Source organism: Ixodes scapularis, unplaced genomic scaffold (assembly GCF_016920785.2).
Source record: "Ixodes scapularis isolate PalLabHiFi unplaced genomic scaffold, ASM1692078v2 PGA_scaffold3__209_contigs__length_174095766, whole genome shotgun sequence".
In the NCBI taxonomy this organism is placed as follows: Eukaryota; Metazoa; Arthropoda; class Arachnida; order Ixodida; family Ixodidae; genus Ixodes; species Ixodes scapularis.
The window spans coordinates 149,515,896-149,582,651 of NW_024609868.1; the positions used below are offsets into that span (position 1 = coordinate 149,515,896).

Below are 66,756 nucleotides of genomic sequence, written 5' to 3' on the forward strand. Positions count from 1 at the left end.
AGTCTCGTTCGTGAAGCAACAATGCATTTCTGAAAGCCGAGAGAAAGGAGACGCAACCATCGCCGCGAGTAGCAGACGACGCTGCGCATAAAACGGGGCACCGACCTCGCAGGGAGCAGGCGTCGTCGTATTCGGGCGTTCTCCGTCCGTTGTGGCTCATCTGACTTGTTAGTTGTCAAAACAAAAATGTTTCACATAATGCATTTCTTATCTTCCTTGAAACTGTTGTGGGCACACTATAGTTGCATGGGCGTCAGCCTTAACCCAACACCAGCACGCCTGTACATTTCCACCTCCCAAATGCAATAAATAATATCAAAGTCGTAATAAAAGACACGCGGTAGCCATACGACTAGCAGATGATGGGAAGACCGTCGAAGTTGACGTGCCTAATTCTACGAAATTGTGACTGCGGTGAGGGCAGCTATTTTCGCAGGCTGATTTTCAGGAACTTTGGGGGTGGAGAAGAATTCTACTCGTAGAGTTTTAATCGTCGCGAGTTCTCTTGGTCCAGTTGCTGCGCCCACACGGCATAATGAACCATCGCCGGAAGGAACGAAACGTTCTGCATTCAGAGCTTGAATGCTGCCTCAGGTGTCGTGACGACCCCTCTTCACGCGTGCACGCAAAGAATATTGCGTTGAACATCTGGTGTGCTTTCTATAAGGACTTTGTAGCCACAATTGGTAGGTCTAATGTCCGGCTGACAGCAAAATATCTACAGGGTGTCACAAAATAAAATTTACTCGGTCTTTTTTACCGCAAAAATAAACTAGGCATCGCCGAACGCTCATTCTCCGCCCAAAGGTAGAGCCAGAGGTCACAACCAGATGCCAAAGTTTCAGCCCGATCCGATAACTTAATCAAAAGTTATAACTGATTTTCTGAAAATTTCAATGGGAAAATGGCGGCCGACGGAGTTTTCGAACACATGGGGCTCTATGGCACCAGAAACCGAAAACGGGCAAACATGGACTCCATTTTCCCATTGAAATTTTTAGAAAATCATTTATAACTTTTGATGAGGTTATCGGATCGGGCTGAAACTTTGGCATCTGGTTGGTACCTCTATCTCTACCTTTGGGCGAAGAATGAGCGTTCGGCGATGCCTATTGTTTTTTTTTTTGTTTGCAGTAAAAAACACAGTGTAAATTTTCTTTTGTGACACCCTGTACCTTTTAAAAATGGCGGATCGACCGTGGCGCACCCTCGATTCTTATTTGCTGACACCCCGGTACTTTGAAACCGAAATTGCAAAACAAAAAATTACTCGTCACAAAAAGCACGAGGTATAGCAAAGTGTAAAATTTGATTAGTCGAACTAATATACTAATAAGTAAAATTAATTTTCGGCTTTTTTGTGCGTTTTCATCGCTCAAGCACAAAAAGGTTTTAAATTAGGGGTGTGCGAATACCGAATAGTAGCGTTCGAATCGAATACCGAATCGAATCAAGAAAATAAAGCCGAATATCGAATCGAATATCGAATAGTGATTTTATTTGTAGGAATTTTTCAAAGTGTGCTGCGAATGCGATTATTATATGTGCAGAGTATGCGCCTGGTGCAGAATATACGTCTTGTACAAAACAAAAGCCAAAATGTAGAAAAAAGTTCTGGTGAAAAAAAAAAGCAGTTGCTGTTGGACGTTGGGCACTAAAGATCCAATTTTATGGTGCAAACATAATCTATCTACCCTAAACGTCACAAAAAAAAAAGTTACAGCCACGCGTGCCTTTTTTTCTCTTTAAAAACACAACCTAACACCGCGACTTTTTTTTTTAAATATTTTTATATCTCAGAAAAGGGGCATTTTGCGATAGTTGGTCTCCATTTTAAGGGAAAAAACTGGCACCTGGGATTTGATTTCACATGAATAAATAGACAGGTGTTAAATCTGAGTAAACAGCAACCAGGTAAACAGCCTTAAACAGTATAATCTGGAGTAAGAAAAAAACGTGGTTAGGTGGCGCAAGTCACCGTTCAACTGCCGCTATGCATCCATTTTTCCGTTTATCTACCCTGTTTTAGAGAGCCTTGATTTAAAAGAGGGAACAACCGAAACTGAAACAACAGAGACGGTTCCATCGCAGCTTGATCGTGGTGAATGCGCATGTGTTGTGTTGTCGCGTGGAAAGAAGGCGAGCAAACAGAAGAGCGACGGCGCCCGCCCTGCCTGCCCGAACCCGATCGACGCTTTCGTCTTTTCGGCACCTTCTCGCAGTTCGTAATTCAAACGCGGCTATCGAGCTGTTGGAAACCCTCTCAAATCTAGGCACACTATTTTTCCGTTCCGTTTCGTTCCGAATCAGAATTTGCGGTTCCAACAGAACGACGACGATAAAGGGGTGTCCAAACAGGACACTACAAAACTCACGACTCCGGCAAATCGTGCCGCGCTCTGCCGCGATCCGCTTCCGGCCGTCGGAGAGAAATTTCCCTCCGTCAATTCTTCCCGGAGGGAAACTTCCCTCCGTCAAATCTCCCCCTCGCTTCCTCCACGGCGGCCTTGCTCTGCTTATCACGTGGGTCCGGAGAGCCACTCACACGCTCCGTTGGCTGTCGGTCAATCGCTCAAGGCCTCCGCTCGCAATACGGAACCGCATCGGACGCCATCACGACGAAAGTGAATCTCGACAAAGAAAGCAGATCCGAGGCGGGCGAAACACACCCTTTGACGCAGGAATGTCCGAAATCCACCCAAAGCCGGACCTCCTTGGCCTTCGAGCCGAGGCGACGGCGGTACGCGAGGGCGTTGGCGAGGTGAGCCAGACGCAGGTGGCGTGTGACGTCAATCTGAAGAGGAGAGCAGTCGTGATCGTAAAAATTTTCACGACTCCTGCAAACATTTTCACGACTCCGACAGACCGTAAAAATAGAAGCGTCCGCTTCAATTTTCACGATTTGTCGGAGTCGCGGGTTTTGTAGTGTCCTTTGCGTGGTAACGTTGGTTTTCTTTCTGTGATCGTGCAGTGGTGCAGTCGCCGATTTCTGCGAGTGCGGCAAGTGTGTTTTACATCGGCGCTTCAATTTGAAACGAGGTGCTTTACTCGTGAAAAGAATTAGGCTTGGCGCGGAATTCCGGCTTCCCAACAATTCCTCTCTGGAAGCGGCGCAAGTGGGATGTTTCGGTTGTGATTCAAGGGTAGAATGTGTGGCGATCGTTACTTTTCTTTTTTCTAACCTGTGCGTTAGATTTTTGTGGAATGGTAGGACCAAGAGGTGTTTCTCACATGGTCTGTCTAACATCACGGCGCGTTTCCTACGGGAGAAAAAACTGCTTTTTTGTTTGCTCCGCGCCGACCGCGCGTCTTTGGCCGAATATATCGAATATTCGAGTAACCGAATACTAGGAATTCGATTCGCGAATCGAATTATTCGGGAAGTTTCTATTCGATTCGAATTCGTATATTCGAGTATTCGCACACCCCTAGAACGTTTAATGTAAAAAGACACCAGCCAATCTAATCTGTTGAGCAGTCGTAACATCTTGTGTTCACCGTTCTCTTTGTCTGCTGTAACCGATCGCAACATGACTGAACGCAACGACGGCGAGTTTGTATTCGTCTATTTCGAGGATGAGAATAAGTATGATACTGTCGGCGACGTCCAAATAGAAGAGTTGTGCGATTCGGCAACTCCCCTTGCTGAAGGAGCCATAGTCCACGTCGTCGCAGGACAAGGGCTCCTTCCCTGCTCTAGTGATGGGCCTTCCCAAGTGAAAATATGAAGTTGTATTTCAAGTGTTGCTACTTGGAACTCAAGTGGTACCACTTGGAAGTCAAGTGTTAGCATTTGGACGTCAAGTGGTACCACTTGCAAGTCAAGTGGTGCCACTTGCAAGTCAAGTGGTGCCACTTGCAAGTCAAGTGGTGCCACTTGCAAGCCAAGTGTCACCTTTTGGGCTTAAGTGGTGCCACTTGGGTTGCAAATGGTGCCACTTGAGCTTCGAGTGGTACTACTTGGGTTGCAAATAGCACCAGCTTGCAAAATCACAAATATCACTAATAAAATAAGTGAAATCTGTTGCCCCAAGTTAAATCTAGAAAATGTCCACAAAAAATCTACAAATCTAAAAAAAATAAAAAATCAATAACGTTTCTTGAGCTCGAGCTCAAGAAACGCAGGGCGAGTCTTGAGTGTCTCGTAATCCCTTAATAGCCAATGAGTATGCGACATTAGCCGACATGACCGTCGGAGAACCAATCACGAACCAGGAAGATGACGAGTCACGCCCTGCATTTCTTAAGCCGTCATTCGCCACGTGGACTGCGTGTACCCGTTGAGAGTGTTGTGTCTTCATTGTTATATTTTCAAATATTCTGATAACTTCGTCTTCTATGCTATGTGTTTATTCACTTACTTCTTCTTCATCACCATCATTTTTCAATAAAGAGTCTCATGAGAACAGCACAGGTGACTAGACGTTCCTTCCCGACCTGCCGGGTCCATCGAAGACTCCACATTCCTTTGACGGCGGGATGAACGGCGGATTCGGCATCAAACCTCCTCAAAACTTCTTGAGTAAACCAGGGAAGTCTAAAATTCCCTGCGAGCGATGGATTTCGCTCCCACTGCCTGGGAGTGGGCCTGCAGTGCTAACCCTGGAGCGGGCAGGGGACTAGTTATTTTTTGGTCTTTTACAAAGAGCCCCGACTCTAAAGTTGCCTGGGAGTGGAGGGTCAACGGGACTTCGACACGCTGCTTTCCCCCTGCGCTGTCGCTGTGCCCTCGCCAGCAACGACGTCAGCGGCAGCCGCTTCTAGTACTCCGACGAGATCTGACGTCTATCTATATAAGAGGCTGTCGACACCCTCAGCGCGCACATGAAAAAGTCATGCCACATCTACCTGGAGCGTCACCGGTTCCACCAGCGTTACAAGCGCTCAACTGCAAAATAAAGTAAGAAGGCTAACATCTGGCTTTGCTTTTGTGCAACTATATGACAATGTATACTGTTTGCAAGTGGTTTATTGAACCGGTACCGTTTGCAAGTGGTACCAGTAGCAAGTACTACCACTATCAAGTGGTACCACTTGCTACTGGTACCAAATGCTAGTGGTGCCTGTTCAATAAACCACTTGCAAGCGGTACCACTTGCAAAAATTTTCACTTGAGTTTCCGGTAAGAACTCAGCTTCATAGTTCTTAAATGTAAAACGTTTATTGAGCAAATGGTACAACTGACAGTTGGGTTAAGGTACGGTCACTGTGCAGATACTGGGGAGTTTTCGTAGATTTTTTTTACCGTCCCTCAGCGCTTTCCCCAACCCGCCACGATAACCGGAACACTACAGCCAAGGCCATCGGCGCGCAGGCGCAGTAGCGGCTTCTTCGTTGCGGAGGGCTTAGCGGAGGGGGAAATACGATCTACGAAAACTCCCTATTATTAGTGAGTTTTAGTATTGCGTGTATGAGCAAACGCAAGCGCTCTGCGTTAGCGTTCCGTTCTCCGCACTGCGCATGCGCGAAGTCGCCATGCGCCAATCCAAGGGCGCAGTTTAGGCTCCGCGCTCGGGAAGTGTGGAACACTCAACGCTAACGCAAACGCACAGCGCTTGCGTTTGCTGGTATACGCAATATTAAAACTCACTATTATCATATCTTAGGGGAGAAAGGGCGGGCGGTGTTTTAAACGTGGGGCGTAAGTACAGTTATAGCAGATCGCTTTTACGCTCAGATAACGATACTCTGTACTACGCCGACCGCCGTTTTGCATGTATTGTATCGTTATGTGAGTTGAGGGAAAAAAGAAATATCTCGGTATGTTTTTACCTGGCAACACTGTCACGTTCTCTCGATCAGGATTACAAGAAGGAAGTGTCTAGAGTTCCGTCCAGACGGAACGGTAGTCGCCATTGAAGTTCTGTCCATACTGAACGAACGTGAGTAAACCGTGTAGAGTTCCGTCCAGACGGAACTATAAACTTATATAAACTGAGAGACGGAGGCTCCGCCGCAGCAAAGCGGCGTGTACAGGTGGGCGAGGTGAATTAACATTTTTGTAATGAGCCGCCGCCTACTGTCGTCGCGAAGCGGTGTGGATCGGTGGTTAGGTTAGCACGTGCCCTGGTGATACACGCGTGTTTAATCGACACTCATTAAGCCCTAGAAAGATCACTTCGGAGTCGGGACAGTAGCAGTTTAGATGGAACTCTAGTGGCAACTATCGTTCCATCTGGACGGAAGGCTAACCACAACCTTACAAGAAGAGTGAATCTATACGCACTGCGTCGTGCACTTTGACCAGAAATGGCTAAAGGCACTACGCGTAGAGACGTTTTGTATTTTGAGACGTTTTGTGTGTTGTCCCCTTTTTCGTCCGTCGTCTCCGGTTTTCAAAAATGTGTAACATCAACCAGCTCGCCTGCCTACTTACTTTATCTTCACGCGTAGAGCTCGCGCCATTTGGGTCACACTTTTCGGACGGCGCGTGTATCACTGCTGAGCGTGTTAAGCCAGCCCCCCGCCGCGGCGACAGTGTGCGGTTGCTAATTAGAAAACTATTAACGCACTTGTCCCCTCCCCCCCCCCCCCCCCCTTTCCCCGTACACGCCACTTCGAGGCCTCCAGCTGGTAAACCGGGCCCTGCTGTCCCCGAGTGCACCTTCGGAAAGGGAGTCCCATACCAATTAGTTCCGCGATGTTTCGTAGACAACACTCTTTTTTTTTTTTTTTGTTCTTTTTTTTTAGTCTTAATCGTAGAAAAGAAATGTCGTAAATATCGCCAAATGCTCAACAAAAACAAATATGAAGCAGACACCTTACCACTAAGCTACGCCACCGCTTCGGAACCTGGTTGTAAACATTCGTTTTACGCGAGTTTTGCGTAGTGCGTATAGCCATTTCCGGTCAAGGTGCACGACATAGTGCGTATAGCTTTACTCTTACAAGAATCCTCTCGACCTTTGCGCCGGAGGCTAGGGTGAGATTCCCTGAATATACGACATGGTTATGAGGCACAGAACTTTCTTGTTTTTAAATTTCAGCTGACAATAACAAGCTTCTGAGGAAAATGGAGCGATTAATTAAAAGAAAAAAAACAAGGCTGTTCGTGGAGCAGGTCATAGAGAGACGGGCGTAAGCTATCTAATTAGCTTTATTATTTCATATATTCCCTGGAGGACATATTTGAGCTTCATCCCTGAGACGTAGGAAAATAAAAAAGCGGACAGAACTGTTCTTTTTTTTTTTAAATTTTCCTACGTCTCAGGGTTACTATGGATGTCATTCACCAGGTCGCCTGCGTTTTTTATCTTTCTTCATTAATATTTTAGCTTACTTTTCAGTCCGTGTTAACAGGCTTCCGCTGATCGTCTGCAAATAACAAGAACCTCAGTGGTGTGGAATGCACGTTTTTGAAGTGTTCAGTGATGTGATTGCCCTAAGCCATTTCGGAGCACCTTTCGGAGCAGCCAAAACAGTGTTTTGGAGCACCAAAAGTGGCCTCTGGAGCAGCCAAAACAGTGTTTTGGAGCAGCAAAAGCGACTTTTGGACCAGAAATTTTTAGAAATAAAAAAGTATTCGTTTTAGGTGCTGGACAAGCGAAGGGCACTTTGTGTTGTGTTGTGACGGAACTGGCTACTTGTGTTTTTACTGCTGAGACATCCCAGTAGTGTGGAGTGCTGTAGGCGTTGCCGAGCAATTCCGGAAAACCGCTTGCCACCGTCTTACTGGTTCCTGACGTGCCAGATTTTCGTCAAAAGTAAGCAAGCGTAAAACAATGGATTGCAAACGCCCCGGCTGGTGCCTCTGTCGTGCAATCATGTTCGCATGCACGCGAGGGGAACTTCGGCAGACTTGCAGTTGCACGTGCTTCGTCGTACGAGTATAGACAGCGGCTGTTCGATCGAAACCGAAACCATGCCACTCCGTTTCGTCGCCAACTGGTTCCCAAACTTCTATGCAAAATGTCCAGCATACGACAAACAACAGTCCAGCGGCACGTGCTTGCCAGGCTGGCAGGCGAGGTACAATTAAACACACAGAAAAAAAGAACCTGAGCGCATCGATTCAAGACATCATGAGCCAGAACCAAAAAGGTCTTGGAGCGCTTTGTGCAAGAACTGAACTCTAGAGAAATAAGTGCCCTGTGTGGGTTCAGCGTGCAGACATTGCCTTCTTTGGTTTAGCTCACTTCTCTTTACCAACTTTCTTTCGCGGCAGATTTTTCATCTACTCCCTCTCGAAAGAAAGCCCACTGAAAGAAACCCAGGTAATCAATACTTCGACGCAAGTGTCTTTAGTTAAAGAGGGATTTTTGTAATAGCGTATGATTTAAACAAGAACAGGAATGTTGATGAACATGCGGCGGTACTTACGCTAGTTTAGAAAGCGCCGTATCTACAGCGACGTGGGGCAGCTACGCCCGACGTCGCGCGACCACAGTGACTAGCGGGCAGGGACCATATATAGTTTTCCCACTGCCGTAACTTTCAGGAGCGAGTGCTTCAGCTCATAAAGTAACCCCCGCCGCGCAAAAACTTGGTTTCGTTTCACAGCATGACGGCATGGCTTGTATCTGGCATGTTAGCGTCCAAGAGTCCGGACACACCCGCGTTTATCATTAAAAAATTTAAAAAATGCGCGAGACGAGATTTACGAGACGACGAGAGCACGAAAAGCGAGACGGAGTTAAAAAGCATGCAAGACCAGATGGACGATTGATGCAGGGTACTGTGTGTCGGGCGGCAGCTTGCGCCACCTACCTCCCGCATGCTCAATTACGGTGCTCCGTTCAGTTTCGCTTTTGAAAGGCGACCGAAATTGGTCCTTCGGCGCAAGCTTCCTGTAGGGAAAAATACCGCGAAGAAGGAAACATAAAAGGGGTGGACAGACTCAAATATGGAATGCTGTGTCTGTCCGGACATTTTTATAGATTCTCAAGCAGTGTTTAATTGTTTTGTACCGATTCGCTGGACCCTCAATAAATCTGTACACCTGAGTTTTTTTATGTACTTTCCCCAGCTTCATATTCCAGTTTGTTCCACCCTGAAGCTTGTTTCTGAAAAAGTTGCGTCCGGCCGTTTTTTTTGTAATAATATGTAAATATATCTCTATGAATTGGTTTATTAGTTTTTTTAATGTGCAAATATATCTGGTATGAATTGGCGGAGAAGTTAAAATTCAATTCGAACGTTATTTATCTGAGCATATGTACTGTGTACGACATATAGCATCCTGTACCCTAAATACTGATATCTATCACGCACCGGGGTATAAATCGCTCTCCTATAGGCATGCACGAGCTGCGGCATAAAGGGACGGGGGGTTAATAAAATAAACATTATATTCTCTTAATATTTTGTAGCTTGATTGCATGCATGGCGCGTTGAAGGAGACAGATTTTTCCAGTACAGTATAAAAGGAGGAGGACGGACAAAGCCGGCACAAAGAAACCTTCGTATGCAACGCGCCCCGGCGGTGGACCTGTTTTTGTAACCTGTTTTGCATTATGGAATACACATTAACTACCAAAACTTGCGATCAAAGAAGCTGCTTGATAATACCGCTGAAGAACGACAGTAACTCGTGCGTTTCTGCGCCTTAGTTATATGAGCACTCAGTGTCATACATTTCGTTATGCCCCATGCCCGGTTGTACTTGAATGCACGAGCTCGCCTAAATGTTCTTCCCGGCGAAAGCAGGTATTTTGCAGCGTCCTTATTTACAATTCCGCAACGCACAGTTTTCTGGGAAGTTTATAATGTTTTTTGCAAGAGTAATGCTTTGAGACGGCTGTGAGAACCTGCGCGCGCTTCGTGCATTAAACTAAAAAAAAAAATGCAATGACAAAGAAAAGAAAAAAGAAAAAGTGCGCAGGTTGGCGCACTTCTGACTTTCCATGGCAGGCGGTATCGAGCCTGTTTCCAAAACAAACCGGTGAATAACCTATATTCTATGAGCAATTGAAGGAAATCTCAATATGGTCACCATTCTCTTCTTTAGCTATGAATCCGATTTTATCACTATCGGTCACTGACGAATGCGTAGTGGTAAGCCCACCCAATCTAGCCAGATAACGGGGCTATTTTAATGAACTGTTGTGATGACGTATGCACCTCTCCAAAAAGCAACTCTATATATTTTATTGAGAGTCAATATTGCCAGGTGTACAACGTATCTTGCGTCAATTTTGCCGCGTGTGTAATTTCCTGGCGCTTTGAGACGTTATCTGGGTACACAAAGCTTTATCTGCAGGACGGCGAGCTGTCTACGTCAACGAAGACAACCTTGAAGTGGAGACGCGCAGTCAGATATGCCATCACTTCCCTTGCTTAAAAAATAACTGTATAGGATTTTAGCTGGCTGAGGTACTGTTTTTGACAAAAACCACAACATAAATTGCAAACTAGTGAACCGGCTGCTGGCAGAGGTGTGTGTTAATTTAGTTAAACGGAACTCATGCATCGGTTGAGAAATTCTACCCCTTGAGTGCCTCGCCAAATACCCTCCTAATCATTGTAGCTCAATTGATAGATCCATCGTGTACTGTAAAGGGTTGCCTCAGAAAAAGCAAACAGCGCCCCGTATTACCCTCACTTTTGACATCGAATCGACTTTCGTGATGATTTGCCAATGTTTTCCAAACATGTAACTAGCTTTTAATGAGCGGCATAATTAAACATAAACACAACTTCAATTCGTTACATAATTATACCGTAAACATGGTTGTCACCCGTAACGTGCTTAGTAAATTATCCAGGCGTGAGAGAAACCGAAAACTGACTCCTAAAAATTGTGAGAAATATTTGTTTTCGTTTTTTATTATTTTTACAATTGAAGATTGAAGCCGTAACTTAGTCAAGAAAACTACGGCCCCGGACGTTTTATTTGTCCGAAGGGGGACTTCACAAGTTTCCTTATAATTCAAGGCCATTTCCTTGAGTATCGATATTCACCAGAGTCAGATGTATTGTACTGAGTACACTTTTATACGCAAGCACAGGGGACGGACACAAAGGAGAGGACAAGGACAAGCGCTTGTTTTTGTCCACCCGTACCCAGTCGTCATATGAAAGGGGAGGAAGATAAGGGATTGGCACAATGAAAGAGACTAGTCTGTTTAATCGGCTCACTCTCTTATCGTCCTCCTCCCTCATATGAGATGGCGCACGAGAAGGCCCCCTGAGTGGTATAAGACCTCATTACCCGCTTATCTGCTCCACATTTTCACAATGGAAGCCGTCGTGGAGGAGAAAGAGGTCAGATCGGAAACTCAGGATGTGGACATTCCTGACGTTCACTTAGGGCAATATTTCCGGTCTATCTGCGAAAGGTTCAAGGACCGGACAGCACTGGTTGGTGAAACACTTTCAATTCTTTATGGGGCGGCGCTTTTACCGGCTAATTTTTGTTTATAGACTTAAGTAAATTTTCAAGCGTGGTCCGCCACACGGGATATCGTCCTGTTGAGACCATTGGTCCAGTTTCTTCACTTCACTTCAATCTAATACCTTAAAGACCCCACCCCCCCGGTTACCTGGTTAGGTGCATTACATAAGGGGTGAACCCCCCCCCCCCCCTCCCCCCCCGGTTAGGGGTATTACATAGGGGGCGGGCTGTACGAATAAACAATTGGAAAAAAGTGCAACATGAATTTACCGTGATAGATTAAGTGTGACACTTTCTGTGAAGCTTGAATGCAGGTGATGGCAGCGATGTTGTTGGAAAGATCGTTCTAGTCATTGGCTGCGCGGGAAAAAAGTGAGGCAGAAAAGGTGACTGCGCGGGACAGTACGCGATCGATCTGGAGGAGATGACCGGTGCGCTAGAGTACGATGTAAAGTGTAAAAGAAATTGTGAAAGAGAGAGACGCTGGAAATGCGGCGACGACGAGAAAAAGTTAGAAAATAGGATTCAGCTTTTAGGGACGATACGCCGACATTGTATGAGTATGAAGCATATCTGAATTTGGTGGCGGAATTTCGAAGTGCTTCGAATCCGTTGATAAGATACACTTGGTGTGGACTCCAGATTGTGGATGATGCGTATTCAAGTTCCCTGATTATGAGAATTGACTGGCGTCTCTTTCGAGCGCTCGGCCTCCGGCACGCGATCGTTGCCTTTGGCCGTGTTTTGGCTGAGTGTGCGTGCCGAAGCGTTATCGAATGTAGGAAGCTGCTCCCTGTCGTTTTCATCCTTTCAGTGACTAGACGTAATTATTTCCTTGAATCGAATTTTCGCGTCTTCAACAACACTTATAGGGCTCAGCGAAACTCTTCATACATAGTTTCCCCGTTATATGAGAAGAGGAAGTTACGCGCAGAGGCAGTTAACCTTGCGAATATCTAGCTTGACGTTATGCCTGAGCCCTATATTCAAGGGTGTCACGGAAACCGAGCGTTTCGTTTTACGGCTTAGGTGTCTCGGCAAACAGGCTATATTTCTGAGACAAAGCTCCATTGTTTTCCTTTGCAACGGACCACGCTGGGGGTTGGAATTAATACATTGTTCGCGAACTCCTCGTGGCCGTTGGTGTGACAGCTGAGACTCTCTGCAGATCGACGGGATTACCGACGAACGCTGGAGCTACGCCCAGCTTCTCGAGCTTTCGTCCCGGGCGGCAGCGGGTCTCCAGAAGCTGGGCTTCAGGCCGGGTCAACTGGCCGGCCTGCACTGCGACGCCACTCCGGACATAGTAGTCGCCTTCTACGGGATCGCGCTGAGCGGCGGCAGTATGGTTTTCGCCAAGTCGAGTCTTACGGAAAGTGAGTACAGCATTTTTCGGATGCGCCGACTACACGTGTTTAGGGGGGACTCATTTGATCGTCACTCAATGGGGCATATATCGGTAAACAAACCTGAGTTTGGAAAATGCACGAGGGTATTGATTCTTTTTGAGGTGCATGGGGTTTCCCCTGAAAGCTATTGAAATGTTTAATAAAATCTTGAAATATCACGATTTTGTCTATTTTGAGCGCATTTTGAGACAATTTTGGAGTTAAAATTATTTAGAAGATAAACGTGACAAAATGAATGCTAGTACGACGTAGAGGTTTCTCCTATATTAATGTTAAGACTCTGAAGGAAGGCTAACTGTCTTGCTACTTGCCTATTGGTGCAAATACATTTTACAGGGTTGGTTTCGCCATCTTTTTTTCAATGGGTTCAACGAGATGGCGACACCAGTACCAAATTTCCCAAGAATGAGCATTTGTTGTGTTTGCTGCTGTTTTCACGAGCCCGCACGGACGACAGCTCGCGGTACGATTTCTTTGTTTGACTCCGCCGAGATCAGTTTCGACGTTTTGCCGGAGAACGATTTGTGTGAGATTTCTGCCTGCTGCACCACGCATAAACTAGGACCAATGATAGGCGAAGCGTGTATTGCGTAGTGATGCCATGGTAACGTGCTGTGTCTCACCGCCGCGCGACGACCTTCTGCGTGTTGGCCACTTTCACACCCAGCGTAGACTTGGATTGTGCATTATTTAGCCAATGTTGCCTCTCCAGGTCGCGGACCTTTCCTCTGACCTCTGCCTCCCACGCCGTAGCTGTCGACGCTTCTGTGAGCTCAGCAAGGAAGCCGAGCTTCCGTTCTTGCTAGTAGAGGCGTGTTTGCTAGCAGTTCTGCAGCCCAGTCAAGTGGGTACACCTGAACAGTCTCTTCACCCAGCGGCAGTCATCCAGATGTCGAAGACGTCCGTCGTAATGGATTTTATTCGTCACTTCTCGTGCTGCAACGAAAATCAACGCAAGGTATCTCTGAATGGCCTCATTCATTTGCTACAGTCCCAAGACAACCTTGTGCTGCCCTCCAAATCTCCCCCTGACTACGTTCCATATGAGTTCGAACGTCTCCTTGAACACACAACACAACATTGGCAAAATTAGACCGGGCACCACCACCGCCTTCCAGAGCCACCGGGACAGAATGAATCGTTTACAACTCCACGAATTGCGTTTCTGGAGACTGCCTGTTCCTCAGATTGCTGATTGGCGGAGGCGAGCATGATGTTCTTGCAGGTAGCCTTCTGTGTTATCAAGTGTTATTTATGCCCATGTCCTTGTACGCGTTCACTACAGCTACGCTGTTCACGCCAAAGCGGAGGTTTTCGAGTGGTGCTTCTGGCAGGCCTGAAGACAGCACCGCTGTTGATTTCGTTGCGTTGAATTTCAAAACAAGCCTGCTTGCTAGCTCGGTTTATATGTCTAGGAGTTTGTGGATATCAAAGACGGATGACGCCATCAGAACCACATAACCTTCGCAGTTGTGTCCTTGTAATACCCAGTCTACGATATCTCGATCTTCAGAGGGTACCGACGATAATCCCAGTTACGATCAAATGATTTGCATTTCTAACCCGGCTGCGTAGAGCGTGTACAAAAGTGCAGAAAGCAGAGCGGACGTGTTTTGAAGCTCTGGTCGACTTGGGAAACTAAGTAGTTTTATTTGCTTCGTATTTTTGGTACTTAAAGTGTACATGGTGTAATAGAGGTCGATATAAATAGCGACAGAGTTAGGGATTTAAGTTAACGTAGGCAGCCAGGCGGGCCATAGGAATCTATAGTGCGGTCGGTCTTTGTGTAGTTTTTTGGAGGTTTTTTTTTGTGATAGATGCGCGGGTTTTTTAGTAACTATGCGAATAGTCAAAAGGCAGAAAGGTGAAGGGTGACTTCAACATGGTGGGATGCGAAGAGTGCTATCGGTGGTGCTATTTAGAAAAAATCAACTTCGGAAGCGTAGCTGAGGCAGAGAAAAGTAGCTTCACCTAGTACTAATTCTTTGAGAAGATCGAGGAAGGCCTTAGAAGGCGAGTGGAAGGCTAGATTTGAACTGAGGAGGGGGCTGTTAAGGAAGAGCTGGTGAAGCGGGTCCTGCCTAAGGCGCAGGTCGGGGAGTTGACCGGGGGGGAGCCTGAAGTGGGGTGGCAGGAGTTTGATGCGGGCTGAATTTTGGAAGCAGGAGGAGGAGCTCAGGCAGGTGGAAGCGCGGAAGGCAGGGCTAGAAGAGAGGAAAAGGGAGTATGAGGATAGAGTGGAGCGTCTAATCGGTGCAGTTAAGGAAGAGAAGGGGAAGAGCGAGGAAGGACAAACAATGATGGCAGAATTGCAGGGTATCCTAAGGGTAGAGGTTAAGAAGAGGATCGACCTAGAAACATGGTGGGAAGATATGAAGACTGAATCGACAGCGAGTATAGTGCCAGAGGTGCAAAGGGCTAAAGAGCAGGCAGTGAGCAGTTCCGACTCGATTGAGGTTGCTAGGACCTATAGCGAAGCAGCGCAAAATGAGGAGGAAACAACTCGATTGATGGAGCCTAACCTGGTACCGATGGTAAATAAAGGGGGTAGCAGCGTAGTGCCAGGAGGGGAGTACAGCCGTCGGCATTTAGGAGAGTCATAGTAGTGGGAGACTCCAGCGTGGCACGGACCGTAAAGGGAGTGCTAGGCAAGGAGAAAGAGGACAAAAGGCTGCGAGTAGAAGCCCAGCTAGGAACATACATGGTAGATGTCATTGCCAAAGCGGAGAGGGTATTGTGGGACAACATGGAAGGGGAAAACCTAGTGTCGATCCAACGCAGGACCCAACGACGTGTTGAACGGGAAGCCAGCACCTGGGATGACAAATAGAGGCAGGACTGGGTAAATTAAAAGCGGTCAGTGAGAGGTGGCATGTGGAAATATGCACTATCCCACGGGTCCGGGACAATCTCTTGACATCGAGAGGCGGGTCATTGAGGCGAACAGAGTGATTAAGGGGATGAGTCGACGACCTGAGTACGGCGTAAAATAGATAAACTGGTAGGGTTATCCGGCTGGCTCCTGCCCTTTTACACGGGGTGGAATCCACTACAGTCCACACACAGTTAGGAGGGTGGGAGGGAGGCTGGGTCGTCATGTTGCAGCTTTATTGGGGACCCACAGAGTGTGGGGGGCACAGGTGTACCAGAGTTGGGAGACGCTTCTGGGTGTGAATTCAGAAAGAGCAACAGGGAGAGCAGAAAGAAGCCCCGTAGAAATAAGAGAAAGAAATATGCTCAATATAAGGTTTATAAACATGCAGGGAGATAGACACAGAATAAAGTAGGAGGAGATGGGTGAACAATTAGAGGCTGAACATTACACAGTGTATGGGGTAGCAGAAACTCACCTTAGAGGTGAAGAGGAACCACCGTACAAGCTATGCTACTCCTGGATGAGATGCAACCGGATGGAAGGAGAGCGCAAACGCGAAGCTCTAGGCATGGTAGTTAAAGGACAAGACTGGGAAAGAGAGAAGGAAGCCTGCAGAGAAGACTTGCGGCTGAAAGGTAGGGTAACAGGTCTGAAAACTCTTCCGAGGTCTGCTTACCTAAAAATGAGAAATGACTCAAGGGAGGATAATAGGGAACACTTTGCGTGTATATCGAGGGACATAAGAGAAATCGGCCTTAATAAAAAAATAATTATCATAGGACACATGAACGCCACTTAGAAGAGTTTGACAGATTCACAGATAGAACCGGAACGTTTCAACGAGATTTCTGTGATGCCCTGGACCAAGTGTTAGCTAACGCAATAGAAAAATGCGACAGGAAAATAACGTGGAAACGAAACAACTCACACTAAAGAGTAGACTACTGCCTCATGTCCCATAAACTGCATGACAGGCTAGGAATTATGAATATAGATGAGGAAGGTACACAACACTTAGAAAGTAACCACGAAAGAATTAACATTAAATGGTGCGCATCTGAACCAGAACAACAAGCTCAGAAACGAGCTGGTAGGCCGAAAGCAATTGAAGCTAAAATTAAAAAAAAGTATCAAAAAGTATTCAGAACATAGAACCGAAACAACCAGCAAGGGGATAAACTATGAAGATCTAATACGAATCTTTCGAATAGAATTAGAAAAGCGTCGGATTAAACAAAGAAGAAAGCAAAAACTAAGCCACAAACCAAAAAGCTGGTGGGATAAGGAGGTCAGAGCAGGCATATTGTGGCGCCAAGAGGTATCGAGAGATCATATGTGGTCAAATAAAAGGTGAGCCTTGTCAGCTAAATTAGTCTCAAAATGGGAGAACTTCCAAGAGCGGAAAGGGGAGACGGCAGTTTTAATACAAGCCAAATTTGGAAGTGCAGGAATGCAGTGGATGATGAAAAAAAAAAAAAGATAGGGATGCGGCAAAAAAGTTTTTGGAGCACATTAAAGCGCAGGGGAGAAAGACAGTGGATTTCCAACTCGTACTGACCACAAAGGAGGGGAGAAGAGTTGAGGGGTAAGAGGCACGGGAATATATTAGGCAGACAATCGAAGATGCTTTCTTCCAGCTTGAGCAGAGGGAGCAGTTGATAGCACTGACAGCAGCAGTGTAGAGGAAGAGCATAATTTTGTAACAATGGAGAGGACCATACAAGAATCGGATAAGGCAGAAAGTAAAGTTTCAGCAGGTACAGCGACAGGCCGAGACGGCTACCCATAGAACTCTCGAAGACAATAGAAAAAACTAGCAAATTAAAGTTACGGCATGTGGTTATAATGTATTGATTATGGAAAAAGAGGCACTCAATGATTGGAAACTAAGTAAAATGAGTCTAATATATAAAGGCATAGGAAACGAAGACAACATTAAGTCATACCGCCATATAACCGTAGCTTCAGTTGTATACAGATTAGCTATGCAGATGGTAAAGCGGAGAATAGAGAAAATTGTCAGAAGATATGCAAATACAGGGTGAGCTCTAAAACGGCTCCCGACGAGATAAAAGTCTGGCAGGTGACTTAATTCTCATTGCACAATGTATAGAAATAATAATAAAGGACCAGACTTCTTGGTGATTAGCTTATTTTGACATCAAGGGAGCGTACTATAATGTGAGGCTGAAATTTCTGTGGTCCGCTGAAGGAATATAACTGAGATGCAAATTTGGTTAGGTTGCTTCAGCAGGTGTATGCACAGAATTAGGTAGTTATACCATGGGAAGCAGAAACTACACAACTCGCGACAACAAAAAAATGGCTAAGGCAAGACTTCCACTGTCAGCTCTACACTTCATGATATATCTCAGGGAAATGGAAAGGAAATTAGAGCAGAGCAGCTTAGGTTTTGATGGGAGTTATATGGAATAAGGCAGAAATTTACTACAAGTAATACCAGGACTGACGTATGCGGACGACATAGTACTTATAGGGAAGACAACCAGTATACGTTGCAGAAACTAGCTGTGATATGTGGAGAGGAAGGGGACACCTTGGGCATGAGTTTTAGTAGCGACAAGTCTGGAATAATTGTGTTCAGTGGGGAGGAGAGGGGACCCCTGAGGATGCCTTGTAGTATACCATGTAGGAAAATACAAATATCTGGGAGTCTGGCTCACTAATAGAAGGAAATATCTAGAGGGACACGTGGAGAATATAATAAGAAAAGGAAAAATATATTAATCTATTATGAAGCTCAAGAATCTATGGAACAATAAGAGATATGAAGTGGTAGGAGTATATAGAAAGGAGTGATGGTACCAGGACTGTGTTTTGGTATTGGGGTACTGTGCATGAAATCAGAAATTCAGTCAGGATTAGAGAATCGACAAAGATGAGTAGGCAGATTGGCACTGGGAACACATAGCAAGACACCAAATGAGGGAGTACAGGAGTACATGGGCTGGTCATCTTTTGAGAGCAGGGAGACAGTTAGTAAGGTAACATTTAAACAAAGGTTGACCGAAATGGATGATACGCGGTGGGCACGGAAGGTATTCATGCTTTATACATAGAAAGTTTAAACACAAAATGGACGAACCGAACCCGAAAGCTTACATTTAGATACCTACATACTATTGGTATGGCTGAGCAAAGTACTTCAGTGTAAACAGGAGTCAAAGAGACAGAAAGAAAAATGTGGGAGGTAGGAATACAAAAAAGTGACCTCTAACAATGGACGGGACACAAAAAAAAAGAACATAAGAAAGAAACTGTATTTGACAATTCACTTGGAACTTCTTTACTGTTTGAGACGAGAACGGGAGTTTTGAGGGCGAGGACGCATAAAGCTAAATTTCAGGGGGCGGACAGATTATGAGGGGCCTGCCATAATGAGAGCGATAGATTAGAGCACTTGGTATTGAAGTGCACGGGGCTTCGCTCTGTACTCCCTGAAGGGGTAACAGATTTGGCCGGGGCCCTGGGTTTTGATGGCGACGATGGAAGGACGGTAGAGGAAAGGATCACAGCCACAGAAGAGGCGATTATACGATTGCTGGATATTATCTAGGGAAAACTGAATGATGCACAACTAATTAGCACATCTGGGGACAGGCGGGACAGAGGAAAATTGGGACTTCCTCTCGCGCGGCTCCGACCCAAGTCTCAACCCTGTCCCCCATTGGGTCCGGTGCTGGGGTAGCGCCATCTATGATAGACCAGAGGAAAATTGGCGGCTCCCTCACCGGGGGGGTGGGGGGGGGGGGAGTTTTTTTTAAAGGCGGGTGTGATGTTAAGTTTTTTTTCGCCCGATTTTCTAGAGGTTATCCTGGTGATATCCCACACTGCCTGGTGATAGTTAGGGGGAGAAACTTTTCCTAGAGGGCGCGAGGAATCATATGTTTGTCTTTTTATGCTTAGGCTAGTGGCGCAAGCTACCGCCTGATACAAAGGTTCTGCCCATTAACATCCATCCATCCACCAGCACTTTTTCAGACTTCACGGAACCCTGAGAAATTGGTCTCTTGACGTTGCGAGCATGATATCCCGGGAAATATCCCGAGACGCATGATGGCCGATTTTGAAGCCCTCGCCTGAATCCGTTGGTTAGAACGAAAAATATAGCCATCCGCTGAAAATGCAAGCGTGTAATTATCATTTACGGATATTATGGATTATACTTCGCCCGTTTCAGAGCTTTCCGGGGATATTTCAAGTTTCGATTGTGTGCCCCTTTAGCTATTTTGTTCCGAAACTTGCAAAGTGTCGCTTTCGCCATCGATGCCTTTGCGGGTTACATTTAACTTAGATTCGTGTAAGCGAACACTGCAGATGAAGCTTGATCTTAATGGCATAACACTCCACTGCTTATGGTTTTAAAATTATATTTAAGTAAAAAAGCGATTGTAAAGTCGCTCAAAAGATGGTCGTGATACTTCCGAAATAAAACATGTAACTTTCATGTCACTTTCTTTCAATTAAAACGGTATGAATTATTAAAGCAATACAATTTAGGAAATGATTTTCATTCGTCTTGTTTTATTAGTTTGCATGAAGTGCTTTTTGTCGGGGAGCTGATGAATTATCATTTTTATGAGTAAAACGTTAATACAATAAACATCTTGTGTGGACCATGCATCCGGTGCAGGCTCCAAGGACAAATCCTGTTTTCACTCTGAAATCTTACATTACAAACTATACACAACGGTACGGACAATATGGAGGAGATAAGAACTCTTGTTTTAAATGTAAGCCGTCAAGCCTACAGGCTTCAGCTTGCGAAGAACACATACACTCGGTATGTCTATTCTATCACGGGCTCCATAGGCCAGTGCAGTTTCGCGCCTGGTGACAACTCTTCAGCTAACTCCGTCGTGTCATAAGGATGTTTGGCGGATTCTGTCAAGCTTAGTCAGCAATGGCCCCTAAAACCACTGAATGTGCCCATACTTCAAAACTTTATGTGGCTAACAGAAACCAAGCTCAATACGTCGTTCAAAAAAGATTGAAAATAAATAAATTAAAAAGAAATTGGACAATATGCTCGGGGAAAACAACTCAGCGTTTAACCATCCTTATCTTGCTAGGGGTGCCGTGCATTAACAATGAATGATCAGTTAAGCAATCCGTGGTGTTTTAATTAATAAAAAAGTTAACTGGTTTAATATTAAATTTAGTAAAATTGTTCAATATCCTGCATTTGTGATTATGTATTTGCACAATGGGGGCTTCAATTAGCTTGAATGTGTATTGCCCTTGCGATGCTTGATCATCGCGTTTTAATAATGCCACTTTATTTCAATTCTTGTTTCCTTTTGTCATCTTGTTTATTAACAAGGGACAGATAACAAAAGCGGCGGAGATGTAAATTAATATATATATATATTTTTTTTATAAATTTTAGTTTGTTATGTTGAAGTATATTTAGGTATCGAGGAAATAATTGACTTTCTGTGCTTTGGAAGCAAGGGAAAACCTAAAGACCAGCAATCTAGCGAATGATTTAAATAATGAGACTGCTTTTGATGTTGGCAGAAATAATCCCCGTGACTGCCGGGTAGAAGGGTCGACATTTGACCAAAAAATGGGGCAAGAAATTAGTTCCTAATATTTATTTAGGCGGTTAATGGATAGGTTAATATATTAATAGCACGATTCAGTGTGTTACCTTTTTTGTACTTGTTGAATATGGTTGTTGCTTTCGCGACATACTTTATAAATAACGTGTCAAAAATCGCAAACGACCGTCGTTTTTTTTTCCTTTTATATGAAATGTACACCAGCTACACTTTTTTTCTGGGTGAGTTCTTGGCCACCTGCCATCATGTAATTATATCAAAATTAATTCAGTATATCGCTGAGTTACGAATTGTTTTGTTGATGAAATAAAATTATTGAATATTTCAGGAGAACTCACTTATCAGTTTGGAGACAGCCGCCCCTGTCTGGTCTTCTGCGATGAAGCAAATGCAGACAAAACAAAATCCGCCTGTGCAACCATATCAAGTGTGGAGGTGAGAAAATATTAATTCAACGTCAAAAGCGCGTTAGTGAATGGGATGGAAAAGAGATCCTTCGGGTATGGCTTTACTTTGGGCTGGAGGGAGTAACATGCTAGTCTGACGGTCTCGGATATATATGAAAGTTAACCGTAACATTTTGGGGTTTTAGAGATTTCAACGCTTTGTTTCAACGCTTTGTTTTCAGATTTCCTTTATGCATTTTGCGCATTGAGCGCAAAATGCATGCACTACAAAATATCTGACGGGCCAATAACGCGGCAGACTATAGGTCTGCCGCGTTTTTGGCTCGCAGAGAAAAATCGCAGAGAAATCGCAGAGAAAGTGGCTTTGCAATTTTAAAACTGTTTTGAAAGGTATAGGTTATACTGTTCATAGTGAACCAAAATATTAGTCGACTTTTTCCCCATAGTCTGATATATATTTAACTGGATAAAACGTATTTTCAATTCAATATACTAATCTAGCCATTCTCATTTTTTCGTCGGTATAGACCAGGGGTGGCCAAACCGCGGCTCGCGAGCCGCATGCGGCTCTTTGCTGGTCCAAGTGCGGCTCGCGGATCCCTCGTAGGGGGACCCCCCCCCCCCCCCCTTCCCGCATTTCCCCAGGAAAAAAAGAAGGGAATTCAGGCAGAATGAAGTACGGCTCGCGGTTTGGCAGCCTTGTACCTCCATACGTACTGTCGTACAGCTTTGTGCACTCATACGTACAGTCAGATTCTGAACAAAATTTAAACTTTGCTTCCCCCCCCCCCCCCCCCCTCGTGGCTCTTAGAAGTTTCGTGGTTTCGTTTGCGGCTCTTAGGCCTGGTCGGCCTGGCCACCCCTGGTATAGACTATATAAGAGTTCCAACAACCTAACATTTCTCGTGATTTTGCAGACTTTGGTGATCTTCGGTGAGCGAGAAAACATGGTCTCTTTCGCGATGCTCAAGAACACTCCCCTGTGCGATCTTCAGCCGGTGTCCAGTGGGGATCCAGAGCAGCTCTTGGCTCTGATCTACTCGAGTGGCACAACTGGATTTCCAAAAGGCGTTATGCTATCGAGTAAAAATATTGTAGCAAACTCCTGCATCATAAGGTCTGTGTTCACGCTTTTTCAGTCCTATGTGCACTTTAACAGAGTCAAAAACTAACTATCGCAGGAATAGTTGTACATGCTTCATAGATGTATATATAATGTTTATAAGTAGAGACGACGAGTGCAGTCGTCTTGGCAGACGTGAGAGTTCACTAAAATCCGCCAACCTCATGCACTGGAGATTGCAGCCGCAAGGAGTGCAATCCCCTGGAATTCGCTGTTGTGATGAAGTCAATGAGAAGCAATGGCATAAATATGTTGTTATATACAGGCAGTGATAGATATCAATATACTTTTCCGTTAAAATTTAGAAAGGAGTTTGATAATAGAGATGTACGATTGTAATATTTTTTGTGCATGCTTGTTCGCGTGCGCGTGCGTCTGTTTATATCAGGCCTGCTATGCTGTTTGCCTTTGTAACAATTGACCTTTAATTTATCCGTTGTGAACACCAGGGCTCTGTACAGATGTGGTACAAGTTGCTCCTTCGGAGCTCACTCAGGACAAAAACACGAGGACCGGCAGAGGTATCGCGGAAGGTGGAACACCGAAACATTAGATTGCGCAGATAATTTGCGACCATCAGTGAATTTCCCGATATACAACCAACCACAATAACCCTCCGGCAGATTTCGATCAGCTCAGCTGGGATTCGAACCCGCGACCTGAAACCCCGAAGGTAGCGCTTGCCCCTGGAGCTTACGAGGCGGTTAAAGCTCAAAATCGAACTAAGTAATACTATTTGCCTGTTTTAATCATCAGCCTGTTGGTATTACAGATATCCATGCGAGCTCGCTGTGTTCACTGAGGCTTCAACACCGCGTAAACTTTCATAATAAGCGCTCAACCCGAGCATCATGGAGGGCAGCGAGGTTGCGCAGATCGACGGGGAGACGCGTCACGCTAGATAATGCTCACGTCACATCATTGCCTTCTCGTCTTGCCGGACACACAGTGACCCCAGGCATCGGTCATTAGACGGGAACGACATCGTTTTGGGAACTGCACCCCTAACGCACGTATCAGGGCTCACCATGTTCAACGTCTCGATTGCTGTCGGAGCCTGCATGGTCTTGCTTCCGGGATCCGAGCCTGGCATTACTCTTCCAGCCATCGATAAATACAAGGTGACCACTGGAAAGTCGCTACCTTTCTAATTATAGCTTGAAGCCTGCTCTCTGATCGTTTGGCATTTTCAACAAAAATCAGATATTATATACACTCTAAAAAAAGTGTATGTTGTTAGACCACTTGTCCCATATAAGACACCCCAAAACTTCAATTCGACGTACTGCGCACTGACGTGCAACCGACGGTACGAAATTTTACGATCGGCTTGATAGCAGATTCGTTCCACTCATTAAGATTATTAAGGCACGTCTCAATGACTAAAAAAATATCGTTTTTTCTTTGACGCTGACCTAATATTTTTATTGACTCTTTTATTCGTACTTTACCTCTTTAATAAGTCATATCGCAGCGTTACAAAGCCCCTTGTAAGAGTTTGGGACGTGTGTTCGCCATTAATGCGCTGTACGTCGAACTGAAGTGCTGGGGTGTGAGACGACGCCCCTTGTTGTCGGGTGTAGTTCGGTATAATCTTGCTTATTTTGCCATTTAATATATATTTGAAATTCGAGATAAGCCAATGAAGTTTGAGTCGGACATAGCAGGTACCAAGAATCTCTGCTTTGGTAGAATGGTGGACAATGGCAACGGGGGTGATTTCGCACGGTAAGAGCAGCTAACGTTTTGTTATCACCCACTTGATGGCTCGTGTCTTTATCGCCATACAGACATTTGACAACAACAATACGCATAACATAGATATTGGCGCCATCATCTTATCACTCGAAAACATTTCGTTTCGTAATTCCGCTTAAAGGGCAACTCCGCTTCATTTTTGATATATAGAAAACTATGTAGCCCTCTTCAGTATCATATAGGAAGACCCCACGTCAAATATTACGATCTAATTCCGTTTATATATTTAATAAACTGGCCAGCAAACCTTCAAGCGAGCCAAGTTAGCGAAATCTGCCAACTCTAGCGTGCGGCGCGAGGCGCAGTCATCAGCGCAGTCAATGCCACGGAGTTGGAGCGGCCAACGTTGAGCCACTACGTCAGAGGCATGACACGTCATTCTCACGTTTTGCTTGTTTTTACTTCTCAGAGCGAAATTGAACGATGACGTCATGAGTTTCTCCTCCCGGTGTTGGCTGACCGGGCGTTCACGTGATCACCGTAACACGGATGCGCTACTTTGCGCTGCCCTGCGCGCTTATCGGTCTGTTTCTCCGCTCCCCTTCTCTTTCGTCTTCTCCCCTTTCCCCTCTCCCCCAGGCCATCACCGTCCACGCCACGCGAAGCGACCTACCCGCGTCCAATAAAAACGAAAAACAAAAAAAAAAAAAACCTTCCCGCGTCGCGTGTTCTGTTTCTCGCTCCCTCCCGAACGTCACAAGACCACGTGGTTCGACGTGACGTGCCATGCCTCTGACGACCCGAGACCGATGTTGCCTGACGCAACCGAAGTTTCGGTTTCGGTATCTGCTGATGTTTAAATTAGGATTACACAAATAATATTACACATTTCGCGAATCCGAAGACGTAGAGTTGTTTAGTAGTGCTTTGTGAATGTGAATCACATGGAAGCCTAAATTTTTCGGAATTGAGCGGAGTTCCCTTTAACTTCGCGGCGCAATGCGCGCTTATGAAGTATGCACGGGGGATAGACTAACATTCAGACACCTCAGCCAAAGCAAATGTCGCTAGAAGCTGGATGAGATATTTGAGTGTAAATTCTTTCGGCTGAGCTATGACTCGCATCTTTACACTACGGATTGGATCGGATATTGCCGGCTATTGGTTTCGTATGGGATGAACAGTCTATCTGCTGCTGCCAAAAGCAACAATAACTACCTTTAGTTCTTGTTCTGACGCCACCAGACCTCAACTCTTCACTTGGCGCAATCTGTAATGTTTTCGGTTTTTCGCACTGCTTCAACCGGTGGGAGGCCCGGACCATGGTTGCCGCAGCAACCATCTGGTCGGAAGTGTTACAGGCGGTCCTAACGCTCTCAGTCATAGTCAAATGTGGATGTCTGAATCAAGCCTAAAAAGCGCCAAAAACGCCTTAGCTGATAGTTGTTTCAAGCGACTGGAAATGTTTCCTTGTTATCATCCTAAAGATGCAGAGTTTCGGAGGTGTCTCTTCAGAGAAAAAGGTAATTCAATCTAGTTTTGAAACTCCCGCCGGATTTATTGACGTAGTTTGCGAAAACGCTAACGAGGTAGAGGGGCTTAGATTGATAAACCGGAGGTCCGAAAGTGGCACCCCCCCCCCCCCCCCCCCCCTTTCCCCGAGGGTCACCGCCATGTTGTATGCAAACATATTCAGAAGTCACGTCATAAAATCCGTGACGTCAACGGCAAGATGGCAGCATCCAGAGATTGCTGATGCAAGTTGGTTCAGAGGGTGGCAGTCGTGGTGTGTCGCTGGTTGTCGACAATTTTGTTCTCGGTGATCTTTGACGCAAGTGTAACACGGAAATGTGAAAGAATTATACGTTAATTATGCGCTTTTTTCCGCAAGATCGCACCGAATCAATCAGCTGTGACTCGTGAGACAGCATCAGTCGTATCGCCACAGCGGTGCTCGGAGTCACAGGCATGTTCAGGATCAATAGAACGTTTAGCATGTGATTTTCGTATTTTCCCAGCTTTGTTTAAGCGTTGAAATGTGTGAAAATTGAAGCGGAAGCTGTGCGTCACATGTAGTTCCCCATGGAAGTGTTTTCAGCACTGGGTCACCGCATAATCACAGCAACTTTTAGTGAGGAATCTCCTGCGATATCTAACATTTTATAGACCGCTTTAATAAAAGTGGGCGAAAGAGAAGAGGCGAAAGGGCTACTGGCGTTTTCCTTCTTGCTGGTGTGTTAGGGAGAGTGAAAGTCCCGGATGAGAGGCTTGGTTTGCGCTTTATTCTCTCTTTTAAACTCTGAAACTTGGTTAAAGCCAAGGCCTTGGATGGCGATAGTCCCCAGGTTATCTGGACACCATTGCTCGATTATAGGTACACGGAAAACGACAGAAAGCGTTGTATACTATACGGGGACCTCTGTAGCTTGCACGGACTCCGGCAGGTGCGGCTGCAATGTCTTTAAGCTCTGTCGTTTCCTACATTATCCCGATCTACGGCGGCAATGGGTTGCGTCCGTAAACTGAAAAGACTTTTTCCCAGACCAAATAAACAAAACTAAGTTCTTTTTCTTAAAAAAAAAAAAAAAAAAAAAAAATAGTTGGAAGTACTCGAAATGCCGCTGGATAAATTCCTAAGATTTACGATAGTTCCATAAATAAAACCGATAAGGTGAACCATATGCTCAGATACACACCGTTTTTAGCCCGTTTACCGAAAACCAACATGAGCCGCAGTTGAGAAATCCGGAAAATCAAGGTGTCGTTCGTGCATGGTGCCATCGCGGTGGCGTCTCCGACGACTTTTTCGCTCGCTGGATGCTTCAGAAGCCGGACCGACGAAGAGGCGCGAGAAACAGGGCACTAAGGGACCTTCTTCTGGATCCGCACAACCAGCTAGTCTTGAAGACAGGTGCCGCGCGTGGGACCGGAAGCCGACACTGAGCGTTCGCTCGTTCTGGCGCATTTAGTTCGCGCTCGTTGACGGAGGAAAAAGAGGGCGATTACCGTCTGACAAACGCAGTTTTTCGACGGACTAAAAACAGGTTATTTTCAAACAAACAGAAAAATACCTCTCCCATTTTCTGCACACACCCTCTCTCCTTCGTGAGCGAGGACTTGGCGTTCTCGGGCGACCCTAGACCAGCCCGTGAAACATGTACGCAGAACACACAGACACAGCAATGAGGTCACGTTAACTAAGGCCATGACAGGATCGGAACGGGAGAACGTCTCCTCAATTTTTAACTCTGGTTGCGACCGCCCAATACAGAATAGCCGGGCGGCTTCCCCGACGCATATCAATCAAGCAATCGATCAGCGTTCAGTTCAGCTTGAAACACAAACTGAGGGTTACGAAAAAAAAAAAAAACAGTGTCGCCCACTGCTTGACGGGCCTCGCCACCCTTACAAGTCAGCAGCGCAAACGCGGTACAAATAAAATATAAAGCAAATGAAAAACATATTGAGGTACACAAAGTTTTGCGCGTATTTTGCACAAGTTACGCAAAGTTGAAGTACAGACAAATTATAGAAAAGTGCTCCGGAGGGCAGAATAAGACACATAACTTGGGTGATCACATATATCCGAATTTAAAAACTTAGGCAAGATGTACCGTAACATAGAGAAGCCATAGTTCATTCTACGTCTAGGTAAAACAAAAGTGTCCTTTTTCCTGGTTGTATAAGGCGTATTGTGGGCCACAGTAGAAAAAAATATGTCAAAAAATTATAATATATTGCTATTATAGTTTTTGTAACAACACACAACTCTATATTCAGATAAATTATATACAGGCACCATTTTAAACTGCAGGTAAGCCTGCCCGACTGGCTAGTTATATGGAGTTTTTGTAATAGCACATAACATTTTCTTTTGCAAGTTCAGAAGCTTCTGAATATTGAATTCTGTGGTATTACCCCAGACAAGGAAACACTAGCTTAAATACGAATAAAAGAAAGCGTAATACAAAGTAAGTTTAGTTTGTTTTTAGGCAGAAAATGCCTATTACGCGAGGTAATTCCAACCACCTTAGAAAGGGCAAAACAGATCTCGTTTACGTGGACGTCCCATGTCATCCATGCAGTAAAACTAACACCGAGAGATTTAAAAGTTTCTACGTATTCGATAACGGTATCACTAAATACTAAGGGCTGTGGGTTCATTACAAGTTTTTATTTAGGACGAAATATTACAGCTTCAGTTTTCTATGTGTTTATTTTCAATGAGTTGACTTATGACCACCGCGCTAATAATGTCATTACTCGGTTAGCAGGTGCCAGTGAGTTGTTCAACGTCGGAGGAGGAAAAGAAAATGGCTCGCATCGTTAGCGCAAATAACGTATTTTGCAAGAGTACTAATATTGGAAATGTCATGTATATATATATATATATATATATATATTTTTTTTTTTCATGTTCCTCCGCGGGGACGAGGGCATGTCGAAGGACGAAGCGACACATAAGTAGACGAACGAAGATTAATTTACTCACAAGCACAAAAAAAAACCAGAACAGGAATAAAAATATAAGCATAAGTGAAACAACAAAAATAGAGTGGTTAATTAGCTACAGTCAATACAGTCAGTCTCGGTCGCGAGCTCAGAACACTCACAGCCTCGAGCGTCGATCTTGCCTGGGACGGAACGCGGCCTTGTCCTTCGATGTTACGGGTGTGGATCCAAGCTTGCTAGGAGCTCTGGGCCTCCCAGCACCGGTTCGATGGTGTCGCTTGACGGACCAGGTACGCGGCCTGGGTTGACAGGAGTGTTGCGAGGACACCCCTTCGCGTCCGCCTTCCGGCTCGAAGTCCCATGCTCCGGGCTTCTGGTGCGAGCAGCAGGCACCACGTCGCTCCGGCTCGATGGCGGCGAGAAGACCTGGAGCGGAGCCAGGGTTCACCAGGAGCGAAGCCTGGTCTGCCGGGAGCGTTCGCGTGTCAGCTGCCGCCCTTCAGGTTCAGTCGTCGAATGTCCTGCGCGAGCTTCTCCTTTCCCTTTTGCTCGAGCTTGCCCCCTTCTTCGTCTTTCGCTTTCACCGTCACTTCAGGAACGTGACATATATATATATATATATATATATATATATATATATATAGAGAGAGAGAGAGAGAGAGAGAGAGAGAGAGAGAGAGAGAGAGAGAGACAGAGAGACAGAGAGAGAGAGAGAAAAAACGAAGCGCAGGATGACGAAAAGTATATACGGAAGAAAACGCACCTGAGACGGTTGTTGAAGTTTTTGAAACATATTATTGGTAAAGTTGGTCGACGTTTCGGCCTGAGCCGAAAAAGGTCTGGCTCAGGCCGAAACGTGGACCAACTTTACCAATAATATGTTTTAAAAACTCCAACAACCGTCTCAGGTGCGTTTTCTTCCGTATATATATATATATATATATATATATATATATATATATATATATATATATATATATTAAACAAGAGTGGTCCAAGGATGCTACCCTGAGGGACACCATTGCCAATTTGAAGGGAATCGGAGCAAGAGTCTTTTATGACAAAATATTGTAATCGCTAGCCTAAATAAGCTTTTATATAGTTAAGGGGCTTTCCTCGTATGCCATAACGCTCGAGCTTAGCGAAAAGTATGTTATGATTTAGAGCTGGGGACTCCAAACCGCGGCCAGCGGGCCAAATCCGGCCCGCGGAGGTCATCGGACTGGCCCGTGACTGACCGCGGTCCTTTTAATGGAGCAATGTAAAGTGGATAATATCACGAGAGGGCACGCCTTACTAAATAATTTTCCTAGGGTTTTTATTATTATTATTATTTTAATGTTGCGGCGTCATTTTTTGGCGTGCGCTTTTGCGTCAGCATTAACGGGCCCTCTAGCATGCCTGCTGCTACCGGCGCCAAAGCGCGAGGAAAGAAATGGCGGCGCGACATAAATATGCGGAAAAAACAATCTACTAGGAAAATTGTTTAGTAAGGCGTGCCATCTTGTGGTATTATTCATTGGACATTGTCTACACCAGCACCACCATTTTTAGCCTTCCGCTTCATATCTGTGTAACTACGCATGGTCAAATTCCGTTACGTTCCCATGTATATTAAGGTTAGAGTCCTTTGTCGTATCTATTGCATAATGTCAGCAACAGTTTCTGTCATTCTCACAAGTCTTCTGCCTCGTGGGAACATCTCAAAGTTTCTATGAGCTTTGATTTATGCCTGGTGGGTTTTTCGGCGTCCCAATTATTGCGTGGTTTAATAAAATGAAGTGTATGTATTCATCCACCGTTGATTATATTTTTTTTATTATAACTTTTAGTTTTTTTTTTATTTATATGCCCTTTTCAGATAATTCATTTCGTTTTTCCTCATTTATAATGACTTATTTATTTACCGGCCCTCGAGACAGGGAAATATCCCCGATCCGGCCCCTTAGCCAAAAGGTTCGGAGACCCCTGATTTAGAGTATCAAATGCTTTACTGAAGTGAATACAAATACCAAGAATAAGACGTTGTGTTTCAAAACGGCTGAAAATATAATCTTTTGGGGCAAGCAAGGTATGTTTCGTCGATCTATTTTGAGTAAACGCATGCTGGCTATCGGATATTACAAAATGCTTGAAGAAATACTTATTGAGGCGGCAACGATTCCTTTGTTCTTAGCCTTTAGAAAAGAAAATGGAGGTACAGATATTGGCCTATAGTTACCGAAGTCGTTGTTTTTTTTTTCGTTTTTTTTTTTTAAATCACGGGTACCCTAGCTGGCTGCATAGCTGTTTAAAGTGTATTTTCATAAATGCTGCATTATAAATATGTGTCAGGCATGGTGTAATTATTCGCAAAGCATATTCTACCGCGCGACTTCGTATTTCATGGGAGTCATGGCTATTCGTATCTTTTCAATATTTGCAAACTGAAGGAAAAAAAAAACAACCTCATGCTAGTGAGTCGGTTCACAGGCTATTGATTCCGCCAACCTATCACTTAGAAAACCAAAAATGTTGGAATTGTAGTAACTGTCACCTACAGTCGAAAAAAAAAATTTGAATGATGTAACAAGATCTGAACTTGATAGCTCAATTCCATTAACTGTTAAGCTCGCAATCACTTTGGTATTAGTATGTCTATTCAGAAGCAGATTTAGACGCGTCTATTTATCCTTAAGGTCACTAGAAAAATTATCACCAAGGAAATTATTATGATAGACGTTTTTAGCCAATTTAATTGGTCTGTTTAGTCGGTTGCGTAAGGGGTTATACTCTGCTAGCACGGTAAAATTTTTTTTAATAAACAGTGCAAATAATTTTTACTTTCTTTTTAACGAGTCTAACCAAACGTCTAGTCATTCAGGATTTATGCGCACTTTTGTATGGTGTTATTTCTACAGTGGAAACGCATTCATTATATAGTGATGTGAAGAGCTCTAGAAACCTTTAAAAAGCATCATCTGCAGCGGCCTCGTTGTAAATAGGGCTCCAATCCCCCAAGGAAATGCGACTCTCAAAAGGCCGAGTCTTTTCTGAGACATTAGCTGATGTCTCATTTTAACAATATCGTTCCAACAAATTGTTTTTTTTTTTTTTTTTTTTTTGCACACAAAAGGACAGGTAGGTGATTCGTGAAATCGGCGAGAATATGACCGGAAAAAATTGCCTTGTTATTATTAGTAATAATAAAATATAAAATAGAAGTTGTAATGCGTGTTGGACTATTAATTAATTTTCGAAAACCCGTGGAATGAAGTGTGACTCACAATTGCTGCTGTATTGGGCTGTTCTTACCTATATCAATATTAAAATCGTCGGCTATGATAGACAAATAGTTCTAGAGCTAAATAAAAAAAAGTTTCACGTTCAAATATCTAGAAAACTTCGCCGAAGTTCCCATGAGGTGGAATTGATAGGCAACCGGAAATATATTACGCCCAGATTTCACGGTAAGCATATCAATATCACAGTTGGAAAGAAAGTGCTCAGATAGCATATCACAGATATAGCTAGATACGCCCCCGCCACGCTTTTCTATGCGATTGATATAAAAAGAATTATACCTCGGAATACACAGAACTTCACTATCAGCCCGATACCAAGTTTCAGACAAGAAAATTACATCGAAAGAACACGAAGAACGCGTTAGATCGTCTAAGAGAACAGTTAGCTCATCAACCTTATTCATGGCAAACTGCATTTTAAGGTGTAGAACTTGAAAATATGTATTCGTATCTAGCGCTAGAGATGTTTAAAACTGAGTAGGTGTACAACGAGGAGTGTCAACCATGAGAATATAAAGAATCGAGTACTAAATCTATGAAACAATGGCGCCATTTACATCACTTTGGACAAGTCAGTCAGGGAATAGATCCGGAGAACATTAGAGACGTCTGTCTTCCGTGCGAAAACAGCGACATTCCTTGTCCACACATGCTTCCAAGTGACTTCTTTATTTGTAGAAATCGTAGCACCAAGAAGCTGTTTATTGTCTGGCGTTAAATGCTCATCGACACAGACGCGCTGGTCTGGTATTTCTAACCCGATTCTAGAGGTAGACAGTTTCAGCTTCTTGGCAGCTGCCAGGAACAGGTTGCGCTTTGACCTAGACATGAACCTGACAATTATGTTTATTCAGTTTTTTGTTGTTTTTTTCTGGTTCGAACACTATGGGCGATGTCAATGTCAGCGAGGTTAAGTGGGACTTGTATAGCCTCTGCTATTTTTATCCATGTGGTGTGATCTTACTTTGACAGTGGCAGGCAGGCCCTTAATCTCAGCGCTATTCAACCGGCTGTATTGTTCCAACTCAGAAATCCGTGCTTCAGCTTTCATCAACTTTTCTGTTGGGGTGTTATTGTGTTTCTTTAGCTGGTCCGTTGCTGGTCCGTTAGGAAGAGTAAAACAACCCGATGAGAGGCTTCACCGGTGTTGGGTGTATGCATTGGCCGAACTTCGTTCGCGCTTTCTTCTCTGTTTTAAACTCCCAAACCTAATTAGAGCCACGGGCTTTAATGGCGCTAGTCCCCCGGTCATCGGGAGACCATCGCTCGGTTATAGGGTGCACGAATAACGACAGAAAACGTCGAATACTCTCCGAGGACCTGTGTTGCTTGAACGGAACTCGGTAAGTGCAGATGCAATGAATTCAAGCTCCATCGCTTTCCACATGACCCCGATTTCCGGCGGCAGTAAGTTGCGTCCCTAAACCGAAAATATATTTTCGGTTTAGGGACGCACCCGGCGGCGGATATAAAAATTCAACTAAGTGTTGTAGCTGATAAAATCGAGTCAGGGTCACCACCACTTCCAAATTTCAATATTGAAATAAATTCAGTTACAAAAATTTACAAGCTGAAACAGTAATTATCACGGGAATACTTGCACGCACCTTGCGAGCGTACCATATATGTTTATTGATGGTACCGCGTTAAGTGCGGTGCGCGCCCCATTCGCATAATGTTCCGAGGACAGTCGAGAAGATGTCATTGGGAAAAGTCTTTTCGCTTTAGGAACGCAACCCACTGCCGCCGGAAATCGAGGTCATGTGGAAAGCGATAGAGCTTAAAGACATTGCAGCCGCACCTTCCGTGTTCGGTGCAAGCGACACAAGTCATCGGACAGTATTCGATATATCTTCTTTCGTTATTCGTGTACCCTATAACCGAGCGATGATGTCCCGATGACCGGGGGCTGTCGCCATCAAAGCTCGTGGCTTTAATTAAGTTTAGAAATTTAATAGAGAGAAGAAAGCGCGAACAAATTTCGGGCAATGCACAGAGCCAATACCGGCGAAGGCTCTTCATCCGGGACTTCCACACTTTCTAACGAACCAGCAAGAGGGAAAGCGCCGGTAGCCCTTGCCCCTTTTTTCTCTCGCCCTCTTTCAGTAATACGGTCTATATATTATCCTCCACAAGAGAAAGGGATGGAAATAATTCCCTCTCTCCGGCAACGGATGAACTGCTTTTAATCTCTCCGGGGGCAGGGGTTTGGAGTGGAAGGAATATTAACATGCCCGCACATCTGCTTTAGTTTGAATTTACACTTGAAGATGACTCCTACGTCGAAGCGTGAAGCGAGCAACTTGAGGTGATATGCAGTGCTATGCGTGTACGGAATGACAGCGAATTGTTTTTGGCGTGGTCGAGGTGTAGAGGGAGCTGTGTTGTAGCAGGTAAAAAGACTCTTTAGAGTATTCCCCAGGTCTTACTTGTATCCCGCTTTCATCATAGTCTATCTACCTGGAGGCTGACGCTGTGTGTGGCGAGATTGGAGCAGGACCTGGTCTAATTTCATAACCATTTTTAAAGGGATAGGAAACGAAATGACGTGAGGGCGAGCCCTCTGAACTTTGCTTCAAAGTCAGCCAGCGAAACACGCAATGCGTATTGTGCTCGTGACGTCAATAGTTCATGCACGGTCAAGGGCATTCTAGTTACGATCCTTGCAGATTGGTGGCGTCAACGCGTGTCAATCTCTCCTAGTAGTCATATCCGTGGGCGAGCGCTTCAGGTTGCTGCGTTGAAGCTTTCTTCCGCAGTATGATCGCTCGCGATAGAAATGCATGTGTCAAAGCCAGCAGCGCGGTCTAGCTCGCGCTTGCAGCTTTGGCGGCAGTCGCAGGTTATTGGCAAACGGAGCATAGTAAACGCGTCAGCCTTCTCCACCAAGTCATATCCAGGACTAAGTAACTCCACAAGTGAGCCATACTGCCGTGAACTGGTGATGCTTCTTAGGAACTCAAGACGTCGCGGCAATACAACGGAGCGTTACAGACCGCCATTAGACGCAGTTTTGAAATTTGTTCATTCGTTTTAAATTCAGGTGTTTTTTTCTTACTTCTGTGCCTGGAGTCAAGAAACACTAGCCTAGCCTTCTGTTTCTGGGCTGCCGGCCCAACATAGACCACATCTAAACAAGGAAATAAGGGCAAGACATTTCGTTTCCGTAGCCCTTCAAAATGTATCCGAGCGATATCGGAATTCATCCGAGGTCTGAGCAACGCAGGCCCGGTTCTGTTTTTCTCATGGCAATATCTCCGCCGAGTGACGGCGTAATGCCCCCTTTTCCAAGGTATTTTCGTGTTATACCTACGTGAGAGACCAAGCTGAACTCTCAAGTCGCTTTTTAACGGCTTCATATTACGGCTCCCGCATCTGAAATCAACTCGCTCCAACGTTAACTTGCTCGGACAAACAACAACGAACAACGCATCCGACAAGCCCCGGCCCACTTGGGGCAAACACTGCCTTGGTGCTGCCATCTTGACTTTGACATGACGTATTTGGTTTGGTCACGTGCCGAGTATTCATAGTTGAGCATTATGGCGGCGGCCTGGGATTGGGTGAGGAATGGTCACTTCGGTGTGCGGACCGGAATCCGATTTATCGCTCTAAGCCTTTTTACTTGGTTGGAAAAGGCGCACCTCCTATCTTTGTGGATGACCTCGAACCGGAAGTGCATTTTAACATTCTCTCTTTCCCTCTCACTAATAATAGCAGCAGACGCCCCGTGCTTGGACGTGCTCATCATCTGCGTTCCAAAAACGTGCGACTTTTCAGTGTCTGTTCGTTTTTTAATACTGTTTTGCTTCATGTTTCTAAATCGTCTTTTGAAGTGATAAAGGGGAAAACTACGTGTTTCAAACCGGTAAGCGACAATAACGACAACCCGAATTCCTTGGTCACTGGATAATTACTCTCAAAAGTTTCACGAGTTATCCGGTCAGGTACCAAAAGAACAAATTATATTAAACTGAAAGCCGTCGGGAACAATATGGGAGCACCCTTGTAACCGTTCTTTCCTGTGCGCGCAGCACAAATATTCTGTTTTTTGTTTTTTTTTTCTAACGGGATATGGTTAGGGAGCTCTTGTAGAAGAAAAGCCGATGTAGGTTGCGTGACGGAAAAATCCTGATTGGTCGATAGGGCTATGACGTCACAGCCACTTGATCTCGCGCTGGAACTTCCAACAACCCACAACGCTCACTTGAAACGTGACGTCACGCTTTGAAATGGAACTGATTAAAAAAACATAACATGTAATTCGAATTAAAGGTCGCCGCATGTCCCACATGATTTTACTTTACAAAGTGATATATCAGCTTTAAAGAAAATTTAAAGAATTTTAGGTGGTATTCGATTGCGGCCTTTCGGTTGTGAACCAGACACGCTGACTAGGCCATATTCGCCGTACTTCCCGCTCCCTCGCAGGAAGAGCACGACAAGTGAATGTGGAGATGTGGTCGAAGTTCTTGCTGGGAAATGTGCGTGACCGTCTTTTAAGGCAGAAGCCTTAATTGTCCCATTGAACGACAAATCGGAGTAAATGGCCATAAAATGTGATTGAGCAGCACGCGCCGCTCAATCGTATCCTCAAAGACGTCCCTCGTCCTTGCGGTTATCCTAGAAGTCGTCCTAGACCTCTAGGACGACCTCACTTGTTAAAGTACGTAAGAAAACAAGCCCCAGGCAGCACGAAACGTCGTGGAAACGTCGAGAAAAGATCACTGACGTCCGTGACGTCCCGCGTGACTTCGATCACGTTTTTTCTATGTTGAGGTGACGTCCTTGTATAACGTCCCATTAGAGTCCAATCAGTGACTTTGTGACGACGTTGTATATCAACTCAAACGTCGTCAACGTTCCCACGACGTCGATGCACGACGTTCAGGCAACGTCCACCGATCGCGTTTCTTTGACGTTGAAGCGAAGGTCATAAATGACGTTCCATTATCGTCCTCTCCGTGACGTGCTGGCGACGTCATGCTTCAACTTCTACGTCGTCATTGTCGCCACGACTTCAAGACAAGACGTTTCAGCAGCGTCCAACACTCACGTTTCTTCGACGTTAAAATAAAGTCCATAGTGACGTTACGTTATTGTCCCGTCACTGGCGTTTCAGCGACGTCGCGTTCAGACCTCACTGGCGTAAAGGTTATACAGGATGTACTTGCAACGTCGACCACTCACGTTTTGTTCAACGTTGAGTACATATTTAAATTACGTTCCATTTTTGTCCTGTCATTGACGACCTGGCGATGTCATGCCAGAACCTTTGTGTTGTGTTTTTTTAGCTTTTACTGCTCCATCTCCAGCCGCAGAATCACGTATAATACGCGTTCACTGTTAAAAGCATAATTACAGCTGTGGTCAAGGTGACACTGCTCAAGAGCCGCAAGCAAAACTTAATTTTTGAGAGCTTGAGTAATTTATTTATTTATACATTAATATATTTATTAAAATGTACTATTAATTGCACATGGGATTACGCTAGGGAGGGCATATTCAAAACTCAATGTACACTGAAGGAAACAAAATAATATGATGGCATGTTGGGAATATTATTCCTTTTACATGTGCTTGTTATATTTATGGTGTGCTTAAAAAATTGTTACGGTTTTAAAGAGCCGGTGCAACGATATTCAGTAGGAAGGTCTTTCACTTTAAACGAGCTTACTGGCACTAGTAGGGCTCAAGGATACTAACACGCAACGCCACTGGCCAAGAAATTCCTTTGTTGCGGTGTAAATTCAAAAACAAAAGCGAGCGTTTAATTTAATCTCTCCTTCGCGAAACTTGATGACATAGCTGGGCGGTAGCAGTACCGCCCGGTGACGATATTTAAATGCGGCTCATAAATTGGATCCGAGCATTGCGTAGGCACTGGATTTGGGCTCGTGATAATCGATAGCTCGAGAAGCATTCGGGTAGTGCGCCTGTGTCCAATCGCTGGGATGACGACTATACCCGAGCCATAACAATGTCTGGAACTCAGCGCGTGTCCTGTGCCTTGCCGACCCAAGCACGTGGCTATGATCAGCATTGGCGCATATTATCGGCGCCAGATCACGTGGCCGCTTGGCCTTGCTGCGACTTGAGGGGGTGAACGCTGCTCGTTTTTCTTTAATTTTTTTAGGACTTCGATTGCGTGTGGTAAAAAACAAATGGGTGCTTCACAGGTCATTCACGCAAGTGATGCGTTCTAACCGGTATCTCCGCAGAGTACAAAAATCGTTGCATCGTCCCTAAATAATAAATAAATAATTTGCGAAGTCAAGCCCATGGCGTCTACAACGAATCGAATTGTGCCATTCTTGTTTTTTGCACGCGCGTTGTCGTCTTCCTTGGGTCCTGGGACGCGCCGAAGCCGCGTCGCCACACTATCCCCTCTCCATGTGATTTCAGGCATGCATCATTTCCTAGGAGCATCCATACTGCTCCGCGACCACCTGGAATTGTTTTAAGGTTCGGCAATTTCTCTTCGTGTTTTGTTGCCCATGCTCACTTGCGCACAACCACAAAATTCGCATCAACATCACAGTGCATTCACAACACCAACTTCTAGCACATTAGTGCTTTCAGTAGATCGGGGCGCAGTTTTTTTACGTGACTGTCAAAACAGATCTTGCTTTCTTTGGCACTGATGACGTACCCAAACGAAAATCGCACGCCGGCACACACTATATCGGAGCAGAATTTCACTGCACACTTGCGCATTTCCGAACGCTACTCCAAGAAATAAAATGCCCGGCAATGACGAAATCCGGTAGATGCTGTCAACAAATTTTGCACTCATGATGCCAACCTTTGAATGGCCCAGATGACGGTCCAAAAAGCGTTCAAGTCCAGCCCGCACCTACGTGTCGGCAAAAAGAAAAAAGAAAAAGAGAAAAAAAACAGGGCCGGCGTTACCGTGACGCGAGAGAGAGGGGGAAAGGCTGGCAGAGGGGATGCCAGTGGCATCCCCATAGCGATGCGTCGGGAAAATCGTCAGGAAGAGTGCGAGAGAGAAAAGTGGGGGAAGATAGTGGCAACGAATAATCGACAAGCGTTAGTTCCGGTTGCCCGTATTTTCTCAGTGATTCCCAAAATATTTCACTGAAGGCTGCTTGTCGCCGGGATTTTTTTCGAGTCTGCATACAGTGGAAGTGCTGCGATTCGATTTCTCTATTAGCCCCGAGAAGTTCGCGTGGCGCCCCCTTACGGCAAACCGGGGTGACGTCACGGCGAGGAGAGAATTTTTCCCCGGCTCGCCCCGCACGCCCTGTAAAGGCTGTGACGACGCCAGCTGTTGGCGCGCTCGTTTCTATTTAATTTTCTTTTTGCGTGTTTTTCGTCGGAAGTGTAAATTTTTTTTTTTTATGTGCCTTTATTGAGGTATGGCCTGTAGCTACAGGCGAAACTTGAACCAACATTTTAAGCATGGTTGACAGGAAAGAAATATGGCCACAATTGCAGGAGCATCACTATAGATTTACATCTGGCACAATAGGTGCTGCTGATGGTCTGAATGAATTGGCAGGTTATGTATGATATTTTTTGTTTTGTATCTCCGTTTTTAAACAAGATCGCCGAAGCAGAAAAGCTTAATGCTGCTCGGGCAACATGCTAAATACAGTCTGGGCCATGGGGAGAGAATCACAAGTAAGACAGCCCAAGTGCAGGGGCAAAGTAAAAAAAAAACAAGGACCATATTTATTATATACATTGTTCGCATTTGACCTTTGCTGGATTCGGATAGTATTTCAATGGACTACACGGGTGATATCTGTGGACTTGTTTATATCAATCCTCAAGTAATGTATAACAAACGTAAGCGAAGGTGTCTAGCTCGTTTTTAGTCCCTTAAGCCCTAAAATTGAGATTTACTTGAATCGAATTGTCCTGAAGCTAAAATACCAGAAGCTTTTCTCACGCAGACTGTCGCCCTTCACAGGTTCCACATTTTCTGCTACTAGTGCTGCATCTACCACTGGACAGACGTTCAAATGCTTGCTTTTACTCCTGTTTTCCTTTGTTGTCAGAGAGTCTAGCTGTAGGGAGTTTGGTGGCTGAGGAAGCTTTTGGTGACCTGCAGCAGTGTCTCTTTTAATTGGAAATGACAATTCAGACTAAACGGTGTATTTTCCGAATACCCAAGGCTGGAATAAAAAAATATCAGGAAAAAGTATAAAATATTCCAAATCACGGCTCTATTGCCGTGCATATTTGGCAGTTCAATACATATCATACAGACAACTGGGGGCGATTCGGCCGTTTTTGCTGCTACCATACAAACTAATTTCCAGTAATTGTGCATCTTTTAAGAAATATGCCTGCATACGTGTATAAACTATATAATTAATTTACGAATAAGCTACATTTATGTAAAACAACCCTGTTCCATGAGCACTTCAAAGATAATCAGACACATGGCCTTTAAAACATCTGCGAACCAGCGTATGCAGAGCGGCAGCGCAAATTTGGAGTCCCGAGCTAATTTGCCGACCACCCAAAGGCCCATGATATAAATGCCACTTCAAATGCCTTGAAAGCGGGATGTAATATCGTCCTAAATCATGAACATTCAGGGGACAGAATTCCAGCGTCTGAAACACTTGCGCCACCGCTCCACCGATCCTTCGCGAAATTGCCTTGTGTCGTTTGGACGAGCGGGGAGGTTCATCGGCCGAATTGCCTCCGCCGATAGCTTTCGGGATTTGTAACCCAATTTTAAAGGTAAAGGGGACAAGCAGGCTTATAAAATGTACGGACGCACATTAATATTGGCCTAACTCAAGGTCTTGTACACCGGGTAAACGAGGTCCAGCTCCTCGAAGAGCTTGCGGCACACAACGCCAAACCAGGGAACCGGCTCTGGGAAGCAAGCCGATGCGAGATCGTGGAGCGGAGTCATCGCCCTGACGTCACGGTACGCCTCACCCAATCAGGGCGCGGCGACCGCAGCGACGCTTGTGCTCGCTCTCGGTGCTAATAATGCTATCCAGACTGAGCCGCTCAAGTCGCCTCTATGAAGAAGTCGGTGATCGCCCAAAACGCCGACGTGTTCAGTCATGGCTCGCGGACCTTTTTCAAGGCCATGACGCTTCACACGTTGAATCGTACTACTGCTCTGATCAAGGTGCCTGTGAGGATGTGAATGACGCCCCCCAGAAAAGAAGCGGCAGTGCAGATAATGGCGCGTCAAGTCCAATCTCCCATCAGGGCCCTTCAGACGCCTCCGACGATTCCATGGATTCAAGAACGCCCAGCGGACGGGGTCCCACTTCTGAAATCATTTCCGCGCTCGCAGCTGGAGGACCAGCTATGTGCGATGGGGTGGGTAAAGCACGCGCGTCAGCGGATTAATCAGAAGCAGAACAAGGTAAGCGTTGGAACATTCCACGCAGCGTGACATCGTCCCTTGTTCATTTCTTTACGTGAATTTTTTTGTTTTATATACTTCTGGCTGGCACATCCAGGGACGTCTTTTGGCGGCGCACCGTATTGCATCTCGTGTCTGAAAATGCTAAAATAAACAGTTCGCACAAACCTGCGTTTTAGTTACTTCCTTCGTACTTGCATGAGAGCAACTTGCCTTCGCAATAATACTCGACAGTACATTTTCCTTTAATGAGGAGGGGGGGGGGGCCCTTCCCCACGACGCCTGGGGAACGTAATTTGGAATGGTTTCTCGACGTTCTATGAACGCCGTTGGTAGTCCGGATGTCGTACCCACACGTATCATAAACGTCGAGGGAGGACGCACCGGCCCACTGAGACGTGCATGTGACGTGTGGCAAACGTCATTGGGAACGTTTTCTCGACCTTCTGTGCACCTTTTCTCGCGGACATTTAAAGGTTTTATCGACGTCGAAGAAAGGTAACGTCCGGACCTTCGACGTTGTACGACGTCACGTTACAGACGTCTTCGACGTTCTTTCGACGTTTTCTTCACGTTTATGTGCTTCCTGGGGCGGTGTCGGCCTCGTTGTCGTTATGCCCGAAAGATGGTAATAAAATACGTCAACAAGCGTCATCAGCGTGATGTCATCGAGCGTCATTATACCTAATCACCGTGATGTCACCGCCGGAGTACCATGTGCAAAAGGTGCGCTTCGGACTTCATCTGTGCTGATTATGTGCTTCGTGCGATGGACTGTGATGCCGCCGTGGCTACATCTCCGGCAAATACGCCACAGCCTCCCTAAGTGTCCTCCCTTAGGCGTCGTTCTCGACGTCGTCCTAGACGTCGTGCTACAGGCATCGTTCTCGACGTCGTCGTAGACGTCGTCCTTAAGGTTGTCCTAGTGGTCGCTTTAGAAGTCGCCCGAGACGTCGTCCTAGTGCTCGCCCTAGAAGTCGTCCTAGATGTCGTTCTTGACGTCGCCCTAGAGGTTGTTCTTGGCGTCGTCTTAGAGGTCGTCCTAGACGTCCTCCTCTAGGCGTCGTTCTGGACGTCGGCCTAGACGTTGTCCTAGATATCGTCCTTAAGGTCGTCCTAGACGTCATCCTGGACGTCGTCTTTGACTGACTTTCGCCTTCATACACGAAAGCAGTCTTAAGTGTACTCGTTTGATTTTTTTTTTCTTTTAGGCGACTGTGATGTTTCAGTTTCCGACCTACATCCAAAAGCTGGTGAAGAGTCCCCTTTTGGAGAAGTACGACGTCAGCAGCGTTCGGATTCTCTACTGTGGTGGCAGCTCAATGCCATCTGTTGTCGTACGCGCCGTAAGAACCAAGCTTAATATCAAGGCCCTAAGACAAGGTAACCACACTCTTGGTTCATGAGAGTTTTGCCGTGTTCGTGACCGTCCTAAATGTTTCGCAGTCCTGATCAAATGCGAAACAAAATGTCATGCATGGCGTTTATTGGCTGTATATCTGTTCCCGAATCTAGTTATTACCGAAGCTTGTGCGAATCCCATGCTTAAATGCGAAAGCTATGCTATTTAAGCTTGTGCGAATCTGCCACAAATCTAGTCATGAAACAAATTATGTACTACAAATTCTTCGTAGAGATTTAAACGTATTCGGGGTGTATATTTGCTAATTCTGGGAGCTCTACCCATAAAAACAATTTATGTTTAATTATGTCATTAATATAGATAACAAATATTAATCTGATGTCCTAGCATGATTAAACAGATGGATTCGCTTTTTCCGTTCATTAGCTTAAAAACGAGGCCTACGAAGACCCTGTTTGCTCGTGTTTGTCGGACCTTGGAAAGTACGGGGGAAGGGGGGGGGGGGGGATGTTAGCGTAAAACGTACACTACTTCCTTTTCCACCTCCCGTCTCCCTCGTACGGTATGACCAACACTGGCAAGCCCAATGCCATCAGCTTCATCAAGTGATATCAGACCTACAGTGTGCTTGACGAAGTATCTTAGCCATGGAAGCTTTGCCTGTTTCCCACTTTGGCTATCATGATATAAAATGAGGTCACACTTACGCAATTATACAAAACGTATAGAGTGGGAGTGATAACTTATGAAACAATTATGATTCACTTGGCAATAATTAATAAAAAAACTTGCAAATTATTTTTTCTTGTGCGCTTGTTTAAATGAACTAAGCGTTCATTCAAACCGACTCAGTTTTCGCTTAGACGTTTATTAGCTACTTTGTTACACTTGGAAGCAAACGTTTACCCTTGACCATAGGACACTGATATTACTTAGATCCTAAATTATTGATTTATGGTCACAATGAGGTGAAGGTTAGGACGCTGCTTTATTTCGTCTTATTTAAGTGACAAAGAAACAAAACCACGTGTGAAGAATACAAACGATAATTTGTCATCGATTTAAATATAGTCGAAGCGGATGACGTTATCACAGTTACAAAGAACTCACCACACCGGGCTGAATATCCGTCCTCAGGGACACTACCTTCAGCTGGAGGAAGGGTAAATTAAGTAATGCGAAGGCAATTTCCGAAAGGCTGTAATTTCGACCGGCGACAATAGCGTTGTTACCATCGTACTCACTTACAAGCCATTCATACCTTCGTACCCAGGGTACGGATTGACAGAAACCTGTGGAACAGTATCACTCACCCCTTTCAACTCCGAAGATGCTGAAAGTATAGGCAAACCTCTCGCGATGACACGCATGAAAGTAAGTAGACCTTTCATTTTTTTTTTTTTTTTTTGCAGTAAGAAAAAGTCACTTTTTTTTCTTTAACAGGTGGTGGACGTGAATACAGGAATGAAGCTAGGACCCTGTGAGCACGGGGAGATACGCGTAAAGGGACCAACTTGCGTGAGCGGATACCTCAACAATCCGGAAGCCACCGCCAAGCTGTATGACTCGGAAGGGTTTCTTCACACTGGTACTGAAATTTTCGTAGTGAGTTGAGTAGCTGTACACAACAAGAAATTTGTTGCGTCTAGTTTTACGCAAAGCAAGTCCTTGGGAGAGACCATTTATATTCGTAAAGATGAACGTCGTTTGGATGATTCCCATGCGCCCACAAATGATACCGTTTATTCCATGCCAGTGATTCAATGCTTCGAAAATAATTTTACAATCCGGTTATGACAAACTGAAGTCCGAACGCATGTCCGAGGCACAATGTATACTGTTCAATCAAACGTTGCGTCTACTACAGTGTCTTAAGGCAGAGTTAATGCTATTTCAGGAAGAACGGACAGGAGCACTCCGGTCAAAAACGAAACAAAAATAAATTACTGGTATCGCTTTAGTGGCACAAAATGTGATCACAGCCGAAATATTACGTCAAAGTGAAGCCGGGTAATCCACAAAATCGATTTTAAAGAAGCGAACAGCTACTTTTTAGCCGACAGCAAGCGGGTTAGCTTTTTGTCAAAAAACACTGGCGCAGCAGCCTTGTGACGTCAGATCGCGGCCACACGGCTGTTGATCAGTGCTACCATCCCTCTAGCAGATAGTTTCGGTTTTGCTATTGACGCCCGAAACCAAACTTTGAGCCGTGATATGTATAAACTAGACTCAATATCGAAAACAAATTATATTTTACCTTGTAAGTTAGGGACACTGGTTGAGCTAAAAACAGTCACAAACTCAAATAAAAAAAAAAAAAATAGTGATTAGAGTTTTTCAACAACGACCATCCATAGACTAAGCTCTGTAGTCCAGCAGCAATCAAGGTTCGGAAGCGCCTCTGGCGAGAAAATTTACTATTTTTCGGTCGCGTTTCGCCTGCTTTTGGTTGCACTTCAATGCGCTTTTTCACGTTGACCGGCCACTAAGCAGGCAGAATTGAATTGGGGGATAAAATATTGGAAAATTGACATCGAAATCAAGAAAGGTACTTGAAAAGTATATATTTTTTATTGGACAAGGCTAGCTCCGTTTTTATTTTCAATATATTACCTGTTTTTTTTTTTTTTTTTTAGATGCTCGATCACCGCGGGTGAACAGAAGCCGACGCAGGCTTGTAAATGACCGTGACTATAGTCGGATGCAACCTAAGAACAATCTTTTAGCTCCACCCACAAGCGCATTGCGCCCATCTGAAGTGCCTCCGCCGTCGAGAAAGTAGTTCGCTAGCAACGTTGCTTTTTCTTCCTTCAGGAAACGTGTCTTAAACTACTACAATATGTATTTAATTCATTCAGGACATTTAAATAAGTTAGAACACGTTTTTTTCAACGAAATAGCTGTTTAGTAAAGAAAGCAAGTCATGTTCAATGTACCGTCTTCCCAATTCATTTTCTGTCCAAGATACTGTCTAACATACCGTCTAACATACCTCTCAGCAGTGCTAAGCCTCGCGCCCGCTTCGAAATTTTCGTTGGCGATAGCGTCGCTGGATTCTCACGTTGTCGCGCAAAAACTGCTGCAAACGCAAGCCGATACCATGAAGATTTCGTGGCGTACCCTCGGGCACGTAAAACACGGTGCAAAAAAGCAGAATAATTGTCACGAGAAACTAGCGTCGCGTTGCTAAGGCCAGCAGCCATGTTGAGCTTTTTTTTTTCTTCAAAAGGATCGCGATTGGTCCACGGAATCGTGACGTCATGAAAACGATTGGCTGGCGTTTCTCGGCGTAGGATTACATTTTCCTCTGAGAGGCATTTCCGGTTTTTTCTTAGCTTGCAACCGACTATAGTGCGCGATCGAACGCAGCATGTTGCGCCTTGCGCTCGATGGAAGCATCAGATGGTCGCGCTTACGGGCGCGTTCGTACTCCCTGGCTAAAAAAAAAAACAGGTCAATTGTCTTTTTCGGAAATATGTGGTGCCCTCAGCATCTGCTTTAGCCATTGTATTTAACTGCTTATATGATGCGTGAAGCATCACAATGCTTTACGCGTTGTGACGTTCCAATGGACTGCAGGTGAAATTATCCAAGGAGCAAAGACGAAGTTGACATTGGTTTAACGACTCGGGATTTCAGAACGCGGAGAAGGCAGAAGGGAAGCCAAACAGAGTATGTGTGACGACTCCTGGATGACCCTATGCCGAGCTAAAGTGCTCCCTTACGCATTCCTTAACGTTGTAGTAGCAGGTACGGCTTTCATATCAGTTATAGGGTGTCACAAAAAATATTTTACGCGCTAAAATGGCTCGGAAAACTGGAAAACTTAGCGGATCTTGTAGCAGCTTTTCTCAAAAATGTCTTTAACTGGTCACATGCTTGAGAACAACGGAGCAGCCTCGCGCTCCGCCTTATATAGGGTCCGTTTCTCCCTCACTCCCCGCCAGGGCAGCCAGTGCGATGCAGCAACCCGCCGTCAAGTGCGATGCAGCAAAGTCCGCCGTCCAATGCGACGTAGCCAAAGTTCTCCGCAGTTAGGCCATGCCTCTCTCCCTTTCCCGAGCGCACCAACCACCACGCACACACACACGTCCCGCTAACGTCACGGGCGCGTTGAGACTTGTTGCCGCAGGCTCCGTCACGCAGGCGACGGTCCCGGACTCGTCGGGACTCGTTTCGCGCAGGCCCCGACAAGCGGGCGACGGTCCCGGACTCGTCTTGACTCGTTTCCGCAGCGTTGAAACTGGGAAGAAGGTCGCCGAAGGTTCCTTTCTTAACACCACCCATCATGAAGTGGGTGACAAGGTTTGCGCAAGACGGGAGCATGACAAACAAGTCTGCGAACCGTGTAGAAACGTCGCCGAAACGAAGACAGAAGCAAGCCGTTCACGACGGTTTTAAAGCGGAGCCTTACCTTTCGATCAGGTGTGCTGCTCGTCAGCTCAGCCTTATAGCCAGAACTTCGTGTGGCGCGTGGTTCGCCGGCGAATGTACCCTTCAAAGCGAAGCTCCTACACGAACTGAACCCGGAGGACTACGCATGGCGAGTGCAGTTTTGTGAGGACGAGGTGGCGCGGATTCAGGCCAACCCCAGCCACCTGCATTTCCTCTTGTTCACGGACGAGTCTGTTTTCCATTTGGACGGCCGCGTCAACAAGGAGATCTGCAGGTTGTGGTCTGGCATGAACCCGCACTGGCCGACGGGAGGCACTCACTTGACCGAATGACGTTTTAGCGAACGCCCACGTTTCATCGAACGACACTTTAGCGAATAGTCGGACGCCGCGAAGTGGCGTTTTCGGGTGGGCCAAGTGAGTTCATATTTTTGTAATGAGTTGCCGCAGACTGTCGCCACGAAGCGGCGTAAAGCGCAGCGCGACGGATGGGTTAACGCGCGCCCCCGTTATTCGCTAAAACGACCATTCGCTCAAATGTCGCCATTCGCTAAAATGTCATTCGCTCTTGTGATATGGACCCCTGGCCGACGGAGCATGCTGTTCACTCGCCGAAAATCGTCGTGTGGTTTGGCATATGGCGAGAGGGTGTCGTCGGCCCGTCCTTTTTCGATTCGACGGTGACCGGTAACACGTACCTCAAGATGCTAAAGAAACAAATTTTGCCAGAGCTGGAAACTGCACATATGCGACGTGAAGTTTGCATATTTCTATAGGATGGGGCCCTTCCCCACTACGCGAGCAATGTGAGAGCCTGGCTCAAGAACAAGTTTCCCGGCAAATGAAAGGGCCGCGGCTTTCCGAACACGGCTTGGCCTCCTCGGTCTGCAGACCTCACCCCTTGCGATTTTTTTTTTTTCTGTGAGTACGTAAACCTTAAGCGTACGCCCGGCGATCGAGGACAACCCCGGAGCTGCAAGAAGACATCATCGGCGCGTCCGAGACCATCAGTGATGATATGCAGGAGGCCGTCTTTCAGGGCTACGAGAGGAGGCTGGAATAAGGCATCGAAGTTCGCGGCGGGCACGTCGAGCTGGGAGTCTAACCGTTTTTTTTTTTCTTGCGAGTGTATTTGCGCGTGTATGAGGCATTTGACCGCAACTACGAAAACCGCAGTTCAGATTTTAACGGCTCTCTTCAGAGCCACCAAATTTCTGGTTTTTCGGGCGCACCCCTGGCTGCCTCTCGTGTCTCATTCAAACGTCAAACTGCGAAAGCAGACGATGCACGAAACAAGAACCGTCGCAGACGAAGCTACGTCGTTGCTGGAGCAAACATTTGCGGTTTTATTTCTTCATATTTATGGCGTGGCACTTTCTGCACTATGAAACCTAACTGAAAGCCCAAGCAACTTTGTTTTGGCAAATATCCCACGCAACCAACAACTCGGAGAAATGCGCGCTTTTTCGTTCAGTCACCGTCCAGCCAGAGCCGTATATTGGGAGAGTTTGGCCAGTGGGTGTGGCGACGAACGCGCCGCAGAGGAGAAAAGGAAACGAAAGGGAGGAGAGCGCCGAAGGAGCGAGAGAGAAAGAAGGGAGCAGAGAGGAGACGACCGCCATTTTTTAGCAACGCTCTCGGAGACTGGTCGGAGAAGAGCACTGCTGAGGCTACGCGTCGTCTGCTACGGGTCGACTTCTTTTTCGCCTGAATAAAAGTTTGTGGCCATACGTCGAGAAAAATCCATTTATTAGCTTTTTAACCCACCGAGGAATAACAGAATGTCATTGTCTTGCCAGAGCCAGCGATATAAAAGGCAATAATCGAGATTTAGATGCCGATCCCACGCATTCCGCCGGGAGAATGATCGAACATGGCGGCCCTCCCCACTCAGCTGGGAGCGGCCGGGAGTTCACGCGCATGCGCTCATGCCTCTCGCTCTACGTCGCGTGCTGATTGGCTCACTCGGGAGGAGTGTGTTACAACGGCGAGATCATAGACTGACCGAACTCTCCCCATATACGGCTCTGCGTCCAGCGGATCCGTACCGCCATCTCTGGATAAGGCAAAGAAGCATGGCCGTCGTTCGGTGTCTCCCCGACAGCTGCCGCTCCGCCGTTGAAAAAAATCAGTTGTTATTTTCTTATCTTCTTTGTGCTCGGAGTTCCGACTTAAAATTTTAGTAATCACAATGTGACCAGTTAAAGAGATTTTCGAGAAAAGTTGTTACAAGATCTTGATTTTTGCGAGCCATTTTTGCGTGTATTTTTTTTTTTTTTTGTGACACTGTGTACTTTACAAAATTGCAATTACGCGTCACAGACGCAACCTCGTATTGCTTTTCTACGGCTATCATCTTGATGGCAGCCATTTTGATAGGAACTAGCGCGTCCCGTTTAGGTCGTTAAAGTTGCAAATATTCTATTTCATATCCAATTCTTCTGGGCTTGAAAAACGAGCGTTCTAGATACGCGCGTTCAAGTCTCTATTTGATTTTACTGTAATATTTGGCATTCTTTCTGGGGCTCCGATCCCGAAATGCCCGCTAGTATTACCGCCATTGGCCCAACCCAAACTTCACCGCTGGACAGCGGTATTATTCGACATACAAACCATCCCCAGTCTTTCATGCCATGACTGACAGTCAGCCAGCTCGCCAACGAGGCAAGCTCGAATTAGACCCTATATCGGTCCTATCCGACGACGCCGACAGCCCGCAAAACACCGGATGGCCCCCTCAGACCATTTTTCGGTAAGCGATTGATCACACCTTCCTACTCAGAGCTTCTGAAGCAATTCACCTCGTCTGGCAACAAAAAGCGTCGCATAGCCTACGGACAGCCGGGGGAAGCTAAGCCTAACGCACCCACCAAGTCATATTTTCTGGCGTTCAGCGACACAGAGATGTCGTCGGCTCCCTTTAGCTTTCAACACCTCCTCTGCCGGCGGAGCGTGGAATATGGTAACACACCGCGCGCGCCTCAACCCCAGTAGCACAACCCACCGTCCAAGCTCAAAAATCGAGCATGCGGTCATCCTTCGGCCGACACAAACACTCCACATCGCGGGTCTGCCTTTGAAAACCATTCTAAGTTTGATCCGACCTGCGACAAACTCCCTCCACTTCACGTCAGACTACCGCGTGTGTGTCCAGTCAAGATCACAAACCAGCGCGGTCGACGCGGCGAGGACACATCTGCGCAATAACTTTCCGGAGTGGAAAATGTTTACTTACCGCAAAAACTCCGAGGAAAGCGCAATTAAGTGTACTGTCCAGCTCAACGCGACTTTTCGCATGGGGTCATTCATGGCATTGAAGAGCAAGCTCCGGCCTAACTGCTCAAGCTTATCACCTCCCCTGCTATCGGGGCGCCCGCTGGAGAAGAAGGGCACAGTGCTTGTTATTTTCAACGAATCTGCATTTCCCGAGCAGGTACTCTGCTACGAAATGCTCGAGAAGAAGCTGTTCGAGCACGAAACCACAGTGGTTGCCTGCACCAAATGTCATGAACTCGATAAGAAATACGACTTCTGCCCAAATCACCGCCGAGTATGCCGCAAGAAGTGCGGAGGCTCCCAAGACGAAAGTGACGCCTGCTCTCCCGTTAAGCCCGTCTGCAAGAATTTCAAGGGCCTGCTCCTCACTACAGATCACCGCTGCCCCGCTTGCTAGCAGACAAACCAAAATTTGAGAAACGAGTTGAACACCCCTGGACCGGACGCACCACAAGCTCCAACAACGTCACCCCCAGCGCAATCGGCCTTGCCGAAAAATTGAGGCAAACAACACGCAAAACAGAACACTATAGCCAAAATTCAGCAAGCATTGAACTTACGTCTTTTCGAACCTACTCCACAGATTAAGGGAACATCTGACAAAAGACAAACTACACAGGACAATACTTATCCTGCCCCACAACTTCCAGATATCTAATCATACCAGCCACCATTCGAAAATGAAGAAGAGTTTCCGCCCCTGCCCTCTGGGAAAGGTGGGTGGGGGGCAATGTCTACATCCGTCAACATCGAAGACTTGGCGTCATACACGCGGAGAAACATCAATCGCAGTCGCCGGCCTCTGCAGACAACACTCATCACCGCATCCAACACTACTGAATGAAACGCTCCGTTCAATAGTCCAGGTCAAAATAAATTACAGCCCTGACGGCCCTCGTTCCAAGAATCATGGCCAAGCTCAAATCAATAATCACCATCGCCATCTCGGAACTCCACACCCTCATCCTGGGCACCGAATGATACTTGACACCAACAACATCGCAACAATTTCGGACGTCTCGAAAACGCGCTATGGATACAACAGTGAAACTTTCGACCGCTCGCCACCAAAAGGAGCAAACTCACCAACCGCTTCCAGACACAAGGTAGCCTTTAAGGCCTCCTGCGTTCCTTAGAGGATGTTGCAAAAAGGTACTTATTAGTGCTTGTGTCGGGTAGTGCACAATTGAGCGCCAAACTGACACACTCTAGAAAAGTCTCTGCTCTGCTGCGGAACGCGATCACGAGGAAAATACAAATACACAACGATATGTCGAAAGCCGTATAATGTCAGGTCACAGTTAAGACCCTAAAAGTGCGAGCCAAAATACTCCGTCTTATGCGTCCCAAAGTAAAAATGTTGAAAGCTCGCTGGCGCGTTTCACAACCCGAGCGGCAAGCGGGTGAACTCAAAGAGTCCTCTATGGTAGATGAAGGCGTTTTCTGCACGTCCAGCATAAGAATCTCGATCTGAAGGAAGCAGCGGCTTCAATCAAGCGTTGTGAGCACGGTCGCGTTACCGAGAGCGTACATTACAGAGGAGGTAATAAGCAACGGGTAACTGTCCCGTACACAGACCCCTTAAGACGTCTGTAGTCTACGCAAAATCTGGCTGTGCGATATTTTTTTCAGAGTGAGAACAACGGGAACATTCAAGGGCTCTTTGGCTCACGTACTGCACCGGTGTCGATAATCTCCTGAAGTGCCGTGTCCAGGAGTTCCCTTTTGTGTTCGCTGATGGGGGAGCGGATTGCACCTCCGGGACGATGTGTCACCGGTTTCGACTCGGTGCAGCAGAAGGCCTGTCTTTCCTGGTCGCTCCGTGAGCATCGAACACGCTCAATTGTTTCTTTTAAAAGTTATTTCCCTGGAATTCCTGCAGTGCAGCGTGAATGCCTGCAGACAGAATAACTGGGGCCGCCGTGAAATGGGTCGGGAGTGTTGGGCCGGTGATGCAGCCTTCTTGCCTGGTAAACGGAGTCAGCTTCATCTGGCTTCCTAGCCGGTGGCCTCCACCAGGTAAATCAAGTGTCGTCTTCTCGCCTATTATGAAAGTCTCGGCCAAAGGTTACGGGTATACGGTAAGCCCCTGTAGATAAGGAAAGCGCTGACGCCGTGTCTTCTTGTTGAGCAAAATATTAGCCCCGCAGGTTTTTTCGAAACAAGAAGATAATTGCAGAGGCCTGTCAGATGAAGGAAGCGTTATTTTTTTTCTCGATTTGCATAGTTTGTATGCAACCTCCCTAACACGCTAGATAGTTCTCCCGGACTCTAAAAGCGCAGAAATAGAAAAACAACGCAAGATAATTTTCACGCGTGTTTCGATCATTTGTTTGGTAGGCTTCAATCGACATATAAAGGAAAGCGTCGGAGCTTCTGTACTCCCAGATGTGCGAGCCGTTGGCGACTGTAAAGTTGGGTTAGACACTGCCGGCCGTGTTGAGTTCGGGACTCGTGTTCTTTCAGAATTTGGAATTCAGAACCAAGGGGATGGAACTCATGTCGGAATCTCCGCTCAAACTCAGCTATGTTTTTGAACGTAGTTTGCAGCGTTTACCAGCACGCAGCACTTGACTGTAGCGCAAGCGGGAGTATCCTCTCCATCATGAGGGATTCCGATGCTCCGGAGGTGGCTTTGTAGATGTCTAGCTCACCCAGGCAATCAACGACCGATTTCTTGCGTGATCTGCTCGAGCTGCAGTCAGCTGTAGGTGCAGTTCCGGCTCACGTGCCGCCCTCAAGCCAAGACCCTGCGTGATGGCATCACACATGACTGCTTCCTTCTCGAGCAGCTGAGCTTGGACATCTGCGTCACCTGGGCAATCTGCGTTCGCTTCGTCATTCATCTATGGTAGAAGAAGCAAACAAAACACACCGAGCAGACGAGCAAACGCTCGCTCTTGGGCGCAATAATCGCGCACTACCAAGGAGTACACGCCTCCAAAACGACATAGCCTTTCATGACGCTGAGTCGAGTAATAGTCACGTAGTCGCTAGTAAAAATAATGCCGACGCGGTTCGTCGTGACAAGAAATAAACATTGAATTAAAAAAAAAAAAAAAAAACGCTCACTGTGTGAAGAAATCCGAACCCCATGTCATTCGGACAGGAGGAAAGCTAAAGCACGTTGGGCGCTTGTGCAAAAGTTGCCTTGCTGGCTTCCGAAAACAGGGCGAGCAAAAAGCCAGGATTTCGAAAACAACGAACTACATGTTAGACGGACGTGACGGTTAGTTCGACATCGAAGAAGTTTGCTTGCGAAAGTCCATGGCCGCCCTCGGCTCAGAAGCCCTTGTCACCTGAGCTGATGGACCTTTATTGACGGGCCGTGGTTTTTCGTAGTTCGTTCACGTGATGCGTTGTATAGCGCGTATGAGGGCGCAGCCTGGTGGCTACTGGACGGTGGCGCCACCGCGGAGCCCACAACCTTTAAGACAAAGTTGGCATCCCATATGCTCGCACCGACGTCTTTCGTTACACCTTTATACCATCCGCGGCTTGTGATTGGTATCACCTCCTTGCTCGTACACACCTTTCTTGTGTAGTCGTCGCCAACCTGAAAAGTGGAACTTCCGGTATGAGGGAAAACATCGTTTTGCCCTCGCGACATAACTAGAAGGTTTTCACGATTTTGTAGCGACTGTCATTCTTTCTTGTTTTGCCTCTTCTATATTATATTACTCGATTCAGGTTGCAATATCTTGCGTTCGTTTTCGGCGCCCATGTGGGAACTACGCTGCTGGAGGCTAGGGTAAAGAGGAAAGATCTGTTGTCTCAATCACCGGTTTTTTTTTTTTTTTTTTGTTACAAGCGTTTTAGACTTTTTTATTACTTGACCAATGCTTAAGGTATTTTTTAATTTGTTATATTGTGTCTTCATTTTTGTTTAGCCACTTATCCGTTTCTAACGTTCACGCCCTGATGACAAATCTAGATAGAAATAGAAATAGCTGCGTAGATAAATAGCTACACAGTTAGCTTGACGCAACAATGGAAAACATCCTGCTCAGTGTCATAGCGCGGACTCTTTTGTTAAGTCTAAACACATGTTCAGTCTCCCATTTGTAGAACTTTTTTTCTAGCATGATTCAAGAAACACGTTTAGATGATGCCACTCAATCCGACAGAGCGTCCTGATTATGTTCGGCGCGCCTGGCGCTTTTGTTGGACGCGGATAGATGGCGCCAGGATCACGGGGGCCATCTATCCGTTTCTTCCCCATTATGTGAGCGCTTCTTTGTCATTATATCAGCATCAATATTTTCTTCCTTAGATATCTGCTCACCTTCGTGGGGGTGAACCTCTTCTGCCTCTTTTTTTTATTTGACTGTGTTTCACTAAAGACGCTTAATAAAATTTACGCACGGCGTTTCTTACAAGTACCGCCAACCATTGTTATGGGGACGCGCAGGTGTGTCACGAGCGAGTACTCCGCTGCCATTCGCTTCCAAAGGTTGCTAATTTTAGTGCACCGCCGCCATTTGTTTCCAAAGGCTGCACGTCGCATGCACGTCGTGCGCTGGTAGGTCTTCTCTGCATCTTCTATTTCACTCTGTGCCTCTAGGTCAGAGCGCCCTCCACGTTCGCGCGAAACGAACTAGCCCTTGTTCGAGGCTAGATCCGAACACGATCTGTCCGCGCCTCCTTCCCGGCGACTATTGGCATATAAATGTTTCTTGCGTCGTTCATCTTACATGGCTGCAATTGGCTCTTCCAACTGCTTTATGGAGAAAGTAGGTGCACAACACTTTGTCCCCAGATCAAATGCGAAAGCCTGTTCTTAGAAACAGTTTATCTGCTGCGGGTTTGCTCGTAAGTTTGCATTTTAGTGCAAGGGAAATCTGTCATACAAACACATCGAGGGGATTCGGGCATTTAAAGCATTTTTATAGGTCTTTGAGTTTTCTGTTGGAACTGACATAATCGTCATCCAGTAAGAAGTAAGAAAATGATGGAATGTTTTATTTTGAATGCTTTCTAGTTTTTGTCGTTTGTCCTTTTTTTCTTGATTTGCTTAAACATTTAAAGCGAAGAGAGATTACATATCAGTTCTAATTCTTTTTCTTCCCGTTTTTGCACGTTTCAATAATTGTGTTGCCAAAGAACACTGTGTGGCTTAAAAATAGGTTCTGTAACTTTTGACTCTGTCTTGTTTTTACAGCGAAGCTGTTTATCGCTAGGGTTCCGTGAATTTTTCGTGTGCGTCAATAAAAGCTCAGTGAGGGCTCTCACCGCCCTCTCTTTGTCATAGTTCCAAGCCAAGGAGGTTATAAGCACTAGGAGGGGGCATGTTGCAATATTGGTGAAGCTTAATCATAAAACGTTTAAACGATGTTGTGGCCAACGTGACCGTAGATCTCTCTGGCAATTGGTGCGCGTGACATGTCACGTGTGAGATGGATGGCTGATTGCAGAAGGATTCCTTGCAGGCTTGCGCGCGCTCCGTCCGGTAGGTTTTATGAGATCGAAGGCTAGCTACCTACGGTCACATGATGTGGTCACGTTGGATTGATAAGTGAGGTGGGTGAGGAGGAAAATGAGAAAGAGGCGAGGCGTCAATTGAGCATGGTTGCGGAGGCTACACTTTCAAAAAAGGTGTAAAAGGGTGTATACGTACACCCTTTGTCCCATATAATACACCCCAAAACTTCAATTGGACGTACAGCGCCCTATAGTCGAACATACGGCCCCAAATTTAACAAGGGGCTTGATAGCCGTGTAGTAAAACTTATTAAATTAGCTAAGGTACGTGTTACTGACTAGAAAAAAATAATCGGGGTTTTCTTGGGCTTTATGCAAAAACTCAGTGTTTCCTTTATGCGGTCTTTGATACGTACTTTAGCTATTTAATAAGTTATATCGCACCGTTATCGAGCCCCTCGGAAAATTTGGGCCCGTCTGTTCGGCTATAGGGCGCTGTACGTCAGTGTGAACTTTTGGGGTGTATTATATGGGACAAAAAAGGTGTAAATAAGGTGATACCCTTTTTTTTAGAGTGTACGCGGGATGACGTCATGCGCTCTCCTACTTTTTTATCCTCCTTGCTCAGAGCTCGCTTGCGTGCCTAGTTTCCTTTCCTTCCGCCGGCTGGCGGTCCCGTCGTGCGCATCTAGTTTCCTTCGGCCCCTTGGGGTGGCGATAGTCCTCGACGTGTGCATGCCTAGCTTTCGTCACGATGACCACCGATCAAGGCGAGAAATGGGTTCGTACCCTTGTTTAAAATGTTGTGTCACGTCTGTGCCGTGTGCTAAACAGCTTCGCTGGCCATCCACCTTCACGGAGTGGAATGACTCATGATTTTTTATTCAGGTGATCGGGCCGTGAAAAGTTCTAAACTGGGAATGTTTTCCTTTCTCTATTTTTGTACATTAAAATTTCGCAGCGCCATAGAAATATTTCTGCTGTGTTTCTTTTTTATTCCATGTTTAATCATGGTCTTGCTCCTGACTCCACTGGGAGCGCGAACGCGAATACTAGTGACTCCATCTATACCGAACGTACTTAACAACTGCTCTGTCGAATCGTCCTTGGCGGTAAAACAAATCGCGAAGCTGGAAGAACAATACAAGAACTACAGATCGTCGGTCTGCTTCTAAACATAGATTTTTTGTTATCATGTGTACTATGTTCAGAAACACAAAATTGCAGCGCGATCTTCGGCAAAGTTCCCACCATGATCAAGCTACCTCACTGTAAAACGTGAATCAGAAAAATACTGGAGTAAGTAAAATTGGCGGCTTACCGCAGTAGTCGCTTTTACGTGTTGGCAGATAAAATGACTGACTGATTCGGGTTAAAATACACACATTGTCGTGCAAAATGTAGACAAAATGTTAAAGACGTATGAGAGACGAGATACCCGGATGAATCAATCCCGCTAATGACCTTTGAAGTTTGGACACCACCTGATTAAGATATTTCGGACCATCAAAAATTGGTTGATAACTAATATGCCCGATTTTAGAAAATGCTTGGCACTGTGGGGCGACTTCCATCATCTCGCGACAGGGGAAGAAACAGTCTTTGGTTTGTTATGCTTGTGAATACCACTAGTATAAGTAATCCAGCCATCTGCACGGTTTCTGAAAAACATACCTGGCTGAGCTATGCTTTTGTCGTGCAACTTTTTGACAGGAAAAAGAGCGCGGCCCTTTGCTCTCTTGTGTTTATGTATGATAACGATTTCAATTTATTTTCTCAGGCGACATCGGTTATTACACTGAAGAGGGAATGTTCTACGTCGTCGACCGCATGAAAGAGATGATCAAGTGCATGGACCAGCAGGTGGCGCCTGCTGAGCTAGAAGACCTGCTCCTCAAGCACGAAGACGTCAAGGAAGTTGCAGTGGCCGGCGTTCCTCACTCGGAGTACGGCGAAGCGGCGCGGGCGTTCGTTGTTCTCTCCAATGGCCATTCCGGGAGCGAGGTCCTCAAAACGAGGCTTTTCAAGCTCGTTGCGGGTGAGAACGCTTCTGGGAAGACAAGAGCTTCCGAAGTAGACCTGTTATTTTTTTTTTTAATTGAAATTGAGTTTTTGTTTGAGAATTCAGGACTGTAAAATATCGAGCTAGGCAAGGCGACAAACTTGGTATTCTTTGGCCAGAGTCTGGGTATCTATAGATGTCAATCACAAAAGAAGTACCAGACTGAGGCTTCCTTGTCTGGTTGTTACGTTACCATCCGACATTTTGCATAAATCCCCTAGTCAATGCCACAGTGAGGTTTCACTACTGGTGATTCTGTTGGTACCTTGAATCTTTGGTTCGTATATGGCACTTTGGCACTTTGGTGACAAGCAAGAGAACAAAAAAAAAGTGTCATGCACTATATCCTTAAAGTAGCGCATTTTAGACAATGACCTCGGCCCCAACTAGTGTCTTAACAAAAACCCGTATTAAGCCAAATTTAGGTCCCTTGACTGTTAAAATTGAATCAAGCTAAGTTTTTTCATGTTCTTGTTTTTTGTCTTTTTTTCTTAATCTATGTGACGGTTCGTTGTATTCTTAACAGATCAATCGGCTCCCCACAAGCATCTTCACGGAGGGCTGGAATTCGTGTCCAGCATCCCCAAGTCGGAAACTGGCAAGAACCTCCGGAGAGCCTTGAGGGACACCTTTGTAAAGAAGCACGTTCAAGGAAGAATTTGATTTTTTAGTCAGCTATTTCTCTTATGTCACAAGTAACACAATCTTTGTGAAATACTTATGATGCTACGCTTTTTTACATGATTGTTTTTATAATTTAAGTTTTTTTTTAAAATCGTAGCATTACTAGTTCATAACATCTGACGTCGTAAAAATCAGTAACACGCGTATGCATTAAGCATTTGCTCTACATCTGCTGAGTTAATAAAAATGCATTAATCACATTGGTCTGGCTCAGACCTTACTCCTAAGCAAGTGGTGTTGCAAGCATTGCGTGCTGCTACTCAGACCTACACCAATACATTACTCTCACGTAAAATCTCCATTGATCCGAAGCACTTCCCTACACGCAATTAAGTAAATGTATTTTTATTCAATGTTATAATACTTTGAAACAAGGGATCGTTTGATTGGATAACGTCGCAAAATGTCTGAAAAGCCAGTACACAAATCAAACCATGACGTCCTCAATGACTCTGGGTGGACGAAAGTGCACTCTGGAGAAGATGGGTGTAACTATACATAGTGCAAAACTTCTTCAAAACTGTTTTTGTGGTAAACATGTCATTACATTCATACTTTAGACACATGCAACGAACAACTGTCAAAAGGAGGGGGAATGAATACACCGAGTAAACACAGATATTAACAAAGGGCAAATTAAGGCAATTTCAGAGGTCATTTGTGACGTAGAGATAATTAAAATTTTTTGTTGGTACAAACAAAACAAAAGAGGAAGTGTCATAAAAGAATGCTGATATTCAACAACGGGTTAGCCAAGAAAGGTAACTTGAAGCAACAACACTGCTAAACCTTTCATTTGGACAGCCGTTTGCGTCCCCCAGCGTGTGTAATTAATTTGAACATTAGATGTGGATTGACATTTAAAAAGTAAAATCCTTTTAATGAGACCGCTGCTACAAATTCATATTTGTGTAAAGGGAGCGCCTTTTTGCAACGGAGTGGTTGCATCCGCAGCCTACGAATCACCAGGCGATTGATATGCTATTTATTAATCCTGCCCTCGACGTTTGCTACCAGCAAGATAGTCTCTGCTTGGCTAGTTCTACTGAAGCCACTAGAGCACATCATTCTTAAACAAATCAAAGCAAAGGAGTCTGGTTCTGTAGGCATACGCAAAGGAAGGCAAACAAAAATTGAAACGCAGCGAATGACGTCTCCATGTACGTGGCACGCCTTTGGAAGGAGCTAATTACGCAAATCTTGGCCTTCACTTCATTTGAGCACTTCGTATCGGCACTTCGCATATGTAAACAAAATGCCATGGCTCTCAATCTAGCAGGAGGGCATGTATGCAACGCAGGCCCCTTGCGCAATATTCTGCCTTTTTTAAAGTATAATCTCATACGTATTAGGTACTGAAAGCTTCGTGCAAGCTGCCGTAAGGTCTAGCTTAATTACGCGGTACAAAATGTTGCCGATAAGCACCCTTTGCATTAGCCAGAGGAAAAAAAAAAAACGACGACACAGCATCTTGGCAGCCTCACAACAAAAGACCGCGATATAAATGACCATAAGGCGATGCCCTGGCCCGTCAGTTGCAATGTTCATCGCGTCTCCACAATCGTACTCTATTTTAAAAACTATAATATACAAATGATTTTGTGGTCGTGACTGTATAACACATTTTTGTTCAACTTTGTTATTCATGTACAGAAGGTTAGGGCACAAACGAGCTGGTGATGAATGAACATTTTTTACTAAACCTCAGAGAGTGGGTCCAGAAGGGACGGAAGAAAACAAAGTCTCAAACAGGGCTGACGTTTATTTTATAAACAGTTATGCCTATATCGGCTTTAGACCCTTCTTGAAAATTTGTGCATGTGGCCCACCAGGATTTTTTAAATGGTTTGATGTACCCATCAAAAATGCTTCACGTATTTGTGATGTCAGTTTAAGTATTCAAAGGGGCCTGCCGTACCCTCTAAGCATTCCTGAAGGGTGTAAGAGATCCGCGATAGGCTTTTTTAGAGGCCTGTGGGTTCTGTTCCAAACGTTTATGCGAAACAACAGTACCTCTTAAGAATCGGTTAAAGGATCTGTGGAGGATATCACGTGACCCTTCAGGACATATGCGTCGGGGAAGCCACTTCGCCACTTTCTACCGGGCGGTTGCGACGAGGTTTGAAAAAACAGGAGACGTTCCCCCGTCCCTTCCCATCGTGGACCTGACGCGGCTGCGCAGAAGGGGAGACGAGCGCACACGAGAAGAGTTGTTCTCAAAATGAGATCGCTCCTCTCTACTTCAGCGTTCCAAGTTTTCGCCATTTCTCCCCTTGATCTGTTTTTCTTCGCCAAGTCATCGCTCCCGAGAGACAGAGGGTGCGTAAAGGAAATGGGGAGGAACGTTTTGCTGTTTGTAGATAAACTGTTTTTATTGAGTCGAAATCAGTGCTGTGCAAATACCCGACAAAAGTACTTAAGTAGATATATTAAATACCCATTTGAAATGTATTTAGAGTAGTATTTAAGTTACATTTGCTACGAATTATCTTCGGTGGGGTACAAATATTTTGAAAAAGTAACTAAATTGCATTTGAAGATATTCGACAAGAAGGCTGCAAGCTGGTAATATATGAATAAAAAAAAACGTTTTCAAATCTCTGTAAGGCGAAATTAGAGCGCAGCTCGTGAGGTATTTTGATTTTGCGATACACCGTGCTAAGCAATTTGAGAAATATATATATATATGGATAGGGCGCCCAATTATATCAGGCTCAGGTACAGTAACCGAACCTATCTCCGGCTTTATAGATAAATTAATAACCAACATTCCTACAACTCTCAATTCGTATGTCAAAGACACCACCCAGTTTCTAGGAGAAATCTCGGATATGTGCGTACATAAGGGAGAATATCTGGTCACTCTCGATGTTTCTTCCCTACACAGACATTCCCCACGACGACGGAATAGCTGCTCTAATTGACATGTACTAACTTCATAAGAAACCAGACGCCCCGGATTGTCACGTCATTGCCTGTTTAACGAGGCAGGTCTTAGAACTTAATGCATTTGAATTTAATATTGAATATTTTAGGCAAGTCAGCGGGATCGCTATGGGCACTAAGATGGCCCCCAGTTATGCCAACTTATTTATGGGAAAGCTAGAGTCCAAATTTCTTTCTGAATTTCCCCTAACGCATCTGTCTTATTTGGACACAAAGCGAGGAGGAACAGCTGGATTTCGTAGACTGTTACAATTCTGTACACCCGAACATTCACTTCACTTACACCTACTCTCAAACGGATATCAACTTCTTAGATGTAACTGTAAAAATTGACAATGGTAAACTCTCTACAAATCTCTACCGAAAACCGACAGGTCGACAACATTACCTTCATTACCAGAGCGACCACCCTCGCCATCGTAACAACTGCGTCGCCTGCAGCCAAGCCTACCGTTTCAAACGAATTTGCACGAAAGAGGAATTTTTTGATGCGAGCGCCCAAAACCTAAAGATTATGCTGGGAAAACAAAAAAATATTCATTACGTGTAATTGACGGCGATTAAAAAAGCTAAACAATTCAACCGCGAGGAAGTTCTGCGCATGCGCATTGAGAGGCCCCAAGCTGTTTGGGCCACCCAAAGCTTTGGGGCCCCCTATTCTAAAACTCGCTTATGTCTAACTTACAGCACAAACTTTCCTAATGTAAATGGTATACTGAGACGGCACTATAATATTCTAGAACAAAGCGAACGTTTTAAACGTGCGTTTCCGTCCGCCCCCGGTGTGGTCTACAGACGATCACGTAACCTAAGAGACTCACTTGTAAGCTCTCGACTGAATTCGTCACTGTCAAATGACCAATGCGAGCCGTGCACGAAACCGGGATGTCTGGTCTGCAAACAAACGCAACATACAAGCAGCGCCAGCAGCACACAATCGCAATTCTCCCTAAAAACTAGAGGGAAGCTGACGTGTGACTTCTCAAATGTGGTTTATTTGCTTGAGTGCAGTGTCTGCAAATTGCAATATATAGGGCAAACGAAGACAGCATTCAGTAAACGCTTTAATAATCACAAATCTCATTCAAAATTGCTCCCAAGCCTACCTTTTTCAAAACACCTTAGCCTCTCACATCAATCGTTCGAGAAACTTTCATTAAAGATCCTTGGAATCGTATATAAATCAGACCGCGAACAGGAGCAGCGCGAATGGTATCTCATATACCGTTTCAACATGATCGATTAAGGAATAAATGAAAATCCAGGATCACTTGGAGCGATTAAAACGTTGTCTAAGAATTAGCAGGGAACACCAATACTCACCCTGACCAAATGGCACTGTATTTGCAGTTGGAATAGGACCATTATTTTGTGTGTGTGTGTGTGTGTGTGTGTGTGTGCGTGCGCGCGCGTGCGTGCGTGCCAAACAGTGAGCCTTGCACTCGCGCTTCTCTACCCGCTGCTTCCTGTTTCCTTATTTCACCCACTCATATGCGAGATCCGTTAATATTATGTTTTTTTTAATTGAAAGGCGATGCAAATATGTGCCTTCCGCATCATGCTGTCCTGCTGCATACAACGTTACTCGGTGTTGACCCTAGGCATCTTTATTTATTTTAAGCTTTGATTAAAGTTTTATTTGTTCCGTTCGTATTTTTAATTCACTGTCCAGTACAACGACGTCTGTACAACAATCCTGTGGCCATTCTCCCCCCGCTCTCCCCTCTCTTCTGCGGCGTGCGGCGCCCGAGGGGAGACGGGGTGACCGTCGCGGAGAGCGGACGCCCACACCGGCTTTTAGCCTTACGGGCAATAAACGATTTGCAATTTTCCCAAGCGCCCCGGCTCGCGCGCGAGGAAATGTGGGAGAGACTGTCCCTCGCCGCTCTGGCTTGAGATCGCAATGCCTTGTCGCTTGCCTCCTCTTAATCCTCTGTTTTTCGATTCCACTACCTATTTTTATTTATTCCAATGTATATTTTATTGCTTCTAAGTATTTCTATTCTCTTCTGCGCGCGATATTTCTTGTATGTATATATATATAGTATTTGTGCCTTTATTTTGACTTTTTCGGCGGGAGTGCCGACGGACAACACGCCGCTTCGCGCGTCGTTCCCCGGGTGAGTACTACCGTTGCTACCGATTCCTATCGCGCTGTTAGATGATCATTTTTGTTCATTTGACCCGCGTGCAGTCGAGGGGAGCCGTTTATGAACACCCGTGCACATGTCATAGGGGTAGGCAAAGCTCTGAATCAACAATCGCGACGCAAGAGCCGAGTACGCTGTGATTTGGCCGCCCTCGCTCGCTCCGTTGACTCGCACTGTATCGTTTGCCTTCGAGTGCCGCTTACTTGACTGAGATACAGGACGCCGCTTTGCCGTCGCGAATCATTTGTCCGAAGGCCTGAGAAACCATAACACCGTTCGGCATATCCAACGCTCCGGCGCCCGACAGCTGCACGCAGCGGCGTGAGCCCTTAGCAGACGCCGGGGGTTCAGCGTCGCGGCTTGTATGCGCCTTTGGCATGCATTTATGATCAGTCTGCTAGGCGCGGTTGTCAGTTGCTGAGATATTGACTCAAGCTTCAGCTGACATCTTCACTCGGGAAATAAAATTATCGAAGAAACTACGAGTTTCAAGAGGACTGCCTGGGTGACCAGCACATCTCTGCACTTGAAAAAGGGTCTTTGCAACTGACAACCGCTTAGCAGATAGATTAAGAAGGCATACCATAAGCGCATACAAGCCGCGACGTTGGGCCACCGGCGCTTGCGAAGGGCTCGCGCCGCTGCGCGCAGTTTGTCAGGCACCGAACTTTGGATATGACGAACGGTGTTACGGCTTCGCAGGCATTCGGACAAATGATTCGTGGCAACACATCTCTGCACTTGAAAAATTGCGTTGACAACTGACAACCGCTTAGCAGATAGATTACGAAGGCTTGCCATAGGCGCATTCAAGCCGCGACATTGAGCCGTCGGCGTTTGCGAAGGGATCGCGCCGCAGCGCGCAGTTGTCAGGCGCCGCAGCGTTGCATATGCCTCAGCTTCGCAAACATTCGCACAAATGGTTCGCGGCGACAAAGCGGCGTGCTGTATCTTGGTCAAGTAAGCGGCACTCGAAGGCACACGCTACAGTGCGAGTCAACGGAGCGAGCGCGGGCGGCCAAATCACAGCGTACTTGGCTCTCGCGTCGCGATTGTTGATTCACAGCTCTGCCTACCCCTATGACATGTGCGCGGGTGTTCATAAACGGCTCCTCTCGACTGAAGAGGGTCAAATGAACCACAATGAACAGCTAACAGCGCGATAAGAATCGGTAGCGACGGTATTACTCACCCGGGGAACGACGCGCGGAGCTGCGTGTTGTGCGTCGGCACTTCCGTCGAAAAAGGCAAAAGAAAGGCGCAAATACTTTATATATAGAAGAAAAATTGCGCGCAGAAGAGAATAGAAACACTAAGAAGGAATAAGAAATACACTGGAATCAATCAAATATAGGTAATTGAATAAAAAACAAGAACAGAGGATTAAGAAGAGGCAAGCGACAAGGCAATGCGATCTCAGGGCAGAGCGACCAGGCGAGGGACAGTCTCTCCCACAATTCCTCGCGCGCGGGCCGGGGCGCTTGGGGGATTTCGCGAAAGGGCTAGTAGTACCGAAGATGTCGCTTCAGAGCCTGTGCCGTCCGTTTATGACCTATTGTACCCACCGCAGTATCGGACATCTCATATACGCCTCTTTAGCTTTGAAACCCGCCGCCCTACCGTGGAAACAAGCTCAAGTCATTTTTCCTTACTAAGCGTTTAATTTTGTTTTAATATCTTTGCTTTCTTTCATATATATTTTTACTTTCATTTTTCCTGACGTTACGTCCTTCTCGTCCCATTGGCCGCTTACCACTCTGTGCAGTCTGATGTCTTCATATGTATGCCATCTCATGACGAGGCCGAGCCCCTCGGCGAAACTGCCGTAATACATACATAAACTCCCGGCATAGCAACTCCGCAAGTACGCATCTCTGACTTATATATATATATATATATATATATATATATATATATATATATATATATATATATATATATATATATATATATATATATATATATATATAGCGGGTGACCTAACCGGTCCCGGCAGATGACGAGAAAGAGGAGTCACGAAACTGGGGGAATGCTCGAGACCGAAGACCAGCATACCAGTTTTCAGGGATCTCGGATGTCATTTAATTTACATAGCTTTTCGTATAGAGTTGTGTGCTGTAAATAAATTGAAGGAACCTTCTCTCTCTTCAATTGGTGATACGGGCTGCACACCCCTGCATCATGGCTACATCCAGAGATCATCCACCCGTCCGACCACCTCTCAGCGATTCATCAGCTCCGCCTTCCGAAATTCTGGTCCTCTGATCCGCAGGTATAGTTTGCCCAAGTGGAAAGTCAGTTTAACATTAGCAGGATAACTTCGCAAGCACAAAGATTTCACTACGTTGTGGCAGCATTGCCATCCGCGATCTCCATGGACATTCGGGACATTATTCTTGACCCGCCGGCGAGCTCTCCATATATGATGTGCTAAACTGGTGAAACGAACTTCCGAGTCTGAACAACGACGACTCCAACAACTCATAGGATCGGAAGAGTTGGGAGACCGAAAGCCTTCCCAGTTACTCAGGCGACTCCGACAGCTACTGGGAGAAAAAGCTCGGAACTTCGACGCCGCTGTCTTACGAGAGCCATTTCTTCAGCAACTGCCTGTCAGCGTTCGCGTGGTCCTCGCATCCACATCGGGACTCGCATTACCTGAACTTTCCCAACTGGCGGACACTGTAGTGTACGTCGCCACTGTGACATCCTCCCAGATCTCCGCTCTTACGGACCACGGGCCATCCATCTGCAAAAAAAATCGTTTCTACGAGCACCTGCAGCCTCGATGGCACACGATAAGGATTCCGCCGTGAAATGCGAGACCTTTCAGCGCAAGTAGCCGCTATCGCGACCCTTTCGACTTCAAGAGCGAACCAATGATGTTCGCAACGTTCTCGCCGCAAGTCTCCAGCCGCACCTCGAGCGAGA

General features: G+C 45.7%; 1 protein-coding gene across 1 annotated transcript; it reads left to right on the top strand.

The window, feature by feature from the left end:
- Window positions 1-11,175: 11,175 nt before the first annotated feature.
- Window positions 11,176-58,708, top strand: LOC121837140 (4-coumarate--CoA ligase 1-like). Its single transcript, XM_042292644.1, has 10 exons — window positions 11,176-11,298; window positions 12,501-12,708; window positions 21,530-21,636; window positions 22,526-22,725; window positions 23,681-23,852; window positions 42,741-42,912; window positions 44,166-44,266; window positions 44,336-44,480; window positions 57,764-58,021; window positions 58,572-58,708. The coding sequence occupies exons 1-10, from the start codon at window positions 11,176-11,178 to the stop codon at window positions 58,706-58,708; spliced, it is 1,623 nt and encodes a 540-aa protein (XP_042148578.1).
- The last annotated feature ends 8,048 nt before the right edge of the window (window positions 58,709-66,756 follow it).

Coding starts and splice junctions, on each gene's coding strand:
- LOC121837140 (XM_042292644.1), top strand. CDS start 11,176: ATGGAAGCCGTCGTGGAGGAGAAAGAGGTCAGATCGGAAACTCAGGAT. Junction 42,913..44,165: donor TATCAAGGCCCTAAGACAAG/GTAACCACACTC, acceptor CTTCGTACCCAG/GGTACGGATTGACAGAAACC. Junction 44,267..44,335: donor TCGCGATGACACGCATGAAA/GTAAGTAGACCT, acceptor TTTCTTTAACAG/GTGGTGGACGTGAATACAGG.